The sequence below is a fragment of the Ursus maritimus genome, unplaced genomic scaffold, assembly GCF_017311325.1.
Source record: "Ursus maritimus isolate PB19 unplaced genomic scaffold, ASM1731132v1 scaffold_26, whole genome shotgun sequence".
Classification (NCBI taxonomy): domain Eukaryota; kingdom Metazoa; phylum Chordata; class Mammalia; order Carnivora; family Ursidae; genus Ursus; species Ursus maritimus.
In genome coordinates, this window is record NW_024425119.1 from 36,056,833 (window position 1) to 36,128,921 (window position 72,089).

Consider the following 72,089-nt stretch of genomic DNA (forward strand, 5'->3'; position numbering starts at 1 on the left):
GACGCCTTGATTTACAAGGGCAAAACACACCCCTGGCCCTCCTGCATTACTTTTTCCCCCTTTATCAGACTTTTACATACTTCTAATTTACTTACATACTACATTCCTTATTTATTATCTGTCTTCCTCTACTAGGATATAAGCTCTTTTTTTTTTTTTTAAGATTTTATTTATTTATCTGACAGAGAGAGAGACAGCCAGCGAGAGAGGGAACACAAGCAGGGGGAGTGGGAGAGGAAGAAGCAGGCTCCCAGCAGAGAAGCCTGATGTGGGGCTCGATCCCAGAACGCCGGGATCACGTCCTGAGCCGAAGGCAGACGCTTAGCGATTGAGCCACCCAGGCGCCCCCTACTAGGATATAAGCTCTTAAGTGCAAAGATTCCTGTCTGTTTCATCCACGGATGTATCCCAGGCACCTCTGGCACATTGTACATGCTTAGTAGGTATTTTTTAAATGAAAGAATGAATAACTGAACAAAGGAATGAATGCATAGAACTTTGCATCCAATATTCTTGTCAAAACAAGTGGAATAATTACAAAATTTGAGCAAGTACTATTCTATAAATGAATCTAAACATATATTAAAAATCACTCCCATGCATAAACTGGTGTGGAAACACACTTGCAATTAAAAAGACGAAGTATAGAGTCTCTCTGAAAGCAAAAAGAGGAATGCCTCACTCAGAATTCTATGCTCAGGCACATATTAATGGAAGAAATAATACCTAGGAAATTGTAAAGGTGTGTATAGCTGAGGTTGGGAAGTGGAGTGCAATGAGGATAGAGTGCTCTAGGCAAAATGAAAGAACATGAGCAAAGATCCCAAGGCAGTAGTGACAGTATGAAGAGAAAGATGCACTGAAAAAAGCCTGGAGCGAGGAGATGGTGATGAGTGATGGGGTCAGAATGAAAATTAAGTAGAGACCACTTCACAAAGTTCCATGTGTGGCCTATTAAAGAAGGTAAACTTTACCCTAAAAGCAATGGGACTTCCAGTTCCTTCATCTCTTCATCACCAATGACCCTTCTTTCTATCCTATCAGCCACCCATCTCCATGATTCCATCATCAGCACTAGACCTCATCAGCACTAGAAACTACATTACTTTTAAAATCTTAATTTCAAGTATTACACTTTCCAACCACCAGATCACTTGTTTATGTGATCTAAAAACCTTCATCAGCACTAAAACACTACATTACTTCTAAAACCTTACTTTCAAATATTACACTTTCCAACCACCGTATCATTGTTTATGTGATCTAAAAACCTTCACCTTCACCAAGACCCCGAATGCGCTGATCCCACGACTTTCTTCCTGATAATCAGCCCCTGCTGCTTCTTTTCTGCCCTCGTCTAGCCTAGATTCCACGGTCCACCACCACAATCACGCTTTTCCCAAAGACCGCGCACTCTCCAGTGTCTTTATCCTTTCATACTACTCTCCTGGGAAATCTCTGTTAATCTGCTTTCCTCATATACACACTGGCGTTTGAAAATTGAGAGAGAAAAACCACATATGTAAACTTACTTCTTTCACTTGAAATTCATACTATAGGCCACAAATAGTTACTCAAAAAGACCCAGAAATCTTCCTCTGTTTCTTTGACAGATTTTCTTCCTTACTTCCTCTTTCATTTAATCTCCCTTTTTCCTCTAACCTCCCATCACCATTCTTCAGCCTTCACCTTCACTCTCAGCAGATGACTGCCTCATGCTTCAGTAAGAAGCCATAAATGAGAAGACTCTTCTCTCCCTCCACCTACCAGCACCTGCCTCTGCACTGCTCTCCTCTAGGGGTCCAGTGGAGAAAGTGCTCTCTCCTCCTAAAGGCAGGCCCCTCTTAAACCCAGCTCTTCATCCAATGCCTCTTGCTGCCACCAAAATTGGCTCCTCTCTTTCCTACATTGTCACCATCCCCTTTCAATTCAATCATTTCATTGTTATCCTAATGTTCCCTAGTAACTCCAATTTAAAAGAAGAAAGACCTCACTTCATTGCATAAACCCCTCCAGCTTCTGCGGTCTCTCTCCATTCTCCTACACAGCAAAACTGCTTCAAACTCTTGTATATTCAACCTTGTCTGCTGTCTTACTTTTCATTCTCTCTTCAATCCCCTCCAGCCTGGCTTTCACTTCCTACCATTCCCGTGATGGGTTTTTTTTTTTGTTTTTTTTTTTGTCACCATCACTATTATCCTCTCTGTTGTCAAATTCAAATAACTTTTCTCTCCATATCTTACCTCTCAGCAGCATTCCAGGGCCCTCTTCTGCTCTTCTCTCTCCACATTTTTTGTATGGTCCCATATAATACTTTTAAGTACCACCCAGATTTTGATGACTCCCAAATTGATATCTCCAGGAATGGTGTCTCCTCTCAACCCTATTTATGCCCATAACCAGCTTAAACCAATGCCCAGTTTTCTGACTCACTAGCTTAATGAGTCAAAAATTGAATTTCTAATCCAAACCTATTCCACATACTTTCACTATCTTAGAAATGCCTTCGATGCTCATTTTCTTACTCAATCCACAAGCCTCAGAATCTTTGCAATCCCTTCATTTCCCTCATCTATCACATTTAAACCATCAGAGAGGCCCACTGATTTTTGCTTCAAAACTTGTCTCAAATATGCCCATTTCTTTCTGTTTTAAAAAACCATCAGCACTGTCCACTGTCATTTCCCTATTTCTCATCTAGTCTACTGAGTAGCCTTTATCTTCCCTTCTTTCTTTCTTTATAATTTATACTTTTTCATTGACTTAGACTGTTTACTGAATTTGAATATAAGCTGTATGGGCAATGGCCACATCTAACTTGCTCACCATCAGATTCCTATACTCCAGCACAGAGCCTCACACAACACATAATTGTTGAATGAATTAAATAAGGAATCAATAAAATAGTAACAAGGGAGTGACATCATCAAATCCATGTTTTAGGGCTGTGGTTCTTACCTGGGGGCAATCCCCTTCCTCCGACCCTGGGATATTTGGCAGGTCTGGAGATGTTCTTTATTGCCATGGCAGACGTGAAGGAAGATTTGCTAACGGGTAGAGGCTATGTTGCTGATAAGCACTCCACAAGGCACAAGACAGCCCCGCACAACAAAGAATTATTTAACCCCAAATCCCCACAGTACTAAAGTTAAGAAATCCTGTTTTAGAGAGCTCAAAATAAAGTTTAAAGAATAGACTATTGAGAATTAGCCTCTTCCTCCATTGGCAATACGAAGACCACTCAAGAGGTCATTTCAAGTAAGAGGATATCCTGGAATGGAATAAAGCATGTGCTATAAAGAGACGTAAATACATGCTTAAGATGTATGGATATAAGAGAAATGTTTAGGGCTGACTGTATTTTGTGATTAACTTTATGAGGGGACAAGAGAGTCAGATAAACAGACAAAGATATCCAGGATTACTTCTAGGCTTCTGGTTTAGATGTCTAGATACAAGCGGTGCACTCATGGAGTCTGAAAATAGAGAAAGTTTAGCTCACTTGCAGAGGAAGATGCAATCAGTCTTGAATAAAACATGAAGTTAATAAATGGTTGTGGAACTCACAAGATGAGCCTAACAAATTCCATTGCTAAAGGAAACCCAAGATATAAATTCTCAGAGATAAATCAAGACAAATCTTATAAAGGTGAAAACAATATGGCACTAATAAACAGCATGCAGTATAGTTACTGTAGATATTTCACAAAAGGGAAGAAAAGGGAATAACATGATATAACATAAAAAGGAATAAAACTTCAAAAAGTCAGTGATTAAAAACACCAAGAGAAAATAATAGACCACACAATAAAATGTGAACTGAACTTAAAATAAGTAAAGATGATAAAAAGAATGGAAAATCTTTAAATTGAATGTGCAATTTCTTTTTTTAAAAAAAGGTTTTATTTATTTATTTTAGAGAGAAAGAGTAAGAGCGGGGCAGGGAGGAACAGAGGGAGAGGGAGAAGCAGACTCCCCGCTGAGCAGGGAGCCTGATGAGTGGGTTCAATCCCAGGACCCTGGGATCATGACCTGAGTGGAAGGCAGATGTTAAATTGACTGAGCCACCCAGGCACCACAAACATGCAATTTCTTTTAGCACAAGTGATCAATGAGAGGACCCAATTTGTATTATTTGCATGAAAGTAGTTTAGAAGTTTTATGATATACGGAGAAAAGATAATAGTAGCCCATTTAAAACAATGGTATTAGGGCTTCTGACTTTATTTCTGACCTCAATGACTTGAAGTTCTTCATCATAAAGAAGATTACTATAGGTTTATACGACCATGATATAAAAACATACCTTTGATCAAGAGAAATTATACTTTAAGATCAAGGCTTAATTGTAAAAGACTAGGATATCTTAAAATATGGGTTGTGGTAGGCTGAAAAACACCACACACCCCACCCCCACCCCAAGACAGCAGGTCCTAATCCCTGGCATCTGTAAATTTTACCTTATCTGGGAAAAGGGTTTTTGCAGATGTGATTAAGTGTCTTAAGATAGAGAAACTACCCTGGATTGTCTGAGTGAGCTCTACATGTAATCACATGTAATCTTATAAAAGGGAGACAGAGGGAGATCTGATACAGACAGTAACAGAGTAGACAGACGGAAGAGGAGGCCATGTGACTATGGAGACAGACTGAAGCAATATGGCCACAAGCCAAGGAATGCCAACAGCCAGCAAAAGCTGGAAGAGGCAAGGAACAGACTCTCCCCTTCTCCCCTAGAACCTCCAGAAGAAGCCAGCCTTGCTGACACCTTGATTTCAGCCCCGTAATATTGATCTTGGACTTCCTGCTTCTGGAACTGTGAGAGTATACATTCTGTTATTTTAAGCCACCAAGTTTGCAGTAATCTGTTATTACAGCAGCCACAGGAAATTAATAAGTATCTCTTAAATGTTTATAATGTTAAAATACAGTTTCAATTGTACCAATATAGAATAGAATGAAATATATATGTAATACTGTTATAAACTGGACTGTGTCATTCCAAAATTCTTACATTGAAGAATGTAAGAATGTAACCCCCCAGTGTGCTATATTTAGACATAGAGCCTTTAAAGGGGTAAGCAAGGTTAAATGAGGTCATCAGGGTAGGGCCCTAATCTGATAGAATGGTGACCTCATAAGAAGAGACACCAGCGCCTTCTCTCTGCACACACACAGAAGAAAGGCCATGTAAACACATAGTGAGAAGGACATCTGCAAGCCCGGAAGCGAGGTCTCATCAAAACCAATCTTGCTGGTATCTTGATCTTGGATTTTCCAGCCTCCAGAACTGTGTGAAAATAAATTTCAGCTGTTTAAGCCACTGAGTCTATGGTATCTGTTATGACAGCATTAACTTAAGTAATACAAATATGCTTTCTACTTTGCCCTTATCAAAAAACCATTTTACATCATCATGTTACCAATTGCTTACAGTTTCCTCCACAATTGGAGTTTGTGCTCGATGCTATATCATATAAGAAGAAAAAGACTGGACTGTAGAAAACGATCGCATTTCATGCTGCGCCTGTCAAACTTTGGAAATGGCCATGCCCAACCTAGGTTGACTGAGGCCAGCTCTGCATGCCACCACCACACTTCCCTGTCTTCCCTCACTCACCCATTAGCTCATTTAACAAGAGAGCTCTAGAAAAGACAAATATGTGGGAAAACTGGAAGGAAACTCACATGTCATTTAATTTCAAATCAAATATATTTATTGTGGAATTACTGAATTCCAGGTTCCCTGCTAGCTATTCATGGTGGAGAGGGGAAAATACAGACAGGTTTTCTGAACTTACAGAGCTTAAAGACTATCTAGATTCATGAGGCTGAGAAGACAAAAGATGACAGGTAATTACAAGGGTGGTAAGGGTGTTGGAAGAGGGAACACACGGTAGAGATTTCACCTGGGAGTCGAGGGGAGACCTGAAGTCTGGGTAAGAGTAGGAGAGGAGAAATGTCTGTCAGTGGGGAGAAGGACAGCAGTCTGGGATTATCTTGTGCAAAGGCTTGGGAGAGTTACAAGAGTGTACAAAATTTGAGGAAATGGAGAAAATCCAACACATCTGGAATTTAGAGAACAATAAGGGACTGAAGAGAGATGAGACCCCAGAGAGGAGTAGGGAGCAGATCTCAGAGGACACCGTAAACTAGGTGAGGGAGGTTGGTCTTGGTCTTAGCTTGGGGAAGAACACATAAAGATTTTAATGGAAAGGATGGCATGATTAGATTCAAATGTTAAAAGAACCAGTCACCTAGAGCCTGGAGTAGGAGTTGGAAGGAAGCTAGAAGGAATGCAAAGAGATCTGGGATGTGCATGGCCGTGGGGCTGGACAGAGGGGTGTAGACTGAAGGCATGTTAGCGGAATGCACAGACCCGCCTTGGCATTTGGTTCTGTATGATGGGAGTGGGGAGCAAAGTGGCTAGCTGACTCCCACATGGCTGAATTCCTTGTCCTACTTTGCCATTTCCTGAAAGAAGGAAATGTTGGTAAAGACTAGAGGTAAAAGAAGAGCTCATTTGAATTTGAGATGTCTGTGAGACAGCCGTATCAAGATGTGTGTTTCCTGATTTTAAAAGTAATATGATTTAGAGTTGATTATTTGGAAAAAGAAGAACAAGGGAAAAAAATCAAACATCATCCTTAACCCCACTACCCAGAGACAACTACCGTTCATATATGTTTGTATAGCCTTGTCTCTAAACCTGTACACACACACAAACACACACGTGCGCGCGCGCACACACACACACACACACACACACAATTAGGCTATTAACATACCGTTTTGTTATCTGTTTTTCGCTTTAACAATGAATCCTGGCCATTTTTATAGATGCTCACTTTTTTCTATGATATTAATTTCAATGGCTGCACAGGATCTCATTACATAGATTTGTTAAAATTGATTTAACCAATTCCCTATTAAAATAAAAATATATATTATGATGGGGTTTTTTGGACAGTGAAACTACTCTATATGATACTATAATGGTGGATACATGTCATTATGTATTTGTCAAAATCCTTTGAATGTACAACACCAAGAGTGAATTCTAATGTAAGCTGTGGACTTCAGGCAATAATGATATGTCAACGTAAGTCCTTCGGTTGTACAAATGTACCACTCTGGTGTGAAATTCTGATAGCAGGGAGGCTGTGTGTATGTGAAGAGGGGGGACATATGGGAAATCTCTGTACCTTCTGCTCAATTTTTCTGTGAACCTAAAACTGCTCTAAAAAATAAAAAATATATTTTGATGAGTACCTTTCCGTATAAAATTGTTTGCACATGTCTATTTCCTTAAGATAAATTCCAGTAAGTGCATTGTCTAGTCAAAGGATGTGCTCATTTAACAACTTGTTTGTGTTACCAAATTGCCCCCCAGAAAGTTTTTGGTAATTTACACTCCTACTAAGAGAGTACACTTGAGTTAATTTTTGATCCCTGACTCAACACTGCCCATATTGTGTTTCACTCCACAACTCCATTTACCCCATCATCAAAATAGTGCTGTAAAAACATTATTGGATGTTTCTGTCAACAACATTCCTGTTTTCCTAACCACAATATAGTACCAAGTCATTCTGTCTTTTGATTATAGCTAGCTGCATCTCTGAGAAAATGTATGCCATGCTAATTTGTCTTTATTTAAAATTTCAAAGAAACTCCCACATGGATCCCAGATGTTGACCATTTAATACAAGAAGGTGTTTCCTCATTATACAAATATGGTATGTGTCCAAAATATTGCATTGTTTAGTTTATGAATCACTTAAAATAACATCACAAAAAACAATGGTTCACGTGTGAGTCATAAATTAAACAATGCCAATTTTTTGATGTGCACCACATTTGTATAATAAGGAAGGAAACACCTTCTTGGGTTAAATGGTCAACATCTGGAATCCATGTGAGGGCTTTAAAAAATTAGGGCTGCATTTTCTTAAATTGTAGTGTAGAAAGAAATCCAAAATGGAGGCAATATTTGCAAAAATTTCCCTGCCCCAAATACTCTTATAAGCAGTGCATCGCTTAATTGGTACAAAACCTTAAGTTAAAGCAGTATAAGTCAAATTCCATTACAGGGAATGCCAAGGGAGTCTAAGTGTTTTGTTTTTCTAGATCTTTTGCTGTAATATTGTAGGATACAGTAGTGGTGGGTTGAATAGTGGTTCCCAAAAAGATATGTCCATGTCCTAACTCCTAGAAACTGTGAATGTGAACTTATTTGAAAAAGGACCTTTGCAGACGCAATTAAGGGTCTTGAGATATAATTATCCTGGACTTTTAGTCAGCTCTAAAACCAATGACAGGGATCATTATTAGAGAAAGGCAGAGAAAAATCTGTGACACAGACACATAGGAGAGAAGACCCTATGAGTCAGAGGTAGAGGTGGAAGTCACACAGCCCAATCCAAAGAACTCCCTAGAGCGACCAGAAGCTGGAAAGGGCAGCTTTCTAAAATCTTCTGAGGGACCATGGCCCTGCCAACATCTTGATTTTGGATTTTTGGCCCCCACCACTGTGAGAGAACAGATTTCTGCTGTCTCAAGCCAGACGGTTTGTAGTGATCTATTCCGGCTACCCTAGGAAACTACAATGGAAATCCATCGTAATAGGATTAACTATACATCATGAATTAATTATATCACTTTGTTTTATTCCAATTGATGTACCCAATTTTTTGACTTTTGGTTAGCATTAAACACTTGATGATTCTGCTTTGGATTTAAATAACACTGAAGGCTACCTTTTAACCTCAGAGTGTTCTGATCCCAAAAGTTTCCCCTCATAATTTCTGTTACTCAAGCAACTTTGAGAGGATGTCCACAGAGTTGTGGGAACTGGGGAATTCTAGACTAACCAGGCAAAGCAGCCTTATAATCTCAGCCTTCAAAAAGCTGACAGATGCCAGACACCCAACAGTTTGCTTGACTTCTACCCACGTTGTGGGCAATAAAACATAGCTAAAATGAGGTATCACTGGGACTGTAAAGCACAACTAAAGAGAGGTAGAATGTTGCCCTACATTATTAGTATGTTTGTTGCCGGCAAGGTATTGAAATCCAAATGTGTACACTCCCTTGGATCTTGCCTGGATGGATATGTTTTGACAAACTTCATGGTGACTTTTGGGAAGAGAGTCTCCATTTGGTGTGGGAGGCCCATGGTCATCCTTTCCATGACCTGCCATCCCCCAGTCCCATTCCTCTGGTCTACCTCAAAAAGTGAACGAGTTAACAATGTAAAATTATATAGCCATCATAAATACTTGCAACATTTATTTAATGGCATGGGGAAATGTTCTCTGTAAAAAGTTGAGTTAAAAAAAGCAGGATAAGCTGGATACATAACTATCATCCAAATTTGTTTAGTCATACACACCTTTATACGTACATACAAAGTGAAAATTTTTCACAAAAGAGCCAAATTGGCTATCTCTTAATAGTGGAATTACACATGAATTTTTGTTTTTTTCAAGTGTGTTTCTTCATAATGAGCATGTATAACTCTTACAACCAAAAATAACAATGTAATGACCCAACTAATAGCTGGAAGATAAGAACCATCTTTGTGGGACTAGTACAACATTCTTAAGGTAGTTGCTTATTTCAGAGATGGTTTATAAAGGATACAAATTAATTCTGCAAAATTTTCCTTATATATTCGAGAATACTTAACATCCTGATTTCCCCCTCACTTGTGTTATTTGCTTTTCCTTCACTGTTCCCACCCCCTATGGGTACAGGTTGATCTGAGGCTGGGAAGGTAGAAAGACAAAAGTAGAGGGTAGGATGCACTTTGAACAAAAGAATAATTAATTCTTCCCTTGGGCTCTGACTCCTCTTGGGACCAATGTGGCCTGAATGGAGGAGAGAGAGAAAACCAACAATGCCAGGTAGCTTGCATTTTTCTGAATAGCAGAGCACTTAATAAACCTCACGCCACTCTGCTCCCCCAACCACACAAGGAGAGATGGGGGTTTTGGAGGATGTTAGAAGATTATTTTTTGCTCCAAATTTACTGGATCCAGTTACTGACAGCCTGGAATATATCAACAGTTGTTTGGCAAAAAGTCTAATTCTAAGTTTCTTGAGGGCAAGGGCCATGTTCTCCCTCACATTTGTGAGAGCCTAGTACAGTGCCTCACACTGAGTACCGAATAAGTGTTGCAATCCAGAAAGAAAGAGTATTTTTGTGGATTTCAGATGACTGCAGAGGCAGTGTCTAACAAGCTTATGAACACAATGGAATGAGGTTTGCTGTATTAAAGGCCAGCAGAGCTTGAAGAAATCACTGGTCACCAGTGGGCAGGTCACGGAACACATTGGGGAGTGTATAGCTTTTAAAAAAAAGCATCAGAATGCAGATTGAAAGGGGCCAGAAAGGACATGGGTGGTTTGAACGAGCATATTTAATGATGACTTTATATTTGAAAAGAGAAAAACATGTGTAAGGATCCCCAGGGGGTGGAGTGGGAGGTGTGGCTGCTGAAGAGAATGTATGAAGAATATGCATAAACCTGAGCACATACCCAAAACTGGTGGGAAGGTATGGCATATTCATATGTCTGGATTTTTAAAGTTTGAGAACCACTGGACTAAGCAATTGTATTCCCCATTCAACCCAGTTCATCACTAAGAACATAGAACTGCCTTTTCAACATCAATGATCATGACCTTCACTGTCTCCAGACCCAGTGATCATTCCTAACCTGCTATATACTTCCAACCCTTTATATTTAGCTTTATAAAATATTTATTATTGTAAAATCTAGAGGATGGTGCTAACCATTTTTATTTCTCATCTACCTAAAGTCCATGTGACAATGTCTTCTAAAAATTTTAAAATACCTTCGCCTCCAGGCCTCTCTGGTTCTCGTGCTTACTAGAGCAGAATTTGCCTGGAAAGCAGACAACAAATACACTAATATGTGACCACATGGAGAAAAGAAATCTGCATCTAGAGAACAGAGGAAAATACACGTGTATGTATTTTAGGTGGAGACAGAGTTGGCAGAGTACAAATTAAGGGAGAAGGGAGACCCTTGTCAATTAGAATATCAAGCTCAGCAGTTCTCTCAACTAATTCAGGTAAGTAAATGCAAAGTGAAGGCACAACGGGCGTATGTATGTGCACCAAGTGTATGCGTTTGTGTGTGTTTCCTAAGTATCTCTAATATATTCATCAAAAGTGTACTTTTCCTAAGCCTTAAGGCATTCCCGAGTAGAAACCAATTAAAATATTTATTTGTATGTTTGAATATCAGGCCAACCGTACAGAAAAAAGGCTCTGCTGAGTCTCAGAGCTTGGGGTGAAAGTCTGGGGGAAGATCATTTAAGCACCAATTAGCCCACATCTAAAACCTGGCTTATCAGGTGGCCATGAAGCAGATTGCTCTCATTTGATCTTCAAGTTATTCTCAAGAAACATTAACCATAGATAAGCACTTCAAAATTTTTAGCAGTGAGTGATAAAAAAAAATACAGTTTCATTTCACTTAAACACTCCTATGGGACTATTTTCTACAGAGGCTTCATAATTGAAGGCTTTTGCAATTCTTTACTTTCCCTAAACTTCAAAGTTAATAGAGAAGAGAACACTAGAAAGAAAACCATTCCCCAAGTAAGAGATCATAAAGTACAATATGCTTCTGAATTTCTTTAATAAATCTGACTGCAATCCCCAAAACGTATGTCTTACAATGCATCCCATTGCTGGTGAATACATTCTACAGTGGTATGCACCCCCAGATGGTTTACCAAGATCTGAAACTTGATGGACAGGGTCCAAATCCCATTTATTAACTTCATGACCTTGGGCCACCACCCTAACCACTGCCTTACGCCCTCGTCTGGGTAACAGGAATCCTGACAGTAATAGTGCCTACCTCCTAGGGCTACTGTCATGAGGACCTCCATGAATTAATTCACCCTAAAGGCTTTTAGCACAGTCTCTGGTGCATAGAAAGGACCCAATAAATGCAGATGAGATTAACATTCTACCAAGAAAAAAAAAAAAACAATACTATAAATCATTTTAAGACAGGTTTTAAATTATAAATTGTTGTCAGCAGATTCCTGTTCCTCCTTCCCACAGAGACACTGAGACAAGCTTCTTCTGAGAGGACTTTTAAGTAAAACATCTCATGATAAAGACACAGGCTAGCATACCCCAATTCGAATCACGTTCAGACAAAATCATTTCCTGATGCTGACTAAAACTGTTATCTTCTGAGATATTACCTTCTCTAAACCCTACAGCGTCAAATTCTATAACTAGGATTGTAAGCAAATTAGAAGCCACTCTCTTTACGCAGCTTTCTCACTAACAAAATTTCACATCATGAACTTCTAATAATGTTTCTTGTCCACAGATTAATAATAACCTAGTTCAAAACCACATCATTTCCTTTTTCTGCCTCATTTCCTTCAAAGTGAAACATAATTTTTTCTTGGACCCGGAATAAAAATTTCTAGATTAACTAAGCAAATCGTTACCAGAAATGCAATTTTATAATACTACTATTTCAGGAACAACAAAACACACAAAACATCTGTGTGATGCCTGTTAATACATAAAAATAACCTAATATATATCATGTATACCACCTAAGTGGAAAATTGAGTCTATAACTAGAAGTGCAAACAGGTCCCATCAGGATTGTGTTTTGAAGTCCAGTTGGGAACATTTTTGGAACTGTGACACTTCTTTAGGTCTTGGCCGGAGGTCACAAACCGCTTGGCATAGATGTTTCATTTGCCCAACACAATATTTTTAAAATTATTAAACTCAAATATTTTTAGGTGGGCCACGCCCTTTATTTGCTGACAGGCCCTTAAAGGCATTTTTATTTTGCAAACCTTGATTAAGGCCCATCCTGACAGAGAAGAGATCAAAAGATAATCATTAGTTAAATGGGTACCTCCCTCAATGATGTCCTGATGAAGTCCAGAGACTTGGAAAATTAGGGTTCTAATAGTTTCATTCAGAAATTCTTCTAGTTTTCTTGTTGGATTACCTTTAAGTATATACTCTCAGTGTATGTATCTAACAGTGGCTCATTCGATTAGGGTAGCTGAGCTGAGTTGTTAAGGTTCATTTATAGCTGGAGACTGAAAGAAACCAGAAAATAGGGAATTTTTAAAAAACACATTGGACCAAAATCCAAACTTTACATTATTTTCAAAAAATTAGTAACATTCGGTCAATAGTTGGTTTTTCCTCATATAAAAGGAAATGAATTTGCTTGGTGCCATGTTTAAAGAGGAACTACTTCCTACTAATGTATTTCAATGAATATTCATATATATACACACGTAGAGACACACACATATATACACACATACTCAGGGCAGGGACTGAGCCGAGTATAACTCTCGTTCTTTTCAGTCCCTTCATACTTCCTGGGAGATTCTATTCCACTCACAAATTAAGCCTGAGTCTGGGAGCCAAACAAGAGGGCACTGGAGAGGGTTTCCTAAAGCATTAGTTCATGCATCACTCCAAAGGTATTATGTTCTAGGCACTGATGAGGTACAAGCTAGCTGGCTTTAGAGTCCGAATGTTATTAGTTAAGCATCCTTTTAAATTAACATTGAGGAAGGCTTCCATTCAGACCGTCCCAGTAAGTACACCCTTGTCTCCAGCTTCTTCAGGGCACAAATACAAGGCACCCTGCAGAGACTCTGCTTCTGGGGGCATGGCCCCTGAACTCTCTGGGATGAGTCTTTCTGAAGGTTCTGGCGAATTCTCCCTCCATCTTGGACTCGAGTGCTGCTGGGAGACTTCCCAGAGCGAAGGACATGGAGAAGGGAACCCCAGAGCGGACCGTGAGAGGGGATCCTCTTGAAGGCCTACTTCCTGGACACACCTGTTGGAAAGCACTTCCTTCTCTTTGGAATTCCGCCACTTCATTCTTCTGTTCTGAAACCAGATTTTCACCTATTGACAAAATAATTGGACAAAATGGTCACTTACTCCACATTACTTCACTTCAGCATTGTACACTGTAATGCCTTCTATGAAATACTTATGTGTGAGAGCCAGCCTAGCAAAGTCCTTACAGCTTTTCACTGGGCTCCTTCAAAAATATCTGAAAAATTACTTTAGTATAATATCCCCACACTGATGAAACAAAACAACTGCGATAAATGGGTTACATCCTGCACAGAGTCCGACATCTTTCAAAACTGATTTAACGCTCGACAGTTTAAAACATCATTTAGTTCATACTAAATTATTTATACAAAGGAAAGGCTATCGGCTAGTAATAGTGTTTACTTTGTGCCGGGTGTCAGGCCACACATGCTGTGTGGATTACATAATTCGTTCCTCACAATCACTGCAACAAGTCTTCATTTCACATGTATGAAAATTGAGGTTCAGAGTGCTAAACCGGTTCAAGGTCACTCAGCGAGTAAAATGGAAGCACTTAGAATAGAATCCATGACTGTCCCACTCCAGTGCCCAGGCTCTTATAACATTCAGATTTCATTAGGAACTTCTGGGAAACTAAATTAGGAATACATTTTAAAATGTTTTGATAAATTTCAGGCTTCTTTCGGTTTCCAAGTTTGATTACTCCTAGGATTTATCAAACTTGATGAATTGGGCTCAATAAATAACAATCAGTCGTAATTAATCCAAAAGCACTTATGATGGTGGTTTCTATTTGAGTCATACTTCCACCCCACCCCACCGGAGTCTGTCTTTACTACTAACTCCCCCTTTATCGACTGAGTATTACACTGCATCTTTATGTGAACAATTTAGTGGATTTCTATTTTTAAAACAAAAGATTAGAAAGTTCTTACTCTAAAAAATAATTATTAAAGTGTTACTAACCAAATGTTTCTCCCAATGAAGGAAAAATTTCTATCTGAGATAATCTTTCCAGATTGGCAAAACAATTTCTTCATTCTTTCAACTTGACTGGCAATTTCAAAATGGCTGCAGAGACCCTGACCCCAGGCAAGTGAGACTACAAGACTGCCATCTCAGTTACAATCCTGTGGTTAAGGCTTTTCATAAGAAAATAGTACTAATGTGTACATACCAGAGCATTTGGTTCTATTCACAAACTCATTTATTATTTGCAGTGGGCATTTACTCCTAGAAAGCCTGCCAAGTATTTCTAGTGGGTTTTCACTAAGACATTTTATTTGTGCCCATTGGTGGTTCTTGCCCTTCTCATCACATTCATTATTTTCTTCTTTCCTTAGCTTTTCTGTAGATCTAGAATTTTTTCTGAGTGGTATCTCAATGAAAAAAAAATCATGAAGAAAGTTTCTTCACAATCAACAGTATTGAGACAAATGTACCTATTTGAGGAAAACCATAAATTGAAAGTTCTACCTCTCAACAAATATAAAAACAAATTCCAAATGGATTAGACAGCTAAACACAAAAACAAAACTATAAAAGTTCTAGAAAAAAATATAAGACATTGTCATTATAGTCTTGGAGAGATGAATGTTTTTTTTAAGCATTGACATAAAACACTAAGACCACAAAAGAAAAAATAGAGCTGACAACATAAAAATGAGAAATTTCTGTATAAATAAAGACACCACAAACATATGAAAAAGCCACAAACCACCTAAGAGAATTAAAAGCAGAGACTTGAAGAGGTATTTGTATATCCATGTTCATAGCATTATTCACAATAGTCAAGAGATAGAAGCAACCAAAGCATCCACTGAATGGCTGAATGCATAAACAAAATATGGTACCTGCACACAATGGAATAGTATTCAGGGTTAAAAAGGAAGGAAATTCTGACACATGCTACAACGTGGATGAACCTTGAAGATATTATGCTAAGTGAAATAAACCAATCACAAAAGGACAAATACAAATGATTCCACTCATTTGAGGTACCTAGAACAGTCAAATTATAGAGACAGAAGGTAGTGGTTGCCAGAGACTGGGGGGAGGGAAGAATGGTGAGTCACCATTTAATGGATACAAAGTTTCAGTTTTACAAGATGAAAAGAGTTCTGGAGATGGATGGTAGCCGTGGTTGCTCAACAATGTGAATGTACTTACTGCCACTAAATTGTACCCTTAAAAAAGGTTTAAGTGGTAAATTTTATGTTACGTCTCTTTTACCACAATAAAAAAAAAAAACTCAAAGTTGAAGACTTTGCAATGGTTGGAACAGGAAAATGTTACTAGCTACAATATTCCAAATATTTTGATAACAGCTAAAATAACTGCTACAAATAATACGAATGGAACACTACACAGCAAAGAGCACAGAAGAGCGACTGCTACATGCAACCTCACGAATGAATCTCAAACATAATGTTAAGGAGAGAAGTCATATATACCAAAGAATTTGTACTGAATGATCCTGTTTATATAAACTACAAACATAGGCAAACCTAATCTATGCTGTTAGAAGTCAGGAAAGTGGGTGTTCTTGAAAGTAGGAGGTGGTAACCGGGAGGGAGTAAGCAGGGGGTTACTGGCCTGGTGATAAGGTCCTACTGCTTGATCTGTGTGTTGGTTATACAAGTGATTTGTAGTCTCCTTCAGAAAGTCAAGATATATGTGGAATATGATCCTGTTTTTATTTTAAAACATATATATATGCAATTCTGGGTCTCAATTCTAGGTCCCTATTATAAAATAGGAATAATCGAAGCGCCTACCTCATAGGGTCATTGTGAGGATAAATGACATCAAATGTTAAGGACATATGGTAGGCATGGTGCAAGTGCTTGTGTTACTGTATCTTTGTGCATATACAACACACATATACATTTACTTTAAAGATAATACATGGTACATCAAATAAATTTAAACAAGAGCCATTTATAAATGACAGTAATAACTAAGGAGCTGGGTTGGAAGAGGAGGAGATGAATTTAATTTTACCAATTTCCCCTTTGTTTGAATTTACCGTAATAAATACCATGTGTTAATTATGTAATTGGATGCATATGCAAATAAGAAAATGTGAAATTACTTTTGAGATGTTTACCAAATTTAATAACATAAAAAGTATTCATTCCTCAAGGCACTTGAATTTTAAAAACAATACAATCAACTATGTAAAACTAGGCACCTGTGAATACAGACAGGAAGATAACATACAAAACTGGAAAATTGTTTTCTTAGAATGGATAGATTATGGTCATCCCCTCATACATGTTTTCTAATATGCTTGTCGCATTCTCCTTCCAATAATCTATTTTTAAGAAGATGATATGTACTATCAAAGACGTTCACACTGTGTCAGCACTGTCAGATCAAACCTAGCCACCTTTTCTCTTTTAACACCTATTTCAGGTTCTGACTCAACCAGAGGCCCCTTACAACCTCCCAAACCTACACATTTTCTCCCCTCCAACTCTGGAGGGGTTTTTTGTTCGTTGTTTGTTTGTTTGTTTGTTTGTTTTTATCCACACCAGTGAGATGCAGACCAGTCCTACTGAGCTCCTGGGCATCCTTAGTCAGGCCCAACAATTCCTTTAAGGATGAACCACTTCCCTCACTAGACTCCCCAGGGGTATAAGGACAGTCATGGAGATTAACATAAATCTCCAGAGAGGTACATAACTTTGAGGACCACTGATCTAGCTCCTTTATTTGGCAGTATATCTAATCTACCAGGTGATGTCACCTACGTTATTGTGTTATATTATTATCTAACCATTCATGAGCTTCTGCTTTGTTCTCCCAGTTGCTCATATAAATTCCTGGGTGCAGAGTGTATCTTTATCAGTACTTAATCAACACTCCCTCCTACCGCCTACTTATTAGCACAGTCTTGCACACAACAGACCGTCAAGATATAGCTGATTTACCTATCATATATGCAAAATTGTTTTGCCACATAGATAGAATTCCTATATTTGTCCCTGTTTTTTACATGAGGAACTGAGGCACAGAGTGATCAATTAAGGTTAGGGACTCCTTAGTACCACACAATGAGGAAAGCACAGACTGGCTGATGTAGGCCAATTACCCTCTACCACACTATGTACTGCTTCCTACAACTAGAAAAAGATGGGGGTGGGGGGGGCGGATCACTTCCCTAGGGAAAGGAAGCAAGGTTAAGGAGAGCTTCATCCAAAAATAACTGGTTTAATAAAATCCAAAGTTAGAAACCAGGTCATTGTATTGAGCGAAGAACAGTAGAGCATGGTAGTTACACAGAGCCTCTGTAGCCCTTCAATGCCTTTATGCTAACTCAAAAAATCCAGGTCGATGTAGCCTTGCACCAGGAAAGCCAGTTTGGCAGGCAGAGCACCTGCTATATGTCAGTTGCTGCCGTCCCTCTTAGCCCTTGTGCAGTGCATATCCTGCACAACGATACATGACAGCTCCAGGTTAAGTAGAACACAAACTCCAGAGTCAGGTTGCCTGGGGTGAGAGCCCAGTTCCAAAGCAGCTTCACCACATGACAGCAGACCCATGTTTACTTCTCTACACTTTCTCATCTAGAAAATGAGGATGATTATAGCACTTATTTTATATGGTGATTATAAAACGATTAGTCGTAAAATACAAGTCCCTTAATGTATAAGAAGGTTTGTAGGTGTTGCAAATGTGAAACTACTTTACCGTACTTGACATAAGCCCAGAGTGCAGAGTAATGAAATCTATTTAAAGGTATTTATGAGTCACACATTTATGACTGGATTTTGGATTGGAAATGAAGAACAAGACAGGAAAATTGGTTCCTGCTTTTGTAGATTATGTAGTCTACTTCTCTGAAACCACAGCAAACAATTAATGATGTAAATGTCACATCCTCGGTGGTTCTCTTCATTTGGGAAGAATTAATCATGCAAAAACCTAGACCTCTCCGCAAAAGGACTTATTTTCAAATAGGAATTGTGACATATATTTCCACCCTCTCAACAATTGTAAAAATCACTTCAATAACATTTTAGGGTCTAGCACCATACCTAGTACAACAGACATTTGCCAAATGCATGGATTTCATTGCAGTCCTTCAGAAATCAGGAGTAGTGGACACCCTCCTACTCATTAGTACCTGTGATTCCTTTAGTCCCAAGCTGAGGGCAAGTTTCTTTCGGTCTGTTTTGCTGATATATTTCTGCTTCTGAAACATTTTCTCCAGAGCCTTTCTCTGATCCTCAGAAAAAACAGCTCTTCTTAAAATACCCCTCCGAGCTTTAGAGTTGGAGTCCTGGGTCAGGAGAGGCAGCACGCTCTCTTCTCCTAGAGGGGGAAGACAGGTACAAAAGCCCAGTTAGCCTTAGCGAGGAGAAGTCAGTCTGCCTTTCCCAGAACAGTATCCTCCTTCTCTGTACTGTGGCCAAATCATCTCATCTCTGAACTCTGCACACTTAGAGCAATGCTTCTTCCATGGTTTTCATCATGGGCTCCATTGAGAACATGATAAATACTCTTTGTTTCCCAATGAGAAAAAGTACATATGCTCACCCTCCCAATTGGGGTGCCATGTTAGAAAGTCCATGGTCACAGGTTACAAAGCTCAAATGCAGAACAAACAGTAGGTGGTTTACACACTCCATTTTTCTCTAATTCTTCATTTATTTATTCATTTGTTTTTTTCTCTCAACGAAGTTTTGAACACTTACCATATGCCAGGCACTTTGCTCAATGTTACACATGGAGATACAAGAAAAATGTGTTTTATTGTACGCATGACCCATAAGATTTAGTGGAAGGCATTTACTGAAGTAGCATCACAAGTGTGAGGATGTATTCCAAAGGAGGCTGCTCTGGGCACACAAAACAAGGATCTGACCTTAATCTGGGATTCCAGGGAAAGCCTATAGGAGTCAGAGATGTTCAATCTGAGAAGGGAAGTTTGGAAGATCCCCAACCACTACCACTCCCCAGTCCGGCGGATCATCAGCTCCTTCAGGTCAGAGATATTTATTTCTTTTTCTGCCTTCTGTGGCTAGCACAACTGGTTCCCACCCTCTAAGAATTTCATTCATCATTCATTCGTTCATTCATTCATTCACCTTCCCAATTGTGGTAGGAAGAATAATGGCCTTCCCAAAGATGCCTATGTGAATATGTTCCCCAGAACCTAGAAATACATTATATGACATGACAAAGGGGAATTAAGGTTGCAAATGGCATTACAGCTGCTAACCAGCTGACACTGAGATTAGAAGAGTATCCTGGGGTACCCAGGTGGGTCCAATGTAATCACAAGGGTCTTTATGAGTGGAAAAGGGAGGGAAAAAAGGAAGTCATAAAGAGAGAGATTTACTTTCTGTAATGCTACACTTCTTGTTTTGAGGATGAAGGAAGGGGCTACAAACCAAGAAATGCAGGCGGCCACTAGATACTGGGAAAGGCAAGAAACAAATTCTTCCCTAGAGCCTCCAGAAGGAACCCGGCCTTGCTGACACCTTGATTTTAGTACAGTGAGACCCATTTCAGGCTCTGACCCCCATAACTGTAAGATAATAAGCTTGTATTAAGACAGTAGGTTTGTGGAAATTTGTTACAGCAGCAAGAGGACACTCATACCTGGTATCAGGCTAACTGAGCTTATTTGAGGAAACCAGACCAACAGCACATGGTCCCTGCCCTCAATGAGCTCACATTCTCATGGGAGGACTGACATGAAGATCACAGTGGAACATAGGCACCAGGGGAACAGGGACACCAGTTTATGGCTGTAGCTGGTATGCATTTTGGTGCTTAATAATTATTTCTAAATAAAAAAGCCAATTAATGTCTCAAGCACTATAATAGAATGATCTATGAAATGCTCTGACATCACAAAGGAGGAAGGAAGTAATTCAGAGAAAACAGGTTGAGCCAAGTCTAGAAGACAAATCCAGGTCAAGAGAGAAAAAACCAAGGCCAATCTAGGCAAAGTGACTAGCACGTCTAGAAGCACTAAGGCACACCTATAAATATGGAGAACAAACTGATGGTTGCCAAACGTGAGGGGGGGTGAAGGATGGGGCACAAAATGAGTGGAGGGGAGTGTGAGATACAGGCTTCCAGTTATGGAATGAATAAATTATGGGAATAAAAGACAGCATGAAGAATGTAGCCAACAATACTGTTAAGAGTGATGTATCAGGACAGAAGGTAGCTACACTTGTGGTGAGCACAGCATAACATACAGACTTGCTGAATCACTACATTACACACCTGAAATTAATGTAACCTTGTGTGTCAACAATACTCAACACTTTTTTTAAAAAGCACTAAGGCATGAAGGAATAAAATTTATTGCAGGAAAATTAAGCAGTCTGCAAGGCTGGGAAGGGCATGAAGCGGAGGGGGCAAGCTGGCAACCATATCCGAAGCAGATGGGCTTTGTTTGGTCTTAGAATTCTGATGTAGTTGTTCACATTTAATAATTAGAGGAGATTTCATGTGAAGTCCAGGTTTCTGACACTTCTTCAAAGGTAACCACACTAGGCTCATCTTCCTAGAAAGCAAAGAGCTACCAGAGTGAGTAGCAGGTGCCTTCTTTTGATGGAATGTGTGACCCCCAGTTTGCCACAGCCTCACCTAGTTTGCTTTTTACCTGCCAGGCTCTTGAAGACATTTGGACTTTGACAGATTATAGAGTGGAACAGAGCCAGATCATAGAGTACTACCAGAGTTTGGGACTTTATCCAATAGTAGTGAAGATCAGTAGCGATGTATAATCAGGGTGTGACATGATAATAAACACACACGGAGTGCTGTGTACCATTATACTTACTCTGTGTTAAGCCACTTACATGCATTAATTCATTTCCTCCTGCCCAGCCTATGCCCCAAATGTTATACTATTATTCTCCCCACTTTACAGATGAATAAAATGAAGATTAGGTAGCTTAAGAAACTTTGTACAAGGGTGCATGACTACGGTGCCAAACCCAGGACAACTAATTTCAAAACAAATGCTCCTCACACTATACAATATATTCCAACCCAATCTGACTTGTATTTTAGGGAAAAAATGTCAACAAATGAATAAATCTTGTCAAATATACTTCTGTAATATGACGGCTTCCTTTCCTACTTGTCTAAAAGACTGCAGATTATCTCCCGGCGAGTCTCTCAGCCCTGGCTTACATCTCACTTTTTCATCCTCGCATTGCAAGAACCGGCCCCTCCCTCTTTCCTTCCAGCTCGGTAACATTTGTGTCTCCTCAAAAATGCCACAGCTCCTGGGATGTAATCAAGCCTAATTCTTTACAAAGGTCTAGTTTATTGTGCTCTTTCCGTTCATCATAGGAGATTCTGGTTAATTCTCTATCTACACCATCTTTTTGTGTGTGTGCCTGTCACATGCCAAGGCCATACCCTGAAGTCACATTTTGGCAACTGGATTCACTACTTCTTTATCGAAGATTTAAGTAGTTTTATAAAATATTGGTCAATAATAAAAAATATTCTAAGTATCTCAATATGTTCTTTATCTAAATGCTCTTCTTCTCTGGACTTTCCTTGGTGTAGAGGCTGTGGAACTGTGCCTTCTGCGTTAGTTCCGAGATTCATCTCTTGGGGTGCTACCTCTCCAGGACGGCTAGGACAAAGGAGTTTGGAATGTGTAATACGAGGACAGGGTTTGGATCCTGGCACTTACCTGTATGACTTCAAGCAAGTTACTCAGCCTTTTTCAGCTTATCTTACAGGGTTGCTCTAAGGATTTGATGACCTAACACAAGAAAATTTCAGTGGCTAGCCCACAGTAAGGACCCCATGAATCTATCTAGTCCTGCTTGTTGGATTTCATTTGATTCTTTAAAGAACCATACGCCACAGATACCTCCGTACAGACGAAGAAGTATGCAGGGCTGTTAAGGTCCAAAGCCACACCAAGAACACAGAGCTCAGCTGGTAGCAGGACCTTCTGAATCCAAATCTTTGGCTCCTTCCTCTGTGCCACGCTGTTTCTTTACTCAGATGTCACACATCAGAATGAAAGGGAAGAAACACTTATAAACACAGGGAGAGCTCCTGTCTGTGACCACAGGCTTCTGCAGCCTGTCCTAGACCAGTGTGTAAGCCTGGTCTACAGGGTGTCTCCTGTACAGCCTGGTAACTGTGTCTTCAAATTCCAGCATGCCCTATTACTTCATATTTTGATTCCAGCATTTTTCATTCATAACTGTATATAGTCTATCATTAGTATAGCCATATGTATTAAAAATTAAAAATTAAAAAGAAACCTAAATACCCAAAGGTAAAGAAATGTGTAAGGACATGATGCTATATCCCCTTGGTGAAATTTTAAAGGACCATTAAAGACGAGAACTATGAAGACCCGGCAGCAGCAGAGAAAATACGCTGAACTGAGTATGATAAATAAGACACATACTATGTTTACAACTAAGTAAAAATGCAGAGAAAAGAGAATAGGCAAAAATAAACATAAAATAGCCTACTATAAAGTTGTGGACAAATAATTCATCTCTATTCTGTATTTTAAAGTCTGGTCCTACTTTCTAAGAAACGCAAGCAAACATGGTAGCAACCTTTTTGGGAATAATCTGGTGGAGTGACTGAGGTGTAGCTGAGTAACTGAAGATGGTGCCAATCCACCTTTCAGGTGCTCACAGTTGATAAGGAGAGGTTCGAGAAGTATACAGCCAGCCACATCACAGTGAGATAAATAACTGCAGACCACGGCAGAAAAGTATTTCAGAACCAGATAAGAAGCCACTTAGTCTTGGAGGCCAGCAGAGTAAGTCCTGAGAGAGAAGAAAAGCTAGAATAGCAATTTCTCTTACGGGCAATCTAGACAAAGGCAGGCAGAGCAGAGGGGTTAACATGTGCAGGCCTATGAGTGGAGTGAGGACGTGGGCAGAACACGGTGGGCCTGGAATCACACAGCTTGGTATTTCCAGATTGCTGGGTATGAGTGGCAAGAACTGAAAAGGTACATTAAGGCCAGGGGGTGACTGAAACCAGTTCAGGTCATAACTTGCCCTAGAGGAAAGCCTTTTGAGGAGGACCTGACCAACACAGCATGGCCGAAAGGCCAGTGTTTTCCATTAATAAAACTTTTTATATCGATGTAGAAATGCACAGCAAATTTATGAATCTACAAACCTCATTTAAAAAAATCTACACATGTTTTTTCTAAGTAGAGACTTTATAAGTAGGGAGCATGATTCTACTCATCTTAGCCCCTTCTTCACCAAGACCTACAAGTTCAAGTAAAACAATGGGGTAACACTTTTAAAGATCCCTAAAACTTTTAATAGACACTCACAGGTTTTCCTATGGAGCTACTTTTAAGTAAGGAGAAAGAAGGTTCCCATCAAGGGAAGCTACAAACAAATTAGTCTCACCAACGTGGTAAATACTAACATATTGAAAGTCGTGGACCCAAAGCAGACCTCAATCTCTGAAAGAGAGACCTGGAATGGTTATGATGGTCAAAGGGTTAACTCCTGGGTCTGGCCCTCAGATTTCAGTGCCTGAAAATGAACACGGATATGACTAATGACAAGCAAAAGAATATGGCAAAGATAAAGACTATGATATTATTCTTTTCTTTGCTAGCTACCCAGTTCCTCTTAGCACTGCTCTTAATACACAGATCATGCTAGTTTTTCTAAGGTTCCTAAGAGAAGGATATTACAAGATGCTACTTGTACTTTAATGCTCCTTTCCATCTCTCCCCACAGTCTTTTATCTCTGGATCTAACCATAAGCCACACTGAAGGGGCACCTGGGTGGCTCAGTCCATTAAGCGTCTTCTGACCTGATTTTTGGCTCAGGTTGTGATCTCAGGGTCCTGGGATTGAGACACACGTCAGGCTCTAGGGCTCGAGAGGGAGTCTGCTTGAGAATTCTCTCGCTCTCCCTCTGCCACTTTCTCTGCTCATGTGCTCTCTCTCCCTCTCTCTCCCTCTCTCTCTCTCAAATAAATATATATTTTTTAAAAAGCACGCTGAGGAACCTACACCACTTCCATACCTTCTAAATCTAATATGTGTTCACATTTACACCTGCAAAACAAAGATATGGACTTCAAGAACTTGTTGGTGACTCAAAATTCTCTCAGAAACTACTACGAAGTTATAAGCAACAAACACCTCTGACTATGCTTAAACTCATGACAAACGTCTGACTTGCACAGAAACTTCTAGGTGACAAAAAATAAATGAGTAATGTAAAAAATAAAAACAAACAGATACAGAATTTAAGACATGTAGAAAAGAGGCTTTAAAAGCCAGGGCCACCCATTCAAGGTGCTACAGGCTCTACCAACTTGGGAGTATTATGATGATGATGATGATGATGATGATGATGATGATGATGACAACGACGACTTTGTACCATGGCTTCCATATATATGGGGCTCAACACGTGTTACCGTATGTGGCCACTACATGCAGCATGTCATGTCATCTTTACAACAATCCCCAAAGGGAGGAACTATCACCTCCATTTTCCATAGGAAAAAACTAAGCCTCCAAAAAGTGAAGTTGTGCCCTTGAGGTCACATTATCAAAGAAGAGTGAGGCCAATCAATGCTCTTTATAATTATACCAAAGACTGTCAAAGTTCTAAGTGGGCAGACAAAGAGGTCAGAAGGTGGGAAGAGTCATATTAAAGTGGCAGAGTGACCGAGGATAAAAAAAGTTTCAAAGGCATGATTCCCTGGGTCCTGAGATGGCCCCATGCACCATCCTCCAGGAAACCCCTGTGTGTAATGGGGCTGGTGAAGGGCAGTCCAACTGGAGGTGTGCGTGTACAAATGACACTGTTGGGGAGGAGAAGTGGGGAGCAACAGAGAAACAGAACATAAGATAAACTAATGGAATCCTTCATATTTTCACGTGTGAGGACATAGCATGTGTTTGTGTATGTGTTTATTTTATATAATTCCTGTGGATCTGAGGTGTGGAGAGAGAAGATATTGAACTTCCCTGGCTTGCCCCATTTAAACTAGAAGTCTACTTTCCATTCTCTATATAATCTAGTATTTGAGAATGTTATAATACTTCATTATCATATATTATAACCATACTTTCCCTAATATTAAGCCCAAATTCAATTTCCATTAAACTCCACTTGTTGGCTCCAATTATATCTTTTACACCTATACTGAATGCAGTAGATCTAATCTGAAGATAACGCTCAGGTTCTCCATATTATTTCTCTTCTCCAGGCCAAACATACTTAATCACTTTAAAAAATTCAAGACCAGGCATAGAGATCCTTCACCGTTTTAGTTCCTGACTACTTCCTGACCTGGTTTTTATATGCAAATGTGCTCACTGTGCCTTTTAAAGTGGGGCTCCAGAACTGAACAGGTGTAGACTGTCTGACCATTACAGAGGCTAGGAGGACTATTATCTCCCTTTTTCTGGGTACTGTATTTCTAAAAGCCTAACCCAACATCCCATATCATTCTGTAGAAACATACTGAGCTAAGAGCACAACCCTTTTCTTCTTTGCTCTGTTCAGCCAATTCTCTCCCTCCTCTATTCTGTATTTGTGCACTTGTTATGGGGAATCTCAAATCAGGACTTTATCAGCTGCCCCATTAGATGCACATTATGTTCAGGCGAGGGATGTAGACAAGATCAGGAACAAGCACCCTATATCACTAAGTAGCTCTGCTTCCCATCCCCCAGCCTCCACTACTTATGAACACATTTGTAGAGAAAGGGAGCTCCTTTCCTGGAAAGTTACTGAAATATGTTCACTGCCTCTGCAGAACTGTTGAATAGAGCCATCAACTTGGAAAATCTATTGTCTTTGAATCTCTGATTCCTTTACACATTCTTCCTGGTTGACTGAGTGTCATTTATCTCTGGAACACCCCTCCCTTCACTATTGAGAAGTCAAAACCTATATTCAACCTACTGCACAAACCTGATTATGTTTTCAACAAAATAATCATGCTTCTTTCTCTATTAGCACAAAATGCTCCAGCCCTCTGAAGATCTTAGAGTGCTAACGATAAATCCTTACAGAAGGACTGCCGTAGGTCTTGTCGGTTTTCTTAGGGCACGCAGCACTCCAGCTGAGAACAGCGAAAGGGAACACAGCCAGGTCAGGTGGCAAGAATACTAATCAGAGCGTTGCCCATCTTTGATAGCGATACTCACCAGACCAACTTACATTCTCAGCGATAAAAGTAATAGCCCTTCCCTGCTGCCTTCAATAAAATCCTCAATCCAAATTTGGAGAGTACATTATGTTCTTCCAAGTTTTAGCCAGAGTAACATGATCGTAAGATGTAGAATATAAGTTCATCTCCCAAGGAAAATGCAGAGCAGTTTGTCCCAGAAGAATATTTCCGTGCTCATATTTTCACAACGTTGCTCCAAATTTAAACTTTATCTTTCAATGCATAAAAGTTTTGAAAGATCACATTCAAGTTGGGTACTCAAAGACAAAATGAAATAATTATCTGATTAATTCAATTAGCCATTCTACATAATTAAGACTTCTGTACCTCTTCAGGTTGTTGTTGTGTTTGTTTTTTTTTTAAGGTCATTCTACAGATGATTTCCACAACTTTCCATTTCATCTTAGCTGAGAAATGTGTGATTTTAAAAAGAACTTTATGGATGTAATATCAAAGATTTTCCTTCCACTGCTTTGGGGGAGGGGAGAACTTTTACCACTGCCTTTTAATTTTCCCCCCACTGTCAAGGTTGTGCTTAAAGAGCCTATTAAACCATTTATTATATGTGAGAAGGGCACTGGAAGAATGATTGTTTCCACATTGCAACAAGTTAATCATAAATCTAAAAGGTTAACAAGAAAAATGAAATAAATTTTATACAAGTGAATCATGTTAAAAGAGTCAAAATGATATTTTACTTGCTAGTTATGAACTTGTTGATCTGATCCTATGCTTTGAAAAGAGGGAACTCAATATTGTGAAACAATGATGAGGACCACAGATTTCATTGCTTATTAAAATGTTTAGTATAAACCTTGGTTTTGGCTTCCACACATGTCAGCACATTTTGGCTGAAATTTAATACAAGATTACTTGGACAGTTCATTTTCCTTCTTCTGTGCGATGGAAAAAAAATTTTAATGCTTGGGCATAAAAACTGTTCTTATTATTAAAGAAAGAAGAAAAAAAAGAAAACCTAGTAAATACCTTAAATAAAAAAGAGTACTGTGCAGATGCAGGCCTTATTAACGTTCCTTGGTATCATGGTTATTTATGTAAAATTCCTTATTGACAGCATAAATCCACCATTTCATTATTATTTGCTGCTAATACGATGACCATTACAAACAAAAAAATTAAAAATTCATTTCAGATTTATAACTAATGAGACACCAAAGTTTATTAAAAACACTTGCGGCATCTCTAAAGTGTTTTAAAATGCCAGAAATGGAGACAAACCAAGCACAGTGTTCTCTATGCTTGACTGGAGCTGCTCTGATTTACCCCTTGTATGTTTCACTAAATAAAAAAAACATAAACATGGGACTTTATAAGCCTCTAGGGAGAGACATCACAATTTACAGTGGTTATGCCAAAGGCATAAAGTGGGAAGAACTGAGAGGCAAATGGAGGAAAATGAGTCTTGCTTAAATTTTTAAAGCAACTGAAAAGATGAAGTTCTCTAGGAAATGTCTTTAGAATTCCCTTTTTTTTTAAAAAAAAGATTTTATTTATTTATTCGACAGAGAGACAGCCAGCGAGAGAGGGAACAAAAGCAGGGGGAGTGGGAGAGGAAGAAGCAGGCTCATAGTGGAGGAGCCTGATGTGGGGCTCGATCCCATAACGCTGGGATCATGCCCTGAGCCAAAGACAGACGCTTAACCGCTGTGCCACCCAGGCGCCCTAGAATTCCTTTTATGTGCTCTATTGATCAAACTGTCCCAGGTATTAGTGTACTTTTAGGGCTTAGAGACTCTTACAAAAGCACTGCTATAAAATGAGTAAACATACAGACGCACATATACATGAATGTCCGCCTGTTGCATGGGATTTTCTGTCCGTTTCCACTTACCTGACCTCCACTGCCAGAGGTTCTCTAAAATGGAAGTCCAGTATTCTTTCAAGGTTGAGGAACAGAAACTAGGTGTGGGATCTCTTTCAATCTCTATCCTGGGGATGCAACCCCAAAGATTTAATTCCAGAGACGCCACTCTGCCGTAGTATCAGCTATCTGGGACTTAAGTCTCCCCTCCAGCAGCCTTTTCCTGATACTCTCATCTATGGTGACAAATGTGTCCTTAATTTGCACAACACTTTTCAATTGCCCTCATAGGAGACCACCTTGAAGGAGCGAGTAAAGGGTTTAGTCATGGTTTCTATTTTTCTGTTTGAATCAATACATTCTAGTTAAATGGACAATTAATAGGTCACTTCCAAAATAGTGGTGTATCGGTCCTGGTTAATAAACAATCCCCAGAGTTGATAATGGGCCTATGTATTCAGCGAGTCCTGTATACACTCAGCTCATCCACTAAATCCCTTTTCAGGTGGACAGGGTTATATGGGAAGATGAGCTGGAATGAGTCTATAAAAGTCAGTTTCATTCACTGCTTTATTTTTCAGTCAAGTGCTTTAAATGGTGTCCAGAAATTCACTCGGAATGTGAGACAGGAGAAAAGATGGACACACAGAGCCTTGCTTTATGACCATACAAAAGGGCAACTGACCCTTGCCCGAGGCTTTTCCATGTGAAATGGCTCCGAAAGTTCATCTGCACAGTGAAAAATCGTGGTGAGGTCGCGTGTGGATGAGTCAAGTGAAAGTGACAATTGGTCACGGGTCTGTCACCCATTGTGGCTGGGTCCAGGCCATGTAAAGTGCTCTGTGGGAAAGTATCGGCCCCCTAAAGAGACGCTCAGAGGCCCGCAGCTCATTAAACGGCCAGCATTTGCTGCCTCACTTGTCAGGAGTCAGTCTGTTGAGCAACTGCTCTCCTGTAACGTTCATAAAACACATGAACAGAGAGGCAGCAGGGACCTGAATTCAACCCTGATAGAGCTCTGTCCTTCAGCCTGACTCAACGCCGATTTCACTTTTCACCTGACAGAGGGGTTAACCTGAATAAATGCTTTCTCTTGGGCAGCGGAAATAAATGCACCCCCTTTCTGGACTTCTTTTTCATAAACTCAGATTCTCTGCCTACAAATCCTTATTTGACCTAGAAATCTCGAGATCAAGATGAACTTAATTTCTTCTTAGTTCGACATGTTTTCTTTGGGTACGTGTGTGTGTGTGTGCACGCACGCTTGAAAGTTTTCCAAAGTTGTCGTTCTCACTTCACCCCTGGACACGGTTTACATTTTGTAATGTTCAAGGAAAAGTTCTCTTGAAAATATTTCCTACAACTCTGGTTGGTTTTCTTCAAGATCATAAAGAGGAGGTATTTGTCTCCTTTTACAACCTGGACAATTTTAATTATTTTCCATGGACACCCAGTGACTTTCGTGTCACATCTTAAGCTGAAAGGAAATTTTACACAGCACAATTTCTTAGCCTTCCTTCCTTTCTTTTTTCTTCTCTAAATGAGTATTGCTACACGTTTCAGAAAGAGCCAAACTGGTCCCTCTGAGATCTTTTATATCAAATGGAAAACAAGTCGCTTTCCTTGGTGTGTCAGCCCTGGGTTTCAATGCCATTAGAAACTGCTCACAATTGCTCAGTGTGCTGAGGTCTGATAAATCTCTGGAAACCTCCTGAATAGGATCGCTGTGATTTTTTAGTGAGGATTTAGCTCCTTCCCATTGCATTGCCAATTAGTTTTCCAGAGCACATTAAATCCTGCTGCTTTGGTTTACAGAATAACTGAGGCATTGCTGATGAAGCATAAAAACTTACTTGCAAAAGCAGTGGGGGATGCAGGGCGCCGACAGGACCCACCACAGCATGCCGAGTAGAATGGCGGGGCGCTCAGGAAAAAAGGTTTGGAAGACGCTGCGGAGAAAGCATTGATCTCATTGATGAGCCATTTCTTTTAGACAATATTCAAAATTCCAGTTTCCCGAAAGTCACTGAGAAAAACACTTCATTTTCTGAGACTTTACTTAGCTAGTCAAAACCTTTACTGAAATCGAAGTCATTCTAAAGTAGCCTTTATCTGTCAAGGAGATTGCCAGATAGTTTAATCAAGATTTGGAAGATATGTTGAACTCAGTGGATCAAAACCAAACTTAATTTTCTGTGTGGTCATAAACATACATCGCATGTATTCCTTTATTTAAAATATCCCAGAGCAACACTGTCCAAGAGAATGATCTGTGGTGATGAAATGTCCTTTATCTCCACTGTCCACTTGAAAATAAATATTTTTATTACTCTCTCTACATATTCAATGGCAACGTTTTTCTTATCTAAATCATATCTAGTATTATTTTGATATGTATACATACATTTTTCAAGAACACAGTAATTTCAGACTGTTATTTTAACCAATTGATAAGCATGTGTTTATTTTTGCCAATATTTTTGAAGGATATATCAAAAATAAGTGTATTGCCCAATAAGAATTTAGGTTCTCAATGCCTTCAAATTGCAAATTAACCATAAATCATAATATAATGGAAAGTTGCCAATATTAATGTTCTCAGTTTTTTAATATCCAAATCTTCAAATAATAAAATATTTGTCTTAATGATATTTTGAGGCATACACAGATGGCTCAGTCAGTGGAGCGTACAACTCCTGATCTTGAGCTTGTAAGTTTGAGCCCCACATTGGGTATAGAGATTACTTAAAAATAAAATCTTTTAAAAAGTGATATTTTGAAAATATAGCCACTAAGCAAAGTATGAAAAGGAAATCCATTTTGGCATTCAAAAGTACTATAAAACTTCAAAAAAAAATTTTTTTAAGTAGGCTCCACGTCCAATGTGGGGCTTGAACTCCTGACCCTGAGATCGAGCATTGCACGCTCCACCGAATGAGCCACCCACGCAGCCTATAAAACTTTTATAAAATTTCATTGCTATCCTGTTATTCTAATATGGACTATAAAACCATAATGATAAATCATTCATTTTAATTTAACATCTTATATTACAAGAAAATGGCATTATTTAGGCAGAGTTACATTTTCCATTATTCTCGTACTATATGAAGTACTTTGAAAAATAAATATCTATTTTTATGTATAAAAGTTGTCACATTATGTTTACTCTCAAGCATTTCTGTTAACTTATTTCACCTCCAAAATAAACTCTCTAGAGGTAATTAAGTTATGGCTATTGTGCTGTTTGGCACAAAATGCAATGCTGCGTTTACATACATACAATGAAACGTTTATCACGATAGCTGGAAAAACACACATAAAAGAAATATTTTTACTTTATAATATAAAGTGTAGAAAATAAGTATACTAGTGATTGTATTACAATAACAATGCAAAATATGTACAAATAACAAATTTTACTCTTCTAGCCAAAATGTTTCTCAGTCTAACCCTATGGCCCTAAAAACAGAAAGATAAAAGATGAAAAAAAAAATGAGTGGTTCATTTGAGACAAGTGATCAATTAAATTCATTTGTGAAAAATGAAGTTTTGAGATATATGATCTTAGTGTTAAGTTTAACCATAGAAAGTTTTCACTGAATAGTTTGTTATATTACTATATATTATCTTCATAGAGTAAAGTTGAAATCAAAATGACATATTACCTACAGTAATAAACTCTTGTAAAACATGTTACATGACCAGGCTTCGGGTTCTATTGTGCAGAATTTCTTCGCCATTTTAAATCATCTCTTTGACATACATATATTTACACAGATTAGTTGATTCCTGATTTCCATACATAAATACACCTTGTTTAAGCTGGCTTATGTGAAAATTGCTGTGAAATTCCAATTAAGTGCTCCATTTTTTTTTTTAACATGTGCCTACTTTGACATAAGTCAAATGCTAACCTAGCTGAGCATGTGATTGCAGGGGTGTCGAACAGTACGAGGAAATAACCATTTAAAACAATGAAATACAAAACAAAGAAAAATAAAATAAACAATGAAACGCATTTAAAAATATATATTACACTTTTAAATTTTTGTAAACCACATGCTTTTTAAAGTAATGAGCAAAAAAGGAACCTCAGTTGTGATAAAAACAAAGTAACAAGTTGTCAGACCTGATAAACCTTTCGCAAGCCATTAAGAACGACTCTGAAGATGCTCTGAAAAAGGCAGAAAACAAGAAAACTTCATCCCAGATGATAACGTATTTCAAAGTCCATCAATGCAATCGAGATGCAGTCACTTTATCCCTGATCATATTGGGAATAATTCGTCATGGGCTCACTGAACAATATTGATGACAATAATATTTAAGGAGTGCTTACTATACGCCGGGCACTGCACTGGCTATGAATTCAACACATGCTATCTCATTCATTCATTAGCATTCAGCCTCGAATGGGTATGCATCTGGAATGTGATGAGGACGCTTTTCAGCAAATTTTTTAAAAAAGGACAAGAGAAACATAAATATTTTAGCATAATATTTAGTAATTAGCCAGGAGGGATAAGGATTTCACGCACCGAGACTGCTAATTATTCATATGAGCTGGAACCCAGAAAACGGACACATCTCCCAAATTTCCTTTGAGAAAAACAAATGGCCTTTCCTACGCGGGGAGTAAATGCACTGTCACATGCTACAGCACGATGTTAGGTTCTGTTAGCACATTTCAGGATACTCCAAGTTTTGTATCCCACCAACAAATCTAGCCTCCAGTTTCTGTGGGAATCTGTTACAAGTCACAAACAAATCACTTAAAATTCTTGGAACCGAACTGTGAATCCAAATGACTAAAATCACTTATTCACAGAAAACCTCATGAACTTTTCACTTCTTAATCAGATGTTCTGACTTAACTGAAGCCACAGAATCAAACTATTAGCTCTTTTGAATATTTAATTAAGGTGGGAACTTAGAGCCAACATAATGGTGAACTGGCCCGATTTCTTTTTAAACTTAGCGAGATGGTTCTGTGAAACAAGCATCTCATAGCCAAGGATGGTTACAAGCCTGACTACAGAGAAATTATTTCCAAAATTCTGTTGTTTAGAAAGCAAGCAATAATTTTTAAATGGGTTTTCTGTTGTTATTTTCACCCTTCTTCTGCTGATGGAGCAGAACAATGGGTGTTTAGAAGGGGTGAAACCACATTCTTTTTATTGTCAGTGCAAAACTGTGGTACTAAGTGACTTGAGTTGACATTTCAAAGAAAGAATACTAAAGACCACTAATAAAACCTTCAAATAAATTTCAAGAGTCCACTGCAATGCAATGCCAATTGGCAGCACTTTTTAAGGATGAGGAGAAATGAGAGAAGGTTCCAAGATGCCCTACTAAGGGCAACCAAAGGGTCAAAATATACCTCCAGGAAATAACAAGGAATTAAATAATTTTTTAAAAATGGTTTTAAATGGCCTTCTTCAAGTGCCTGGCACGTGGGCACCAGGAATAAAGAAATCTAAACTTCTGACCTGAAAATAATACACAATTGAAATAGAGCGTACCCAAAAATGAGACTCCAAAGAAGGGCAACCAGACGCCCTGCGTAATAAGACCTAAGACATCACACTTACCTAATGATGTGTGATTTGTTTTATCACACAACCTGGAAGGAATTCATTTATGTGATTCACATGCAAATTTGCCTTCAGTCACAAGGGAAAGCAAGTTAAGTAAATTCATCCTTTATCTTCCTGCTCATCAGAAAACAACAGAAGTCCACATTTTTTTCCTCAATGAGTATTTCAGACACAGGAAAACAAAGGTCTTAATGTTCTGGTACAGCTCATGAGAAGATAAATCAAGTGTAGTGTCTACTTGTTTGATTCTATCCTTTTAATTCTGTGCAAATAATATTTATTGCATCTCTATCAAGTGCCACACAGTGTACTGTGTACTGGGATCACAAAGATGAAAAAGGACAGCTTCCTTCCCTAGAAGAATTTCTTCTTAGTGTTTCTTCACTTACAGATTGATATCTTCTGGTCAAACAAATGAAATGCAAATTCTTCTGTTCTCCAAAGCTAATTTTGTTCTGTAAAATCTGAGGCATTCCCCAAGAAAGAGATGAGATTTGAAAAAATTCATATGGTGCATTTTCCTAACCATTGGTTCTCAACCTTGAATACACGCTAGAATTATCTGGAGTGCTTTTCAAAGATAAAGATGCCCAGGCCATACACCAATGGGGTTAAATCACACTGGCTAGGGGTGGGCTCCTCAGCACAGCATTGTTTCAAAAGCTGCACAGGTCATTACAATGCATCGCCAGGATGGAAACACTGAAAAGAACACAAAACAATGTCTGACACAGCAGGCACTCAATAAATGTTAGCTTTTACTCAGCCATTATTATGTAATTTGAGATCAACTGTGAGACAGCGTATTAAAAAAAGCAGCATGGTCAAGACTTCCACTGAAATAGAGAAGTAAGTAAAAAGAAAAGATTATTGTTAAGAAGGCTTTGTCAAAGAAGGCTTTCATCACGAACAACATCTTAATCCACACCTTAATTTGGAAGGTATTTGGAATGGCGAAGGATGAGGAAGAAGACATTCCAACAAGAAAAGATGGCATGAACAAAAGGAAGGAAGGCGAGGAGGGACATGGAGGGCAGGTTAAGAACACCAGCCCTACTGCCGGCACAAGGCCCAAAGACTGAACGCTAAGGAATGTGGTTGGAGGAGCTAAACGTTGCTGATGGAATGAAGGTATTGAAGAACAGAGTATTTTTATTTGATTTGATTGTCAAAAGGGGACAAATAAGGTTTCCCCAAGTAGCTTGGTAATATGACGAAGCTCTAATTTAGAAAAATTCACCTGGCAGTGCTGCGTGCGATGTGGCGGAGCAAAGTAGGGCTACGTGGAAAGATCGCACAGCAGTAAGAACATAAGAAGACGTGACGATAACCCTTTGTTTGAACACTGCCACTAGCATCTTCTCTAGCCTCACCTCACCAGCAAGTGGGTAGGGTCTGGCTTCTTCTCAAGCTGTGGGGCCCCAGTTCATGGCAATCATTAAATATAATCACTACATCTGCTGCCTCTCCCTTCAAGGTATCTCCATAGCAGCTCGGAAAAAATGAGCTAAATTTGAGGAAACCCATTGCTCTTTTAATTATAAAGTCGATGTCACAGGAGAGAATAGTGTAACAGAACAGCATTTGTAGCTGTCAAATTCTAAAAGCCTTAATGAAGGCTCCTTGAGCTTGGAGCTATACAACTCTGTGTGACTAATTCTTGCACTGGTCTACTCCAGCAGGAGACAGCCCTGGCAAGAATTGTATCTGATAATGGTTACCCTGATTTCTCCCTGTGGCAGATTTTAAATGGCTGCAAATTATTCAGCGCTCCTTCCATTGAGAGGTAGGGTCTTGATTTCCCCTTGCCTTGTATTTGGGATGGTCTTGCTGCGTAGTTTGACCAAAGGATATGGAAGAAAGGACATTCTGGAACTTCCACACCTAGGCCCCAAGAAGTCTTGCAGCCACTGTCTGGGGTTCTTGGAGTGTTTGCTCTTAGAACCCTCCCTTTCATAACCCAAGCATCATGCTATTAGAAGCTCAAGACACTTGGAAAGTGCAAGTGTCGACTGCTGGACTAGCTCTAGTTGAGTACCCAATCAAGAGTCAGCCATGTGTGCAGCCATTTTGGACATCCAACCCAGACGGGCCTTCAGAAGACCACAGCCCTGGCTGCCATCTAACTGTAATGAGATTCCAAGTGAGAACCACCCAGTGGAGCCCAGTCAATCCATGGGGCTGTGAGAGAAAATAATAAATTATTCCTTTAAGCTTCTAAGCTTTGAGATGGCTTTTTATACAGCAATACCCCTTTCTTCAATATTTTGCTTGTAGTGGAATGGTGGGAAGGAGTCTTTCACATCTTTCCCTGTATGTTATCAGTGGGCTTTGGCAGTATGTGTTTAAAAGTCAAATGCTGACTCTAATCTCTGTTCTTATTTTGAAATGAGGAAGTGGAGACTCAAGGAGTTTCTATGAATTGATTATGATTATATAATCAATCATATGAAGACCTTAGACTTGAATGTAAGTTTTAAAATTATAGAAATGTGGCTAAAACCAGCTCAGAAAACTGCATTTTTACATTTACCCAATTTGCCATTTTTGCTCTGGAGGAATAGATGGCAAACTTTTACTATAAAAAATACTTTAGGCTTTGCAGGCCATAGATCTCTGCTGCAACTATTCAATTTGTAATGCAAAAGCACCCATAGGAAATATGTAAACAAACAGAAGTGACTCTTTTCCTGCTTTAAATAGAACTATCTTTTGGTTTCAGATCCAAAACCTAAACTCAATCCAGCCCTAGGACAGTCTCTTTAAGAAATATGCCAGCAGTCATGGTTTTTATTTTCTTTTACTGCACAAAAATCTTCCCAAAGAATAACCTACCTCCTTTACATAGTCTAATTTTTTTTTTTTTTTTTTTGAGAGTAGAGAGAGCACACGTGTGCATTTGAGAACAAGGTGGGACTCGCAGAGGAAGAGAGAGAGAGAGAGAGAATCCTAGGCAGGCTCCACACTCAGCATGAAGCCTGATGCAAGGCTCTATCTCACATCCCTGAGCTCATGATCTGAACCAAAATCAAGAGTCAGACACTTAACCAACTGAGCCACCCAGCTGGGGCACCCATAAAATATGCCCCCACATATTTTAATTTTAAAGGCTGTCAGAGATTTAACATTTTAAAGAACAAGAAATTTTAAGTCCTCTCAAGAGGACTGGTAAAAATGTATATATATTCTATTTCTGACAGCCACTTTGAATGAATAAAATTAAGGCTGTTATGCAAAGTGCCCAAAAGTGAAAAACTTAGTTCCTCTTTGGAATATTGATAAACAATAAGGCAATTAAGTGTTCAGTAATATAGAAAAAGATGTGAATTTTTTTTCTTTCCTTTTCCCAGATGCTTTGGTTCTGAAACAAAAGTCTAAAAACTTTAGAGGCTTTTTTTGATCTCTGACTTCAGAGAGAATTTTAGTGCCTTCAGTTTACTATTCATATAACTCACAAAAATGTGCCCCTGAAATATTCCCAAATAATAGCTGGTTGACAAAATGAATAATGCTATTAAAAATGGGATCAGTTATGGTAACTTTATATAAAGTGATAAATTATTCAGCATTGCCAAATCAAGTACTGACTGGAGGCTAAAAAGAATAAAAGGGAGAGATTTCATTAAAAGTGGAAACATTACTGAAAGTAAAATAAAATATTTTGGAATAAAATATACAAGGGTCTGGTAAGCATATTATACATTAAGGCAAAAATCCAATTTCTTACTAAGAGAGTATAAAATAGAAAAGCATGATCTAATGAAGTCTTAAATAAGGATCCTAACAAGCATTCCTAGATAAAAATCATATTGTTTCTTTTTCCAATTTGCCTTTTTATTCCTGACAGACTCCAGGTGTATTTGAATGAAAACTCATACTTATTTAACTGGCTTAAAAACTGTGTACCTTTTCACTATTAAAAAAAAAAAAAATCACTGTAATTAGGAAAAAACTTTATTTAGAGCCTCTGTTAATCCAAGATTAAGTAGACAAACCCTGTATTAAGAGCTACACATCGGGGGCGCCTGGGTGGCTCAGTCGCTAAGCGTCTGCCTTCGGCTCAGGGCGTGATCCTGGCGTTCTGGGATCCAGCCCCACATCAGGCTCCTCAGCTGGGAGCCTGCTTCTTCCTCTCCCACTCCCCCTGCTTGTGTTCCCTCTCTCCCTGGCTGTCTCTCTCTGTCAAATAAATAAATAAAATCTTAAAAAAAAAAAAAAGCTACAAATCAAGTCCCCTTGAAAGATATAATAAGGGGTGCCTGAGTGGCTCAGTCAGTTGAGCACCTGCCTTTGGCTGGGGTCATGATCTCCTGAGATCCAGTCCTGCATTGGGCTCCTTGTTCAGCAGGGAGCCTGCTTTTCCCTCTCCCACTCCCCCTGCTTGTGCACGTGCTCTCTCTCTCTCTCTTTCTCTCTGTCAAATAAGTAAAATCTTAAAATATATATATATATAATAAGATGTATTTTAAATTATAAACAATATCAACAACAGAAATAGGACGGTGAAAAACAGGTTAAGTAAGATGTAAATGAAATATTTCACCACCACCCCCCACACACCTAAGGACACATTTGTTTAAATATGTTAAAGATAAGAACATTCCACTTCTGTAAAAACTTTCATAGCAAAGCATCTCGAAGTATTTTATGAACACATCTATTACCTGTGTTGCTTCCTTTCCTTTCATGTTGCTCCCATTTCTATCATTATTCAGCAGCAAACCTAAGCATAAAGTGATTTCTTACAGCAAAGGAAATTTTTTTTCTGGTGGGCACAAGAACAGGAGGAAGGAGGCACACTCAAAGAGGGATACAATGGAGTCTAATTCACAGCTTTGGTTCCAATATCTGAAGCCCATCTATGGCAAATAAATGTGGATAAAATCACTGCCGACAATCTTTTTAAATTGCCCACAACATAGGCCATCCTTTGGCTTCCTGCACGTAACTCTGAACTTTCTGAATCTTATGTTTACTTATGCATAAATGTGTACGAAATTTTCTGGGCATTCAAACCATTGTGCCTCTTAAAATAACCCTCAAATCTCTTAAGTCAATTGGAGTTCAGGGGAAAGTTCTAAAATGTTCCTACTTGCCTGCTGGATTTACTCTGGCTTTATTATGAGACCTCAATAGCTTCAATACATGTTAACAGATTGCGATTCCTTGTTGTTAAAGTGGAGTAGAGAAGCACATGTAGGGGTTGGGAGTGGGATAGGTGCTAAAGTCAGAGACAATTGCACATAAATTGCTACCCCACTGTAGCTCCAGCTCATGTGTTATTCTGTAAAAAGGATGGCTTACTGAATCACTTCTAGAAGGGAAGGGACTGTGTATTAGACAGATTCTCCATGAATCTAAAGGAGTTCATTAACTTGGGCAACATAGAACTGTTTGTTCAGAGCTGTGTAAAGTTGTTAAGATGTCAATATAAATTCAAAGACATGTTAAGAACATACAAAAAAAATGCACATGTAGTAAGAATATGGTTCAGTATTATCTACAAATTCCACCAAAGGATGGTTGAGGTGATAGCCTGAGCAAGGAAGCACTGGAAAGGGGTCCATCCCTATCCTTCTCTGAATTCTCCATTCTCCTTCCTGGTTCTGGGTCAGTATCACCAACATTCAAGATGCCATGATTTTAATTTGCCAGAATAAATCTAAAGCACAGTGGTAGCAAAAATAAGTGACAAACTCTGGCTTAATAAATTAGATCACAAAGTCTTTGAGTTGGACTAGACAAAAGTAAGTGCAATTAATTTAGGCCAGAATCATGGATTAACAGGTAAAGAGTAACTGGACTGGGAGGTGGACAAGAAAACTAGAATGCACATTAAGTATTAATGGTAAGAAGCAATCCTAACAAGGGGCCAGAAAAATGCCATGGATCTGGTTCATTTTCCTTTCCTGTAGTATACAGTACAACTTACTTGACAAAATTATTTAAAAAAAAAAAAAAAAAAAGGACTCACCTATCCAGAAGAAACATTTGCTTTCTAATACCTTTTAAGGAATAGATTTAATAATAAATTACATTCTGGAAATTATCTTTATGTCAAACGTTTTTTAAAGTGTTTAAAATAATGAATGTCATTAAAAAACAAGGCTATTTCCACTTGTTTTTGAATAAAACTGGTGACATAACCAAGAGAAATTTATATTTTTCAGCTTTTTACATTTCAGGGCTCTCTTTAATATACAAAAACATGAATATTTTAATCTAGCACAATATTCACCAAATAATAACATTAATGAACTTTTGGGGAAGGATCTCTGATGACTCTAATTTACTTGCAAAACCTCCTGGTTTCCCCTAATAAACTATAACAGATCCAAAGAATCAGCCCTGGAGGTGAACTATTTACGACCTTCTATTGCACTAAATGTGCCCTTCTCGAGCCTTNNNGAATGCCCTTTGATTTTTAAAGTTTTTAAACTACTCTATATAAACCCCTTGAGACATATAGCTACGTTGTGGTTTTTTTTTCCTACTCGAAATACTCAAAGAATTGCCACCTTTCAGGGATGAAGCACTGAGAGCTATCCTCTCATTTATTACCTGTAAATCCATGTTACTGCTTAACTGTCCCCACCTTGAAGACCCACAGCTAGTGAACGGGAAGGCCAATTTCTTTCCTTCTGGGCTCAGACACAAAATCATGACTTCTTATTATGATACGTGTTAATTGGTTATCACTAGTTGCTGATATTCAATGAAAGACTAATATAAGGAATACGAAGATGGGGGTGATTTTTTCTCTTTCACAAGTCCAAAGACATTCTCACTGTTAACATTCTGACAAAACCAAAATGAGCAAGTGAAGTAAATCACTGTAGGAAAAAAACTGGCCTACTAGGAAGATTGAAGCAGCTAACAATTATGAAAATGCTTGGTAAGCCATAGCGCAGTATGAACAAGGAATGTAAGTTCCACAGGAGCACAGACAGTCATCCGTTTTGCGCACTGACCATCCCAATGGCCTAGGATAGAGCCTGACACATGGGAGAGAGTCAGCAAGCATTTGCTGAACGAATGAAATATGTGATATAATTAAAAATGGGTAACAATGAAGCAGAAATTGCATGCAATGGCATAAGTCCCCTAGTGAAATAGTTCTGTATTTCAGCAATGCACCAATAAAAAGAACTCTGGGGTTTTCTCTTCGACATTTGGATTAGTACACTCAATGAGTTAAGGTTAGGAAAAAAAGCGGGTAGTCAATATGCTGAAATGATTAAAAATCACATTTTGTGATCCACTCCAAAGTAAGTGTCTAAAGGATCGGAAGCGGTTGTTTGCTGACATTTCAGAAAGAAATATAAAGAAATACTGTTATCTTTCCAAAAACAGTAGCTCTTCTATCTCCTCTATATTCTCTACAGAACATCAATCACTATGTCTTCAGTCAGCTAATTTTCAGGTGATAGTAACCTTGTCAGTACTCATTATAACTTCATAATTCTACACAGTAGAAAAGAATTCCCCCAACATTTGGTAGGACAAGAATTTGTCACTTAAATAAAACTAGGGCAATGTTCAGAAAACGACATTCTGTGTCAAATTACAAAGATAAATGAACGTAAATGCTGGTTTTAAGCAGCATATTTTTAGGAACAAATATAGAGAGTTTTAATTTTCTTAAGATACTTCTCTAGATTCAAAAATTAAATGCACTCCTTTATTTTTTAAATAAAAGGTTATTTGTTCAAATGAAAATTAATCTAGGAGAATATCATATCTTCAGTGAGGACTGAGTAAAACATTGGGAAAATATATACTTAAAATATATTAGAATACTTAAAAGGGAAATATAAAGTCTTGTACTCTTATTCCAAAAAATCATTTTTGCATTTTGACACTTTAATAAGTGTACAAGAATGAATATATCCTTGAAAAATTTTTTAAATATAGTTAGGAGAGCCTTTACCCAATAATTGCAATATTTTTAATGAAACAGATACACAAAATTCTTTTTCAGTTATTGAAATAGCTGCATTTGATTTGCATTTGGTTTATTTAAATCTAATCTATAAAATCTACAAAGGTGAAAATTAAGTAACTTTCAATGGTTGAGTAACCAGTCATGATCATTAAGGATTTAAAAATCCTTAAAAATAACTTCTATGGACACAATGCCAAACCACTAACAGTTATGCAAACCACCAATCTTTTCAAAAATGTTATTTTTCATGACACAACATTATTTACTAACTCTTCCTAGGTGAACCTGCTTTATAGGTTTCTAATTTTCCAAATACTTCAGAAATAACGGGGTGGCCCAAATTTCCAAGGAGCATAAACCCTGCCTTTAACTGTATTTGTTCCTTTCCCAAGGTACAAAAAGGCTTTCTAGAGTTTAGGTTTTACACCATGTGAATGAGACCGGTGCTCATATAATTATATTTGTTCCATTCTGTTAGTAACCTTTTCAAACTGAAAGACCAGGACAGGTTCTAAACATGTTAAATTCTTTAAAGCCATTAGCAATAAATTTGATCCGGCAGTTTGCTGTGACAATGGAATCTGCTGAAAAAGCGTCTATTAGTCATTCTGGACAAACCCATCGGGATTAAAAGAATGAGTTAAGATCGTCTAAGGACGCAGCGAAAAAAAAATTAATCCGACTGGATCTCAGCTTCTGAGTTTGTAAGAGACTTTTTCCTTTTTTCCACTGACCATTTCGGCTGCCTCTCCATACGCTTTAGCTAATAGCTGACTAAAACGTCCGCATCCTCTTCCCAATCACACACTTAGGTTTTCTCCGAAAATGAAAACAAACCAAAACTGTCTTTCTTTGGGTAAGTAAAATCCCATTTATGGGTGAATTTCCTATTCCAGGTGCCAATTCAGCTATTTCGGCTCAGCACAAAGAAAAAGTCGGCCTTGATTTCCTTGGCCTTAGTGATCCAAAATGTTAAGAATGGAGAAAGCCAAAAGTTTGCGCAACTCTCCTTCCAAAGATCTTTGCGAGCGTTCTTGAACCGCCCCGGCCATCGAAACGTTTTGAGAAGGAAAACCCCCCAAAGAAGGCCTCGCGAACTTCTCCTTGCCAAGAACTTCCCAGGGAGCTGGTGTCGCGCAGCCTCCAGGACAGGCGCCGGCGGGCAGAAAACGCTCAACTTGGGAAACCCCGTGAAACTGGTCCAGCGAGCCCGGGGATCTTGGGACTGGGGCTGCCCTTTCCCGCTAACCCAATGAGGTGCATTCAGGGTTTCTCCGGAAAGGCCTGAAAATCAAGGTAGCCCTACCACTTGTTGAAAAGAGACCGAAAGGAAGCTAATGGTGTGGGATAGGGGAGGAGAGGTGTCAGAGTTAGTGGTGGTACCCTCTTTACTCCCGAAGTGGCATCTCCACTAAAGCTCGAGACGCTCTAGGAAGGTCCCAGGCCAGAGCGGATTCCTGCGCGCTGGGGCCGGGGCTTCCTTGGCGCAGGGCGCACCTCCGAGCGCCTGGATCCCGGACCCGCCGGGCAGGAGGCGCCGGGCGCGGGTGGGGAGGGAAAAGCTAACTCACCTGGGGCTGAAGGCTGGAAGCTACAGTCTCGGTCCGCCGGAGTCCGGCCCGGCAGCCTGGCGCCGTCCGCCGAGGGGCTGAGCACTTGAAAAGCCCACCGCGTGCCGTACGGCGCGCCGCCGGGGCTGACTTGCTCCGTCGCAGGGCACAGCTTGAGGGGAACGGGGCTGGCGGGCAGGGGCCGGACCTGCACGCCGGCGGCCGTGGCGGCGGCGGCAACTAGAGCGGACGCCGGGCCGTGGTGCGCGGGTGGCTGCAGCCCGTGCGGCGGGGCGCCCCCAGCCCGCAGCAAGTTCTCGATCAGGAAACTCTTGCCCAGGTTGCCAAAGCCCGGCGCTGTGGGGAAGTTGAGGAGCGCGGAGGACGCTACCACGTCCCAGTACGCGCCGGCGTGGGCCGCCACGGCGCTGGGGAGCATAGTGCGGCTCCCGCACGCCGCCTGCGCGCCCGCCTCTCGCTCCGCGTCCCGCACCAGGTCCGCGCCGCGGCCTCCGGTCGCAGCCTCCCTCAGAACTGGAGCGCGCTGAGCCCGGGAAGGAGGAGAGGGCACCGAGGACGCCGGCAGGCTTGGAACGATATTATTTATTTGGGTTGGGCGTTTTTTTAAAGGATGGGAGGAGTGAGTGTGGGAGGGGGAAGCTGTGCGTGTCTCTGGCCCGCGGCGTAGGCTCTGGGGGCGCCGGAGGAGTCCCTCCCGCTCCCTATGCAGATCCGGACTTTTTTTTTTTTCTAGAAGGCTGGAAGGTGTGTCTAGCCCATCCATTCATGTCACCCAGCCTACAAAGTGACAGACGCGGCCAACAATAAGGGCGGCCCCGAGAGTCTGAGCTTTGGCCAAGGGAGGGGACGCATAGCGGGAGGAGGTGGGCGTGGAGGCCACAAGAACCGGGCGCGCTCGCCCCCTCCCCACGGCCGGGCCCCTGGCTCTGCAGCCCACGCAGCCCCCGGGACGCGAGAGCGCGCGACCGCGGATGAGGAGGGCGGGCGACACTCGCTTGCAGAGAGCTTTCGGTGTACCACCTGTTGGTCGACCCCTGGCTCTCCCGTGTTGATGTCACTTCTTCAGGAACGAAGGGGCATCCAGGGTAAGCGAAGAGTAGTCACTAGTGTCTTGAAAGGCTGTAGTCATCAGAAAAAGTCGCAAGTGTTAGAGACATCGTGGTCCTACAGATGAAAAGTTTTAAAGAGTGGGTTGCATATGAGATGTGCCCCTCCCGCCTTGTTAAGGCAAAGGAAAGAGTTTTTCTTGAAGACCTTTTAAGAAATTTCGTAGGTTCTAGTAATTCGTTTCTAGTCACTTTTTAATAAGATTTGATTTAGGAATCACTCCAGAAGAGATGTTCTAATAAACTTTGATATAGAGAAAGTGATCTTTGTTGGAGTTGGTTAAATGGTTGGGTCCAAAACCCAGGAAGAAAAGCCACCACCAAGTTTTCCTATAAAAACGGTCTTCTTCCACAGAGACCAGAATGAGAACACTGAATTACTTAGGATTACAGTTGCTCTTTTTTCCCCAGTAGAAATTTGGGCAATTTCCAGTTTATTAACAGGGACTGGACAGGCAAAAAAAGAAAGAAAAAACTGTGTGTGTGTGTGTGTGTGTGTGTGTAGTTAAAAGTTCCTTTAACCACAAGGCAATTTAAAGCTCCTCGTTTTAGAAACTGTATCAATGGCGTTTTAAAACTGTGACTGCTCTGTCAAGTAACAATTCCCATTGCTACTCTCCTGTGCAAATTTAGATGCATTTATTTAAAATAAAAATTTTAAAGGATGTCTGAAAGGTCTGGGGTTGCATGTATAGTTTTCTTCTTTATCCTAATAATAACATGATTCCTAGCTTCAATTTACTTAAAAGCTGGTGGAGGTTGTCAGGGTAGTGAGATAACTTTTCTTTAAAAATTCACCTGGTTGATTTGTGTTTCATTTACACTAGGTATGTCAAAAGCTTTCTAGAAATCCACTCAGTCTACCTGCTGCTAAATGGAAGGGAAGTTTTTGCAAGGCTGGTGTATGTTACTAATATTCATTCACTTATGGATTTAGTCAACAAATCTTTACTGAGCATTTCATATTTATTGAGCATTTGTGATGGTCCTGGGAATATATAGAAAGAAAAAGAAAGGTCTGGCCCTTGCTTTGTAGAAATTCAAAGATTAGTGAGGGAGAAAAACAGTAATATCTGAGAAAGGGACTGTAATTTGGAAGGAAAAGTGTGAGGAAACCTCCAGAGTAAGATTCCCCTTAAAAGGTGAACAGTGGTCAGGGATGGGATGTGAAGTAGTAACCTTTGAGATTAGCAAGGAAAAGAGAGATTACATCACCCCTGCCAGTCCTAGATCATAGCCACCATTTATTCAGTGTTTACATTTGTCCAAGTATAGGACTAAACAATTTGTGCATATTAACTTGTTTAACTTCATAATAATATTATAAGGTTGGCACTGTTATTGGCCCAGTGTTAGTGAGTAGACACAGAAAATTTAAGTAACTTTCCTGAAGCTGCACAACTACCAGAGTGATGAGGTTGAGATACAACCTAAGCTGGATGATTCCAAAGCCTTAGAACCTTTAAGTTCAGCTGTCACTCTCCTCACAAATCGACCTGCCATGCTAAATGGTGTCATCTGGCCTTGCAAGGGAGGCTAAGAAACAAGTATTCTGTTGTTCCGTGGTGGAAGGTAGCAATGAAGACTTGAGTCAAGAATAACTGTTGAGTCAGTCAGCTTACCACAGGCAGATAGGAGGCAACTGGAGAAATCCAGACACAAAGTGATGTGGAATTTAACAAAATTAATGGCAAGAAAATGGAATGGAGGGGATAGATATTACAGTGAGTTGAATCTATAGGACAGGATGATGCAGTTCTCAACTGGAGGTGAGCCCCTCCCTACTCAAGAGACGTTTGGCAATGTCTGGAGATATTGTTGGTTGCCACAACTTGACAAGAGGATGGGGCAGGTAGCCACTGGCACCTAGTAGCTAGAAGCCAGGGATGCTGCTCAACATCCTGTAATGAACAGGACAGCTCCCCCAACAAAGACATATCCAGCCTGAAATGTCAACAGTGTGGTGGTTGAGAAACCTCGGTTATAGAGGATAAGAGAGAATGTAGAATCACTTCCAGTTTTCTGGTCTCACGACTGAGTAGATGCCCACTTCATCAGGATGGGGACTTATAAGATGAGAAGCAGGATTTACATGGAGGTATGACCAGAAAGATGGAGACAGATGTTCTGGTTGTTTGCAAAAACTTCCAGGGAGAATAGTGTAGTGAGAAGAGAAATGAACCAAGAGACAAATGCTGGGGAATATTGGTATTAAGAGGATGAATAGAAGAAAGAGGAGCCTTGAAGGAGACTGAAAACAAGCAGTCAAGATTTGGTGACTGAAACCAGAAGAGAGAATGGAGCCATGGAAGTCAAAGGAGAGGAAGTTTCAAAAAGGAGGAATGGCAGACCTTGGTAAAGAACTGTTGTATGCTCAGCAATTTCCTTTTCCAACTGGACAAACAGCTACAGTGCATTTCCCAGCCTGCCCTTCAGGCTGGGTATGGCCACTGCAATAAGACAAGTGATCTGTTTCTCCTCCAGTTCTGTCCCCTAACAATCCACACAGTCCTTTGCTCGTCAGCTGCCAGATGCAGAGGTCCAGGGGATGAAGAAGTCCTCAGGGCATGATGGAACCACAAGATGAAAGCAGCCTATGTTCCCGAAATCACCACATGGAAGGCACACAAAAATGAATATTTACATAAGTAGATTATGACATAAGCAAAAAATAAACATTTATTGGGTAATGCCATTAAGATTTAGGAGTTGGTTTTCAAGAGCATATCCTCACCTACCTTAATTAATATACTGATTCTGCAAATGCCTCAGATTAAAAAAAAATTTAATTTGATCCTTAGTGACTTGGGCAAGATCCTTTTTGTCGGGAGCAAAGGAAGTAGACACCAGTTTGTGTATGATTGAAGATGCATAGAAGGTAAGAAAGTAGGGAGGTAGAAGTTGAAGAAACATAGGAGGAAGGTAAAGGGAGTTATAGGGTCAAAAAAAAAAAAAGAAATAAGGAAATATTTATAAAGTGAGAGAAAAGGGGTTGGAGGTAAAAGCGTGTTTGATAGAGCAAAGAGCGGTGATACACCCAGCACAGGCTGTGAGGCTCTTTACCTTTTGGTAAGGAAGTGTTCTGGGTCCGAGGCCTATTCTTATGCAGCCAAGTGAGCATGAAAGACCACATTCAGGAGACTGCCTTTCCCAACAGTTATCTTTATCTTCAGGTAACATTAGAGGGTGTTTTACATAGCACAATAGACATTATAAGTTATTTTTCATCTGATAAATAAGGTATTTAAGATTCAGAGGGAAGCATTCGCGCCTTTACTTGAAAGGCTTTACCCTCCAGAATCGAGTCCAAGGCTTAATTCTGACCCAGCCCTGTGTTCTGTCGCTGACTTCAGGAACTAATTGCCTAAATCCAGCTATAATCTTAGCAGTGTGCTGGGACTGGAACACTGTCGCATTTCCTCAAATGAATCTTTCATACAGAATGTGAACTTGGAAGCCCTGAGAGATGGACATCATTGAGCTTACAGACATATTACAGGACTGTTTCTGTATATGCTTGCACACAAATGTTGAAACGTGTCATAGAATTCAGTCTGACATTTGCATTCACACCTGGCCGTGGGGCTTTGGAGATGGCTCCAAATCTCTTAATTTGCCTAATTAGCTATTTGAAGCTTCTTGTATTTATGAAAAAGAACCTAATCATTGAGAAAGCCCAATAGACTCAGGCCATTTTCATCCCTTAAAGAACCACTTTGGTCTATGCTGAGATCTGGTCCAAAAAAAAAGAGCATCATTGCAAAATCAAATGCCTTCAGGGTCAGATGGCTGACACCTATGGGTTAGCCGTGTATAAAATAATAGAGAGTGACTTAGCTATTAAAGAGTGGGGGTGGGGGCTCAGAGGCTGCCAAACAAAGCATATGCTTAGGACTATTTGTCCTTAGTCTGGAGAAGTAGGCTTGGGCCAGATTATGCCTCGTATACAGTACTCAGGATTTTGGACTTTGTCCTTAAAGCAATGAGATGTACACCAGAAAAAAAGAAATTGTAACTATATGTGGTGATGGATGTTACCTTAAACTTATTGTGGTACTCATTTTGCTATACCTATCAAATCATTATGTTGTACACCTAAAACTACAGTGTTATATATCAGTTATATCTCAATTTTAAAAAAGAAAGATGTGATTTCATATCTGCATTTTGAAGGATCACTCCTGTGGTATGGAGACTGTACTAGGATCTGGAGAAGGTGCTGACTAGACACCATTCAATTAATCCAGAGAAGAGATGCTGGGACTTTGGGCTGGGTTCGCAGCCATGGGGAGAAGCAGGAGAGTATGATAGCTCTCTAGAAGGTAGCTGTGAATTTAGAGTCTGAGGGAGTCTTTTCTAAGGAGCCGGTGTGCTTGGTTTTATCAGCCTGTGGGAACTATATAGCCCATTGTGTTTCCGATATGTTTTGAATGCCAAGAAGTTGAGCTCAATTTAGAGTTCAATTGAAGTAACTTCTCTCGTCTCCAGCCTCAGTTCACTTTAGATCTTTCATGTTTATTGCTGACTTTGTTATATGTGTAACCATTTAGTGCACCTCCTCCAACCCTATAAGTAATAAGCAAATACAGCAAACAAGTAAATCTTTTTTTTTTTTTTTTTAATTTTAAACACACATGCTTATAGTAGTTCCACTAAGAATTCTAGGGAATCTAGGGGCGCCTGGGGGGGCACAGTCGTTAAGCGTCTGCCTTCCGCTCAGGGCGTGATCCCGGCGTTCTGGGATCGAGCCCCACATCAGGCTCCTCCGCTATGAGCCTGCTTCTTCCTCTCCCACTCCCCCTGCTTGTGTTCCCTCTCTCACTGGCTGTCTCTCTCTCCATCAAATAAATAAATAAATAAAATCTTAAAAAAAAAAAAAAAAGAATTCTAGGGAATCTAAAGAAGCTTCCCTAATACCTCCACAATCAGCCGAAATCTCCCTTTGGGCAAGAGTCTGTGCTTGGGGAAAAGATAAGCTTCTCATAGCCCAGGTACTATGCACTCTGGATTGTTGACCTCGCTGGCAGCCTCGGAGCACCTACTCCAACAATCAGACATCTTTGAAAAGAAGATGTGATTGTGAGGAATTAGTTCTGTTCTTGACTGAAAGGAGAAAATTCAAGAGTCCCATTGTAGCCTTTTTAGTAACCACTGAAAATCTGGCTGGTGCAGGTTACTCAGGGAGAAACAAGTATTTTCCAAAACTGCTAACTGTGTAGATTCTCTCCACTGCCCAACACCCACTCACAACTCAGAACCTTAGGCAGATTACATCCTAATCCTTAAATTAGAGAAAAAAATATTTTTTAAAAAGTCCAGGAATATGTTAAGAGGTACATTCATCTACTTCAACAGTCATTACTCAGTTAAATTCTGTACAATAATATACTTTCTTAAATATTCTCCCATTCCCTCCACCCTACTCCATCCGCAAATACTCTTGGGTCTTCAAAATAAATTCTAAAAATCTGGCTCACCTCTGAAAGACATTTATAAATATGTTTTCAGTTTTGATCTGGCAGGACTCATGCTCATATTGTCTTCCTTTTCCTGCACATGTCCTTTCTGGCTGGCTCTGTCGGCTTTTTGTGCATTATTTTGCCATGCCTCGGGCATTGTTCATCTCCGTGCCCTGCATTCTACCTTCAAGCTCTATTTTACAGACTTTCTTCTGTAACTGGGAGACTTCCCAGTTTCTTTCCAGGCTATTCAGTTTCTTTGGCATTCCTCGCTCATTGATCATTTCTAACCACTTTTCCACTTGTCCTGCTTGGCCCGCAGTGGAATGTGAGACTACTGAATGATTTTGAGGAAATTACTCTGGATGCTGCCGAGCAGCAGGTCTTTTCAACTGTTCCTCATTGTCTCAGTGTCCTCACAGCCACAGGTGCCTCTCATTCATATTGAAATCCCACAGAGTTTTCGGGTTTGCCCTGAATTACTGCTTTGGACAAAAGGGAGGATCCACATCACATTGTGAGTTTTGTCCCATTCCCCAGTGTTTACACCAGAATCGTCCCTTCAGATGAACATTAACTGTTTTTTGCATTTACTGCCAAAAGTATGGTACACACTGAGAAGTTAATCCCTTGTGAAACTGCTCTAAGGCTATGAACTCAGGCTCTCTGAACCAAATTTAGATGTGTCAATCCCCTTGCTTTAAAGTGTCATTTCTCTGGCCAGAATTCGTCTCATGTAAAATGTAATAAGCATTTTAGGTGAATAAACAAAAATTAAGCCCTAGAGTATTTGTTTCTTTCCTAGTCCCCCAGTTCTCTATTGAGTTTCACTGCTTTGATTTATTTGGAAACTAGAGTAATATCACAAAGCTTCTGAAGTAAGCATTGCTTGACAGCCAACCATTTAAATTGTGTGGTGTAATTCTCAAATGACCCTCCTTATACCACTTAAACATATGCTCTCTTTTTTCAGGGTCATGCATACATTTCACACTCCCCATCACTCCATCTACACATCTCCCCCAGCCCCAATCCAACACCTCTGGTCCAGCTATCCTTTCTTCTTTTAGCCTAAGTACCAGTTGGTTCACAACCCTAGGAGCTTACCAAGTGAAATCTGAAACTGGCCCCCAGTACCCAGAGGGCAAGGAGAGACCAAAGAAAGAGGCAGGCCACTCCAGATTGGACAGTGGTAGGTTGGCTAAACAAGGGAACTTACATACGAGACTTCTCTTGGGTGGCCACAAGACCAGTAGATCTCCACACCACCCACCAGATCTTAAAAGTTCATATCAAGGCCTTAACTGAGTTCTGTCATGTTATACCATCCAGGTGGTCTCAACAACACATTGCTCTCTGAAGGCTTTGTCTTTGAAAACACCTTCCACTCTGGGAACAGTGGGGAGAGTGTACATTCCAAGCACAGGGGCGGGGGTGAGGATCCTCTGATTGCCCACATCCAGTGTCTAGTTCTTGGGTCAACTGGCAGTCATGATCTCTCAGTTACCTCCCCCAAAACTTCACCAACTCATGACTGGCTCTTATAATCTTACCCCCCTCTTCCGTGATGTGCCCTGAGCAATCAGCAGGTTTCACCAACATGGAGATGACTTGTTTGGTGGCTATCTGGCTGCGCTGGAGGCAGATACCACAACATTAATAGAGGCACATACAAGAGAAAATGCAGATCATGATAAAGATTCCAAAATAAAGTAATAGTTTTGTTTTGTTTTGTTTTTCTACTAAGAGTCCCATGATCCAAACAGTTGATTGCTAAATCCCCTAGGCTATGGGTTGGATCACTCAGGGAGTTCACTTGTGTCCTCATATGATTTAATAAAGATGACACATCAACAGACTCCTCAGGTATGAACACACAACTCTTTGTTTGGACAATGGCACAAATGCCTAATTGCAAGGCATTAATCATGTCCAAGGCCATTCTATTTTGGAAGACAGCTCTTCTCATTAAAGACGTTTCGGTATTCAGTTAAGGACAGGCTTTGTTGACTATCATTTAAGGTTTGCTTGGTGAATTTGCTAAATGTGCTATAATGTTCTCCAGGCCAATGGAGGAAACAAAGATGGTGTCCAAATGATTGTATTGGTGGGCAACAGGAGTTCATGGATTGGTGGACTTTTGAAGTAATAAATGGGTTCACATCGTCTGTAGTTGTGGTAGCATCATTACTGAGGTAAGACAGTGGTTGATTTCTTGACATTCAGGTATGTAATACTTTTGGAGTGAATCTGTCCCTGACTAGCTGACTTTCAGATGCAGTTTGCTGATAATATTTGATTGACATGCAAAAGTGCCTTCACTAAGGGGACTTACTGTTTATCTATTGAACAGGATTAAAACTGATTCAGGTGGCTACTTGTTACCATGGTTACAGAACAATCACTTTAGAAAAAGCTTATGGAAAGTTTTTAAATTCTCAGTTCTCCCTTTTCAATCCTCATTCATCCAGGGCTCTAGAAGAGATAATGAAGATTTTCCAGATCTTATCACAGGTGTTGATTCTCTTTATAAATATGGTTTGTAGAGATCTGATTTTTAGATGGAGTGTTAGTTGGTGTGATATTATCCTGTGTTTATCTGGAATCATTTAGGTCATCTGTCAAGATAGTGACTATGCAGAGGTATTTAAGACTCTGGACAACAGACATCAGACACCTGTGCACAAGTAAATATAAATAGAAGTATTCAAGAAATTATCAGAAGATTCTCTAGAACTAGGTCTGATTAAATAAATAATTCCAAACAATTTTTATATGACCATCTTAAATAGCCAGGCTGCCTTGATTTTTTTTAGATTTTTATTTCAGTACAGTTGACATACAGTGTTATATTAGTTTCAGGTATACACTATAGTGATTCAACAATTCTATACATTACTCAGTGCTCATTATGATAAATATACTCTTAATCCCCTTCACCTGTTTCCACCATTCCCCCACCTACCTCCCCTCTGGTAACCACCAGCTTATTCTCTATAGTTGAGAGTCTGTTTTATGGATTGTCTCTTTTTTTCCCTTTGTTTGTTTTGTTTCTTAAATTCCACATATGAGTGAAATCATAAGGTATTTTTCTTTCTCTAACTGATTTATTTCACTTAGCATTATATTTTCTAGATCCATCCATGTTGTTGCAAATGGCAAGATTTCTTTCTTTTTTATGGCTGAATAATATTCTGTTGTGTCGGGGGGAGGGCACATCTTCTTTATACACTCATCTACGGATGGACACTTGAGCTGCTTCCATAATTTGGCTATTGTAAATAATGTTGCAATAAACCAAGGGGTTCATGTATCCCTTTGAATTAATGTTTTTGTATTCTTTGGATAAATACTCAGTGGTGTGATTCATGAATCATAAAGTAGTTCTACTTTTAACTTTTTGAAGAACCTTCATACTGTTTTCCATAATGACCACACCAGTTTGCATTCCTACCAAAAGTGCACAAGTGTGCCTTTCCTCCACATCCCCACCAAAACCTGTTGTTTCTTATAGTGTTGTTTTTAGCCATTCTGACAGGTGTGAGGTCATATATCATTGTAGTTCTGATTTTGTATTTCCCTCATGATGAGTGATGTTCAGCATCTTTTCATGTGACTATTGGCCATCTGTATGTCTTCTTTGGAAAAATGTCTGATCGCGTCTTCTGCTCATTTTTAAATTGATTTTTTTTTGTTATTAAGTTCTTCCTTTGTTTTAGATACTAACCCTCTTTATTGAATATATCATTTGCAAATACCTTCTCCCATTCAGTAGGTTGTCTTTTAGTGTTGTTGGCTGTTTCCTTTGCTATGCAGAACCTTTGTATTTTGATGTGGTCCCAACACTTTATTTTTGCTTTTGTTTCCCTTGTCTCAGGAGACATATCTAGAAAAAAGTTGTGATGGCTGATGTTGAAGAAGTTATTTCCTGTGTTCTCATTGAGGGCTTTTATGGATTTAGGTCTCATATTTGGATCTTTAATACATTTCGAATTTATTTTTGTGTATGAGGTAAGAAAGTGATACAGTTTCTTTTCCATTTTGCAGTCCAGTTTTCCCAACACCATTTGTTAAACAGACAGTTCTTTTCCCATTAGATATTCTTTCCACTTTATCAAAGATTGACTGACATATAGTTTGGGTTTATTTCTAGGTTTTCTGTTCTGTTCCGTAGATCTATGTGTCTGTTTTTATACCAGTACCATACTGTTTTGATTACTACAGTTTTGTATTATAAATTTTGATGCCTCCAGCTTTGTTTTTCTTTTTCAGGATTGCTTTAGCTATTCAGGGTCTTTTGTGGTTCCACACAAATTTTAGGATAGTCTGTTCTAGTTCTGTGAAAAATGCTCTTGGTATTTTGATAGGGATTGCATTAAATGCATAGATGAATTTGGGTAGTATAGACATTTTGACAATATTTGTTCTTCCAATCCATGAGCATGGAATGTCTATTGTTTCTTTATATGATCTTTAATTTCTTTTGACAGTGTTTTATAGTTTTCAGAGTAGAGGTCTTTCACCTCTTTGGTTAGGTTTATTCCTAGGTATCTTATTTTTGGTGCCATTGTACATGGGATTGTTTTCTTAATTTCTTCTTCTGCTTCATTATTGGTGTATATACATGCAACAGATTTCTGTACTTTGATTTTGTATCCTGCGACTTTACTGAATTCATATATGAGGTCTAGCAATTTTTTGGTGGAGTCTTTGGGGTTTTCTATATAGAGTAACATGTCATCTGCAAATAGTGAAAGTTTTACTTTTTCTTTACTGATTTGGATGTCTTTCTTTCTTTTTGTTGTCTGATTGTGGTGGCTAGGACTTCCAGTACTATGTTGAATAAAAGTGATAAGAGTGGACATCCTTGTCCTGTTCCTGACCTTAAGGGAAAAGCTCTCAGTTTTTTCCCATTAAGGATGATGTTAGCTGTGGGTTTTTCACATATGCCCTTTATTATGTTAAGGTATGCTCCCTCTAAACCTATTTTGTTGGGGGTTTTTATTTTGAATAGATGTTGTACTTTGTCAAATGCTTTTTCTGCATCTATTGAAGTGATCGTATGGTTCTTATCCTTTCTACTATTTATGTGATGTATCATGTTGATTGATTTGTGAATATTGAACCACCCTTGCATCCTAGGAATAGATCTCACTTGATCATGTTGAATAATCTTTTTAATATATTGTTGTGTATAGTTTGCTAACATTTTCTTGAATGTTTCTGCACCTATGTTCAGCAGAGATATTGGCCTATAGTTCTCTCGTTTTGTGTCTTTACCTGGTTTTGGTATCAGGGTAATGCTGGCCTCATAGAATGAATTTGGAAGTTTTCTTTCCTCTTCTGTTTTTTGGAATAGTTTGAGAAGAATAGGTATTAACTCTTCTTTAAATGTTTGGTAGAATTCACCTGTTAAGCCATCTGGTCCTGAACTTTTATTTGTTGGGAGTTTTTTTTATTAGTATTATTACTGATTTGATTTCCTTGCCAGTAATTGGTCTGTTCAAATTTTCTATTTCCTCCTGCTTCAGTTCTGGGAGGTTATGTGTTCCTAGGAATTTACCCATTTCTTCTAGATGAACTATTTGCTGGCATATAATTTTTCATAATATTCTCTCATTATCCTTTGTATTTCTGTGGTGTTGGTTGTTATTTCTCTTTTTATTGGTGACTTTGTTTATTTGAGTTCTCTCTCTTTATTTATTTATTTATTTATTTATTTTGAGGAGTCTGGCTAAAGTTTTATCAGTTTTGTTGATCTTTTCAAAGAACCAGCTCCTGGTTTCATTGACCCGTTCTGTTTTTTTGTTTTTTGTTTGTTGTTGTTGTTTAGTTTCTATATCATTTATTTCTACTCTAATCCTTATTATTTCCTTCCATCTACTGGCTTTGTATTTTGTTTGTTGGTCTTTTCCTAGCTCCTTTAGGTGTAAGGTTAGGTTGTTTGAGATTTTTCTTACTTGAGGTAGGCCTGTATTACTATAAATGTCCCTCTTAGAACCACTTTTGCTGTATCCTAAAGATCTCGGACTGGTGTGTTTTCATTTTCATTTTTCTCCATGTATTTTTTGCTTTCCTCTTTGATTTCTTGGTAGACGCATACATTATTTAGTAGCATGTTATTTTGCCTCCATGTATTTGTGCTCTTTCCAGATTTTTTCTTACGGTTGATTTCTAGTTTCACAGCATTATGTTCAGAAAAGATGCATGGTGTGGCTTCAATCTTCTTAAAGACCTATTGTTGAGACCTGTTTTATGATTTAATACATGATCTGTTCTGGAGAATGTTCTGTGTGTACTAGAAAAGAATATATTCTGTTTTAGGATGGAATGAGCTGAATATATCTGTTAGATCCATCTGGTCCAATGTGTCATTCAAAGCCACTGTTTCCTTATTGATTTTCTGTTTGGATGATCTGTCCATTGATGTAAGTGAGGTGTGAAAGTCCCTTACCATTATTGTACAATCAATTTTTTCCTTTATGTTTGTTATTAATTGTTTTATACATTTGGATGTTCCTATGTTGGGTGGGTAAATATTTATAATTGTTATATCTCTATGTTGATTGTCCCCCATTGTGATTATATAGCATCTTTCTTTGTCTCTTCTTACAGTCTTTTTTATAAGGTCTATTTTGTCAGATACAAGTGTTGCCACCCCAGCTTTATTTTCACATCCATTTACAGGACAGATGTTTCTCCATCCCCTCACTTTCAGTCTGCAGGTGTCATAGGTCTGAAATGAGTCTCTTGTTGTTTTTATGGGTATTTTTTTTTATGTTTCAAATTTTTATTTAAATTCTAGTTAGTTAGCATATAGCGTAATATTGGTTTCAGGAGTAGAATTTAGTGATTCATCACTTACATACAACACCCAGTGCTCAACAAACAAGTGCCCTCTTTAATGCCCATCACTCATTTAGCCCATCCCGTGCTCACCTCCCCTCCATCAACCCTCAGTTTGTTCTCTGTAGTTAAGAGTTGCTTATGGTTTTCTTCCCTTTTCTTTCCCTTCCCTTACGTCTGTTTTGTTTCTTAAATTTCACATATGAGTGAAATCATGTGATTTATTTGTATTTCTCTGACTTATTTTGCTTAGCATAATACATTCTAGCTCCATCCACATCATTGCAAATGGCAAGATTTCATTCTTTTTGATGGCTGTGTAATATTCCACTTTAATCCATTCATCAGTTGATGGACATTTGTGCTCTTTCCATAATTTGCCTATTGTTGATCATGCTGCTATAAACATTGGGGTGTATGTGTCCCTTGAAATCAGTATTTTTGTATCCTTTGGGTAAATACCTAGTAGTGTAATTGCTGGGTCATGGGGTAGCTCTGTTTTTAACTTTCTGAGGAACCTCCATATTGTTTTCCAGAGTGGCTCCACGAGCTTGCATTCCCACAAACAGTGTAAGAGGGTTCTCCTTTCTCCACATCCCCACCAACATCCATTGTTTCCTGTGTTGTTAATGTTAACCATTCTGACAGGTTTGAGGTGGTATCTCATCATGGTTTTGATTTGTATTTCCCTGATGATGAGTGATGTTCAGCATCTTTTCATGTGTCTGTTGGCCATCTGGATGTCTTCTTTGGAAAAATGTCTATTCATTTCTTCTGCCCATTTCTTAACTGGATTATTTGTTTTTTGGGTGTTCAGTTTGATAAGTTCTTTATAGATTTTGGATACTAACCGTTTATCAGATATGTCATTTGCAAATATCTCTCCCATTCTGTAGGCTGCCTTTTAGTTTTCTTGTTTCCTTTGCTGTGCAGAAGCTTTTTATCTTGAAGTCCCAATAGTTCATTTTTTTCTTTTGTTTCCCTTGCCTTTGGTGATGTGTGTAGTAAGAAGTTGCTATGGCCAAGGTCAAAGAGGTTGCTGCCTGTTTTCTTCTCTATAATTTTGGTGGGTTCCTGTCTCACATTTAGGTCTTTCATCCATTTTGACTTTATTTTTGTGTATGGTGTAAGAAAGTGGTCCAGTTTCATTCTCTGTATGTTGCTGTCCCGTTTTCCCAGTACCAGTTGTTGAAGAGACTGTCGTTTTTTCCATTGGATATTCTTTCCTGCTTTGTCAAAGAATAGTTGTCCATAGAGTTGTGGGTCCATTGCTGGATTCTCTATTCTGTTCCATTCATCCATATGTCTGTTTTTGTGCCAGTACCATACTTTCTTCTTGATTACAGCTTTGTAATATAGCTTGAAGTCTGGAATTGTGATGCTTCCAGCTTTGTTTTTCTTCTTCAGGATTGCTTTGGCTATTCGGGGTCTTTTGTGGTTCCACACAAATTTTAGGATTGTTTGTTCTAGCTCTGTGAAAAATGCTGGTGATATTTTGATAAGGATTGCATTAAATGTGTAGATTGCTTTGGGTAGTATAAACATTTTAACAATATTTGTTCTTCCAATCCACGAGCATGGAATTTTTTCCATTTCTTTTTGTCCTCTTCAGTTCTTTCGTAAGTGTTCTCTAGTTTTTAGCAAACAGATCTTTTACTTCATTGATTAGGTTTATTCTTAGGTATCTTCTGGGGTTTCCCCCTTATGTAACTGTTTTCTTTTCTCTTGCTGCTTTTAAAATTCAATCTTTATCAGTACATTTTGCCAGTTAATTACTATGTGTCTTGGTGTGGACCTCCTTGGGTTGATTTTGTTGGGGGCTCTCTCTGCCTCCTGGATATGAATTTCTGTTTCCTTCCCCAGATTTGGGGAGTTTTCAGCTATTACTTTTTCCAATAGATTTTCTGCCCCCCTTTCCCTCTCTTCTCCTTGTAGGAGAAGAGTGCAAATGTTATACTTAATGAAATTGCTGGGTTCCCTAAGTCTATTCTCATTTTGCAGATTTTTTTCCTCTCATCTGCTCAGCTTGATCGCTTTCCATTATTTTGTCCTCCAATTTGCTGATCCATTCTTCTGATGCTTCTAGTCTGTTATTTATTCCATCTGGTATGTTTTAAATTTCATTTATTATGTTCTTCATCTCTGACAGATTCTTTTTTATCTGTTTATTAAGGGTCTCACTGATGTCCTCCACTCTTTTCTCAAGTCCAGTGATTATATTTATGATCATTACTTTAAATTCTCTATCAGGCATATTACTTATCTTTGTTTCACTTAGGTCTCTTGCTGTGGTTTTGTCTTATTCTTTCATTTGGGACATAGTCCTCTGTCTCATTTTGTCTAACTCTCTGTGTCTCTTGGTCTGTGTTATGAAAATCAGCCACTTCTGCTCTTGAAAGTAGGACCTTGTGAAGAAGAGGTCTTGTAGTAGTCCTGCAGTGGAGTGTCCTGTTTACCAGAAGCTCTCTCCTATGTGTGTTGTTTGCACTCTGTTATTGTAGCTGATCCACTTTTTCTTTCAGTCCAGTCACCTGCAATGGCTCTCTTTGCCTGTTTTGGGCATTGTTTGGTCTGTGTGTGTTAGTAGACCAGTCTGGGGCCACCTTGGGCTTATGTTGAGTTAGACCAGGCATTTGCCAGAGATGCAGTAGCACCAAACTGCAGGGTGCTTTCCCTGTGTTGTCTCCTGAGAAGCTTTCATTGGTGGGCAGGGCCTATAATCAGACCAGCTGTCTGCCCCCAGTGCACCGCTGGGGCCACAGTCTGACTGGTGTGTGTGGTTGTCTTTCCCTCTCCCTAGGGCAGGAGTCACTTTGGAGTGACTGTCAGGGATGCTGGTATACTGCCAGGCTTATGGCCCTGTTTTGAATGGGCTCTGGCCAAGACTGTATTGGAAGGTGCAAATCTGCAAAGCGTGCAAGGGTGGGGTGCACAGTTTCAGTAAGGTTTGCGTGTTGGTCCTCCATGAGAGGGGACCTGCCACTGCCAGGACCAAGGTTCCACTAAGCACGCTGGTTAGGAGACACTGCTGGCACAGTTTGTGCTGCTCTTCTGGGGGAAGGGGACCCAGGGCACCAAGACTGAGGCAGGCCTGGCTGGAGGAGACAGATCTGCCAAAGCCAGATGGAGCAGAGTGCAAGCAAGTTAAGTGGTGAAGGTATGTGCTGTGCTAATTCCTGAAGGTGGCCATGTGTTTATACTGAGGGATAGGGGATGGAAATGTCACCTACTAGCTCCTTTGTTTCAGGAAGAGTCTCCAGAGATCTCTGTTCCTCCAGGATATACTCTGAGATTAGTAAATAACTCTCCCTCCCTATGCCCCCAGGTCTTTTTCAAACTGCAGCTTCTGTGCTGTATCTCCAGGGTCTGTGATTTGTGCTGTCTTTTTAATGGTGGGGACTCAGTTTCCTCTTGCCCTCCTGGCTCTCTGAGAGCCAAGCATGCTGATCTTTAAAATTACAGGCCTTAAGTCCCATGGTTGTAAGAACTCATGCAATTTGGCCCCTCTTGTTTTCAAAGCCAAATGTTACGGGGATTTGTTTTCCCTGTGTGGGCTTCCTGGTGTGATAGTCTGTTTTCTCCCTTCTCCACACCCAAAAGTCCCTCCCTCCCACTGACAGTCCCATGGTCCATTTAGCCCCCACCAGGTTTCTGCTATTCCTGCCATCTTTGATGTGGCCTTCTCTCTATTTGTGAAGTTTATTCTGCCAGTCTTCAGGTCATTTTCTGTGTTATCTACATTGACCTGAATGTTATCTAGTTGTATCCTTAAGACAAGGTGAGCTTAGGGTCTTCCTATTCCACCATCTTCCCAGCAATCTACCAGGCTGCCTTTTATTTTAGCTAAGATATACATTGTTTTACCTTACCGAAAAGGTTAATTCAGTGCAGTATGAGTGTTAGCCATGGGCATATTCCTCCCTGGCTGGCCAAAAGAAAGTGTGTATGTCTGTGTGTGTGCGTGTGATCTCTATTTTTATTTGCAGGGTTCTATATGTGTTCATTACATTAAGCTGTTAATATAACTCTCATAGCCTTGGAAATTGTTTATCTGTTTGGATTTTCAATTATTGAGATTTATTAAAATCTCCCACTATGTATTTACTTATTTCTCTTTGTATTTCATAAATTCACATGTAATTTGTATCTTTCTTCTAATAATGTTTCATCTTTAAAGTCTGTTTTGTCTGATATTAATATAGTTATGCCATCATTGTTTTTATTATTACTTTCCTGCTGTATTTTTACATTCTTTCAGTTTTAAATGTTTTATGTTCTTATGTTTCTGATGTCTTTTAGGTATGGCTGGATTTTAAAAGTCTACTCTGAAAACCTCTGTCTTTTAATTAATGAATTTAACTCATTTATATTCAGTGTGATTGCTGATATTTTCAGTTTCTGCTGTTTTGTTTTGTGCTGTCTACTTACCTTTTCATTACTATGCTTTCTCTTTCTTACTTTCTTGATTGTTATTGAATCGATAATGTTTTGTTTATTCCCTTTTCTTTGTCTACTGGGCCAAAAGACCAAATGTGCTCTGTTTCTATTCCACTAATGGTGAATCTAAACATTTTAACATTAGTCTAAATTTAATGACTATCTCTACTGTTGTCCTGAACAACTTAATTCTAAATACCACTCTACTAATTTACATTTTTTTGGTCAGGTAATTTAGTTTAATCTTGTTTTATACTCTTAATATGACAATTGATTATTTGTATATACTCACCCAATTATAAATTTCTTACTATTCCTTCTTGAGTATCATTGATATTTTTTCTATGTATATAGTCCATTTTTACGAAGTACCTCCGTTTTTCAGTGAGTTGGAATTCTTACTGAAAATGTCTTCAGTTTTCTGTCATTCTTTTTTTTTTTTTAAGATTTTATTTATTTATTTGACAGATAGAGACAGCCAGAGAGAGAGGGAACGCAAGCATGGGGAGTGGGAGAGGAAGAAGCAGCCTCGCAGCAGAGCAGGGAGCCACGATGTGGGGCTTGATCCCAGGACTCTGGAATCATGCCCTGGGCCAAAGGCAGACACTTAATGACTGAGCCACCCCGGCGCCCCAGTTTTCTGTCATTCTTGAATGATGGTTTAGCTGTGTATAGATTTTAGATTTACAGTGGTTTTCTATAGACTTTTGGAGATGCTATTTCATTGTTATCTGGATTCTGTTGGTGGTAGTATAAAATCTGCTGTCAGTCTGCCATTCCTGTCTTTTCTTTCTTGGCTGCTTTTCAGGTCTTTCATTTCATTAAGGTAAATCTAGTGATTACTCTTTTTTTCCTTTAAAAAAAATCATCCTCTGAACTTACAGTGCTTTCTGAATATGGTAATTCCTATACTTGATCAATTCTAGAAAATTGTCAGCTATTATCTTTTTAAATATTACTTCTCTTTTTCAACCATTCTTAGGCTCTCCTAAGATCCTGTTAGACCAATTCTGCCAATTTTTTGCCCTATTTTCCATTTCTTTTATGTAATTTTTTTATCTTTTCATCACCTCAGTTCTCTAGGTAAATAATTTATCTCTATATTCCAGACACTATTTCTTCCTTCAACTATTTAATTTGCTATTTAATATTAACTAATGAATTTTTAATTTAAATTATTATACTTTCAGTTTTAATTTTAGATGTTCCACTAGTTCTCTTTTCAAATTTTCTTGGCCAGTTTTAATAATACATTGATCTTTTCTCATATTTTAATTATTTAAGTCTTTAATTTTTTTAAACAATTTACACATTTTTGTTAGTTCTATCAATAATTTATTTGAAGATCCTAAAGGCTTATACTTATTGTTTTGTTTGTCATACGAAATTTGTTTCTGTTATATTGTTTTCTTATGTTTTGCAATGTTGGATTGTGAAGTCATTTTTTTTTTTAAGAGACAGAGAGCACGTGCAAGCATGCAGGGGGATGCAGAGGGATAGGGAGAGAGAGAATCTTTACCAATGTGGGGCTCAATCTCATGACCCTGAGATTATAGCCTGAGCCCAAATGAAGAGTTGGACACCTAACCAACTCACCATTAAGTCATTTTTAATGGAGTTGTGTCTTCCAGAAATCCACTGTTATTTGACTTTCATGTGTATCACTCTAGAGATACTTTGTGGCTACTTCTGCCAATTTTTCCAGCCCTGCCAAGATGAAGTATTGGGAAGATGCATATTGAAGAATTGAAACTGAAACCCAAGCTATATATTTTAAAAGAATAATGCCGTACTTTATGCTGTAATTTTTAATTGTTTTATATCAGTAGGTTTTGTTTTTATTTTACAGGCATATCTCAAATCTATTGTGACTTCAGTTCCAGATCACACAAAATAGTGAATGTTATAATAAAGTCAGTCAAATGAATTTTTGGTTTCCCAGTGCATGTGAAAGTTGTGTTTACACTATACTGTGTCTGTTATGTGTTCGATAGCATTGTGTCTAAAAAATGTACATACCTTAATTTAAAAATACTTTATTGCTAAAAATGCTAACCATATCTGAGCTTTCAGTGAGTCATCCTTTGTTGAAGGGTCTTACCTCAATGTTGATGGTTGCTCACTAATCAAGGTGGTGGTTGCTGAAGGTTGGGGTGATTGTGGCAATTTCTTAAAATAAGGTGACCTGGAAGTTTGCTGCATCAATTGACTCTTTCTTTCATGAACAATATCTTGTAGGATGTGATGCTGTTTAATAACATTTAACCAACAGTGGAAATTCCCTCAAATTTGGAGTCTGTCCTCTCAAATCCTGCTGCTGCTTTATTAACCAAGTTTATGTGGTATTTTAAATTTTTTGTTGTAATCTCAACAATCATCAGGAGTAGATTGACCAGGAGTACTCGTTTCTCAAGAAACGACCTTTTTTTTTTTTTTTTAAGATTTTATTTATTTATTTGACAGAGAGAGAGAGAGCACAAGCAGGGGGAGGAGCAGAGGGAGAAGGAGAAGTAGGCCCCCCACTGAGCAGGGAGCCCAACGTGGGGCCCGATCCCAGGATCCTGGGATCATGACCTGAGCCAAAGGCAGACACTTAACCATCTAAGCCACCCAGGTGCCCCAAGAAACCACTTTCTTTGTTCATCCATAAGAAGCAATTGCTCATCCACTAAAGTTTTATCGTGATTGCAGAAATTTCAGTGACATCTTCAGGCTCCACTTCTAATTCCAATACCCTTGCAATTTCCACCACATCTGCAGTTACTTTTTGCACTAAAGTCTTGAACTTTCAATTTGTTAAAAAAAAAAAAAAGGAATATCTATTAAGTACAGTAAAATGAAGCACAACAAAGTAAGGTATGCCTGCATTTAGTTTTCCCATATTACCAAAAATGAAAATACTTTATTTTCTACCAAGAGTCAAATTAATCTTTTCATGAAATATAAATCTAGTCCTAGAACTTCCCAGCTTAAAACTCTTCAATGGTTTTCTTTTTTCTTTTCTAAGAATAGAATAGGATCTAAGATCATTAACATGTTCTTCAAGGCCCAGAATGATCTGATCCATGACAATTTTGCTAGTCTTATCTCAGTCAGTTTCCCCAAGGTTGCTGCTCTTCGTCAGTTCCTCAAGAGTATTATGTTCCTTCCCAACTCTGAGCCTTCGCACATGTTATTCCTTCTGCCAGGCCTCTTCTCTGTCTCAGCCTCACTTGGAAAATGCCCACTTGTCTTTTTGGTCTCAGCTTAAATGTCTCTTCCTCAGAAAACCTTCTCTGAATTCCCCAGTCTCATAGCCAGTCAAGGTTATACTCCCATATTACTTACTTTCAGAGTACTCTGAGGATTTTCTTTAAGTATAATTAAATCATTTCTTTTTAATTTAATGGCTGTCCTCTCCACCTGAATAAGCTTTGTGTATGTGAGATTAGGTCAGTCAGTTCTGTTCATTCCTAGCAGTTAGTACGTTGCCTAAGTTGCAGAAGAAAATAAACAAAGCTTAGCACTGTGTTCTATGTTTTGAAACAGATATCGACATTTTTTATTTAATTTAAGCTTTCTACAAAGAGCTGTATCAGGAAATCGAATTGGTGTCCCAAATGTATTGAATTGCAAAACTTTTAGAGTGTGGAAAATAAAGGGATTAGTTTTAGGCAGGAAAATAATTGCTTAAATTTTTTAAGTAATTTATGTTAAATTTGTTTGTGAAGTAATAAGTACTAAATGTAACAGTCTATTTCTATTACACTAGCTATTTTTATTATTTTTATTACTGTTCATTTTTCTCAAATCTTGATATCCATACAGAAATAAGAAACACATTTCATCAAAGACAAGCTGTTATAATGGTAATGCTATCTAATAAAGTAAGTCCCCTTTTCTTTATCTTCAGTGGCAGGAAACTTAAAGAAATATGTCACTTATAAGAAAGCACAGACCAAATTTCATTAGCTAATCAAATTTAGCCTCCTTAATACACAGACATTTTATAAAAAGGTATCTATTAAACAAGTACTGTTTGGTTCAAGTAATTATTTTCATCGTCTTTTTTTCTCATTGTCTTACTTTAATTAAAGTTGGTTTTGTCTTAAAGGAAGATGAATATTTCTGTTTTTGTATTTTTTCTTTCTCAAAGAAGGAACTTATGTCACTGTCTGCATGTGCCACATTATAGGTGGCAATAAATACATGCCGAATAAAATGATCAGTTAACAACCTGAATGTCATTTAATAATGATTCATTATTTTTTAATGTAAACTATTGACTTAATTTTTTATATTATGTTCAGTTAGCCAACATATAGTACATCATTAGTTTTTGATGTAATGTTCAATGATTCATTAGTTGCGTGTAACACCCAGTGCTTGGATATGGATATAAGCAAGATGTCAGAGATAGACTTCAGGGTAGCAATTATGAAGTCAATAGCTAGGCTTGAGAAAAGCCTTAGCAACAATATGAAATCTCTAAGGGCAGAAATGAGAACTAATCAGGCTGAACTTAAAATGCTATGAATGAGATGCAGTCTAAACTGGATACTCTTAACAGCCAGGTAAATGTGGCAGAACAAATTAGTGATCTAGGAGATTTATTGAACTTTAAACTTTTTAAGAGTATATTTATACCTTATATTCACAAGAGAATATCAAAATGACTCTTCTTGGATTTTCCAGCATATATCTATATCTATATATCTATATATCTATATCTATATCTATATCTATATATCTGTATCTATATCTATCTATCTATATATATATATATCTATATATATCTTTCTTATAAAAAGTATTCCCAAGGCATTTTTTAGCACTGATTTGTATCTCTGACCTGAATTATTGTGAGAGCATCCCAGCCACATTTTTTACTTCTTATCTCTGTTTTCTTCAACCACCCTGCCATGCCAATATATCATATACCTTTCCAACATTCTTTTATTCACAACTAATTAAATTAGTATTTACTGAGCATCTGTATGCCTGGTACTGCTCTAGGTTTTAAGGACTCGGGAGTAAACAAAAAAGGGCTCCCCTATTCTCATAGAACTTACTTTCACCAGGGTAAACAGAAAACAGATGAACAATAAATATAAATTGTGTTGGCAGTTAGATAAACTCCTATAAAGATAATAAAGGAGAGTGAGAGAACAGAGTGTAAAGTAATTTTATTTTGGCTGGGATTTTCAAAAAGACCTTTCTAAGGAGGTAGTGATGTTTGGGCAAAAATTTAAACGAAGAGAGCACATGAGGCATGTAAATACCTACAAAAGACGATTAGAAGCTGAGGATCAGCAAGTACAAGGCCAGAGGTGAGTGCACACTTGGTTTTTAAGAATAGTAAGGAGGCCAGTGTGGATGGAACATGAAGCACTGGGAGATATTGAAAATGATGCTGGGGAGATAGCCTAGAACCTGGTCATTTATAGTTTAATAGGTCATCAAAAGGACTTTCAGTTTTATCCTAAGTGTGATATGCAGCCAATAGAAGGTCAAAATAGGGAAATTATATGATTTGGTTTATATAATAGAATAGTCATTCCAGCCTCTAAGTAAGGGAGTTGGAAGAGAACTGAAGTGGTCTAAATGAGGGATAACATGGGCGTGGACTAGGGTTGAGATAATAGTGGTAATAAGAAATGGTCATATTTGGGGACTACTTTGAATTTAGCTTCTACATTTGCTGACGGACTAGGAGTCAAGGATTACCCCTTTTAATTTTATCTAAGTGCCGTGAGGTTCTCTGAGGTGCTATGAAATCACTTTGAGGTATTAGTTTGAGATGCCTATTAGACATTCAGGTAAGGTTATTGTTTAGGACATTCAATACAGGGGTTTGGAGTTCAGGGGAGAGTTGAAGCTCAATATATAAATTTGGAAATCATCAACTACATTTGTATCTTTGGGGTAAAAACCTAGGAGTGCAATTGCTGGGTCATAGGGGTAACTCTATTTTTAACTTCTTAAGGAACCTCCATAATGGTTTTCAGAGTGGCTGTACCAGCTTGCATTCCCATTAGCAGTGTAAAAAGGTTCCCCTTTCTCCACATCCTCACAAACATTTGTTTTTTCCTGACTTGTCAATTTTAGTCATTCTGACTGGTGTGAGTGGTATCTCATTGTGGTTTTGATTTTATTTCCATGATGCCAAGTGATGTTGAGCATTTTTCCATGAGTGTTGGCCATTTGCATGTCTTCTTTGGAAAAATGTCTGTTCATGTCTTCTGCACATTTCTTTTTTTTTTTTTTTAAGATTTTATTTATTTATTCGGCAGAGATAGAGACAGCCAGCGAGAGAGGGAACACAAGCAGGGGGAGTGGGAGAGGAAGAACCAGTCTCCCAGCAGATGAGCCTGATGTGGGGCTCGATCCCAGAATGCTGGGATCATGCCCTGAGCTGAAGGCAGACGCTTAATGACTGAGCCACCCAGGCGCCCCTGAGTTTGATCAATTCTTTACAGATTTTGGATACTAGCCCTTTATCTGATATGCCATTTGCAAATATCTTCTCCAATTCTGTCTGTTGTCTTTTGGTTTTGTTGACTGTTCTTTGCTATGCAAAAACTTTATCTTGGTGAAGTCCCAATAATTCATTTTTGCCTTTGCTTCCCTTGCCTGTAGAGACGTCACTGCAGCCGAGATCAAAGAGGTTGCTGCCTGTGTTCGCTAGGATTTTGATGGATTCTTGTCTCACATTTAGGTCTTTCATCCATTTTGAGTCTATTTTGGGATATGGTGTAAGAAAATGGTCCAGTTTCATTCTTCTGCATGTGGCTGTCCAGTTTTCCCAACACCATTTGTTGAAGAGACTGTCTTTTTTTTTTTCATTGGCTACTCTTTCCTGCTTTGTCAAAGATTAGTTGACCATAGAGTTAAGGGTCCATTTCTGGGTTCTCTGTTCTATTCCTTTGATCTATGTGTCTGTTTTTGTGCCAGTACCATACTGCTCTTCCTGACCAAACTCTCATGCCTGATTTTTTTCTTTAATTTTTAAATAGGAAATACATTTTTTAAATAAAATAGATTATTAGATTGCGCAAAATTGAGATTTTTAGGGGATCTTAATAATTATTATTTTAGTCTAGTCATGAAAATGAAAGCCTTATTGGAATGGGTTCAAAAGAATATAGAAGATGAAGAGAGAGTGGCAGTGCATTTAAGGAAATCTCTTGAGGAGTTTTACTATAAAGGGGAGCAGAGTAATAGAACAGTATCTGAACAGGAATGTGTGAGGGTTTTTTGTTTTCTAATGAAGCTATTATAGCATGCTCATAGACTGAAAAAGAACCCAATGTAAAGGAAAATGTGATATTTCAGGAGAAAGAAGGGATAATTGTAGGAGCTAAGTCCCAGAGTAGGTAAGAAAATCTTCATCTGCACAATTGGGTTACTTGGGTCCATGTACAATCAGATTAGTTGGCTTTATATGGGGGAAATGGACAACTAATCTTTTTTAACAGGTAGAATGGCAGAGACTGTGAGTACAGACATAAATTGGTTAGTAGACTTGTCAGTGGGAAAATGTTAGGTGGATGAGAGACAGTAAAGTATCCTCCAGACTGAAAAGGCACTTTAAAACCAAAAAATGAAGAAAGCCACCCCATATCACTTATACTGAATTGTATTCAGGGTAACTCACTGATGGGGGATTGGGTGGATGGCAATCCATGCCAATCTGCAGCTGTTCTCCACAGTCTGGACCTTAAACCACAGCTTTCATAGAGTGAGGGACATTGTGGTGGGGTCAAAGGATAGTTATCTAAAGTGGTGCCTTCTGCAACGACACAACAAAAAAAGAGAACTACAGGCCAATATCTTTCATGAACATAGATGCAAAAATTCTCAAATACTAGCAAACCACATACAACAATATATTAAAAAGATCATTTACCACAATCAGGTGGGATTTATTCCAGGGATGCAAAGATGGTTCAGTATTCACAAATCAAAGTCATATACCACATCACTAAAACAAACAATAAAAATCATATGGTCGTTGCAATAGATGCAGAAAAAGCATTTGACAACATTGAATATCCAGTCATGATAAAAACTCTCAACAAAGTGGGGTTAGAGGGAACATACTTTGACATAATAAAGGCCACATATGAAAAGTCCACAGCTAACATCAGACTCAATGGTGAAAAACTGAGAGCTTTTCCTCTAACAAGGCAATGATGTCCACTCTCACCACTTTTATTCAACAAAATACTGGAAGTCCTAGCCACAGCAGTTAGACAAGAAAAAGAAATAACATGTATCCATACTGATAAAAAGTTAAACTGCTACTATTTACAGATCATGTGATACTATAGATAGAAAAATCCTGAACTTCACCAAAAAAACTACTAGAAATAATAAACAAGTTAAGTGGCAGGATACAAAAATGATACCCAGAAATTAGTAGTGTTTCTATACGCTAAAAGCAAAGTAACAAAAAGAGAACTCCATTTACAATTGCACCAAAAAGGATAAAATACCTAGGAGTAAACTTAAAGAGGTGAAAGACCTGTACTCCAAAAACTATAAAACACTGATGAAAGAAATTGAAGATAATACAAACAAATGGAGATATATTTCATGCTCATGGATTATAAAAATTATTGTCAAAATGTCCTTATTACCCAAAGCAATCTACAGAGTCACTGCAATTCTTATCAAAACACAAACAGTATCTTTCTCAAAACTAGAACAAATAATACTAAAATTTATATCAAACCACAGAAGACCCTGAACAGCCAAAGCAATTTTGCAAAAGAAGAACAAAACTGGAGGTATCACAATACCAGATTTCAAGATATACTACAAAGCTTTAATAATCAAAACAGTATGGTATTGGCACAAAAATGGACACATAGATCAATAAAAGAGAATAGAGACCCCAGAAATAAACCCATGATTACGTGGTCAATTAATCTATGTCAAAAGAAGCAAAAATATACAATGGGGAAAAAACAGTCTTTTCAACAAATGATGCTGGGAAAACTGGACAGCTACATATAAAAGAATGAAACTGGACCACTTTCTTACACCACACCCAAAATAAACTCAAAATAGATTAAAGACCTAAATGTAAGACCTGAAACAATAAAAATTTTTATGACTTTGGCCATAGCAACATTTTTCTAGATGTGTTTTCTAAGGCAAGGCAAACAAAAGCAAAAATAAACTATCAAGATGACATCAAGATGAAAAGCTTTTACAAGAAGACAACTGACTGAATGGGGGAGATATTTGCAAATGACATATACAATAAGGGGTTAGAATCCAAAATCTATAAAGAACTTACACAATTTAACACAAAAAAAACCCAAATAATCTAATTTAAAAATGGGGAGAAGAACAGACATTTCTCCAAAGAAGATATACAGATGGCCAACAGACACATGAAAAGATGCTCAACATTACTTATCATCAGGGAAATGCAAATCAAAACCACAATAACATGTCACCTCAGCCTGTCAGACTGGCTAAAATCAAAAACAGAAGAAGCAACAAGTGTTGGCAAGGATGTGGAGAAAAAGGAACCTACATGCAGTGTTGGTAGGGATGCAAATTGGTGCAGCCACTGTGGAAAATAGTTTAGTTGGAGGTGCCTCAAAATATTAAAAATAAAATTACCATAAGATCCAATAATTTCACTACTGGCTATTTAAGAAAATGAAAACACTGTTTTGAAAAGATATATACACCCATATGTTTATTGCAGCATTATTTACAATAGCCAAGATATGGAAGCAACTCAAGTGTCCATTGATAGATGAGTGGATACATACACATATACATATACATATACATATACAATGGAATATTATTCTTTCATAAAAAGAGTGAAATACTGCCATTTGCAACAACATGGATGGATCTAAAGGGTATAATGGTAAGTGAAATAAGTCAGAGAAAGGCAAATAACCATATGATTACACTCTTACATGAATTTAAGAAACAAAACAAATGAACAAAGAAAAAAAGAGACCAAAAATTAAAAAAAATTTTTTTTTATTTATTCAACAGAAATAGAGACAGCCAGCGAGAGAGGGAACACAAGCAGGGGGAGTGGGAGAGGAAGAAGCAGGCTCCCAGCAGAGGAGTCTGATGTGGGGCTCGATCCCAGAATGCTGGGATCATGCCCTGAGCCGAAGGCAGACGCTTAACCGCTGTGCCACCCAGGCGCCCCCAAAAATACACTCTTGTAGAGAACAAACTGGTGGTTACCAGGGGAAGGT

The 72,089-nt window shown here is 38.8% G+C and overlaps 1 protein-coding gene across 1 annotated transcript; it reads right to left on the reverse strand.

Annotated features, from left to right (window-relative positions):
• Positions 1-13,607: 13,607 nt before the first annotated feature.
• Positions 13,608-44,436, reverse strand: DBX2 (developing brain homeobox 2). Its single transcript, XM_008704715.2, has 4 exons — positions 44,019-44,436; positions 30,756-30,851; positions 19,023-19,210; positions 13,608-13,954 (listed from the first exon to the last, which is right to left on the reverse strand). The coding sequence occupies exons 1-4, from the start codon at positions 44,434-44,436 to the stop codon at positions 13,625-13,627; spliced, it is 1,032 nt and encodes a 343-aa protein (XP_008702937.2). The 3' UTR covers positions 13,608-13,624.
• Between the last annotated feature and the right edge of the window lie 27,653 nt (positions 44,437-72,089).

Coding starts and splice junctions, on each gene's coding strand:
- DBX2 (XM_008704715.2), bottom strand. CDS start 44,436: ATGCTCCCCAGCGCCGTGGCGGCCCACGCCGGCGCGTACTGGGACGTG. Junction 19,211..30,755: donor ATCCCCCACTGCTTTTGCAA/GTAAGTTTTTAT, acceptor TTCCCCCTCTAG/GAGAAGAGAGCGTGCTGCCT. Junction 13,955..19,022: donor TGGGACTAAAGGAATCACAG/GTACTAATGAGT, acceptor TTTTGTCAATAG/GTGAAAATCTGGTTTCAGAA.